The 67,437-nt window shown below is 45.4% G+C and overlaps 2 protein-coding genes across 2 annotated transcripts; one reads left to right on the forward strand and one right to left on the reverse strand.

Moving 5' to 3' along the window:
* Positions 1 to 6,667: 6,667 nt before the first annotated feature.
* Positions 6,668 to 8,878, reverse strand: LOC121572977 (protein canopy 4). The gene is made up of 6 exons (XM_041885014.2): positions 8,459 to 8,878; positions 8,140 to 8,266; positions 7,763 to 7,859; positions 7,483 to 7,605; positions 7,267 to 7,384; positions 6,668 to 7,134 (listed from the first exon to the last, which is right to left on the reverse strand). The coding sequence occupies exons 1-6, from the start codon at positions 8,541 to 8,543 to the stop codon at positions 7,025 to 7,027; spliced, it is 660 nt and encodes a 219-aa protein (XP_041740948.1). The 5' UTR covers positions 8,544 to 8,878; the 3' UTR covers positions 6,668 to 7,024.
* Positions 8,879 to 22,589: 13,711 nt separating this feature from the next.
* LOC121572113 (calpain-5) lies at positions 22,590 to 59,475 on the forward strand. The gene is given in 16 exon segments (XM_045219246.1): positions 22,590 to 22,689; positions 24,314 to 24,706; positions 31,033 to 31,198; positions 32,143 to 32,274; positions 32,536 to 32,747; positions 34,107 to 34,299; positions 35,101 to 35,303; positions 35,476 to 35,553; positions 35,689 to 36,166; positions 38,637 to 38,773; positions 46,694 to 46,763; positions 46,765 to 46,848; positions 46,850 to 46,879; positions 47,160 to 47,277; positions 58,750 to 58,886; positions 59,182 to 59,475. Coding segments are annotated over 14 exon segments (2,214 nt in total). The 5' UTR covers positions 22,590 to 22,689; positions 24,314 to 24,706; position 31,033; the 3' UTR covers positions 59,359 to 59,475.
* The last annotated feature ends 7,962 nt before the right edge of the window (positions 59,476 to 67,437 follow it).

The raw sequence follows: 67,437 nt of genomic DNA on the forward strand, positions 1-67,437 counted from the left end.
ACCGACCAATACTGGTTCATGCATGTGACAGACCAATACCTCACAAGGCTTCTTCTCTCCAACCTGATACCTTGAAACTGAGATATCCCTTTCCGTTCTCAAAACAAGGTTCTGGGCGTACTGCCAAATTGCAGATATTGGTAGTGAGGATTCCTCTCAGGCACATTCAATCAGTCACTTGCATGAACACAGAAATTGGTTATTAGAAAAGCACAAACATAGAACACAGAAATGGGTTATTAGAAAAGTACAAACACAAATGTTCCATCACACTCTGCCAAAACGTCCTTTCATCACCTCGTATGAAGATGACATAACATTACCATACAACAGAGTCCTCTTCAACCTGAGAGGAAAGGGTATTGCAACAGTGAATTGATTAGACCATCAGGAGTAACAGTCTTGCTATGGCTGTCAGTGCCTGTGAGATTCAACCCATTTTTTTTATATTCTGTTCCATAAAGTGAATGTGAGACTCTGTATCCAAGTGCCACAGGCTTTGACAGGGAACTGGTAGATGGCGAAGGCTGCTGTGGTGTCAACAGGGCTGCAGATGGTATCATCGTCTCCTCCCTCTCCTCCAAGTAGACTGACAGTGGACAAGTCCAGATGAGGTTCAGTGATGGCCACCACAACCACAAACTGACCACCATTATATGGATTTGTGTTGGCTGTTTGGATGTCCAATTTAATTTGTCAGAGATCTGAACTAGGCCTACCCATGAGATACTAGCATCTGTATGTGATGGGTAGGCCTAGTTCAGATCTCTGACAAATTAAATTGGACATCCAAACAGCCAACACAAATCCATATAACCCTAAACATTCACATAAACAAGATGTCAAGTTCTACGATCAGATCACGATTGATTGTAGCATATTAGGCCTACCAGCATTCCCATGATAACACTGCTCCCTGTCAAAACAACAGCTCAAAGACTCACAATCAGACAAATGTATATTTGACCAACCACACCTCAATGGGTCAATGTGGCAAAGGCTGCTCTCACAGCTGGCTATGTGATTATTGTAGCTCAATGGCTGTATATTTTGTTGACAATTTTGATACCTTTTGGAAGCAAAACACATTTTATAAGGAGGATGGGATCCACCCAAATCATTTGGGTTCCTGGATCCTTTCACAGCATTATAAAGCTGTGTTGAGACAATGACTTATCAATGACCCAAGCCCAGCTCAGTTAATCCCTACCATTGTGACGCTGAGTTGTCATAATGCTTAAGCAAATGTACATTATACAAGGGGTGTTGGTAGACACAATGTAAGTAACCTAATGTATGTCCCTCTAACTGCCCTGAATGCCTCTGCTGATCCTACAGCTATTGTATGCAGCAATCATGTGCCTGTGAACCAGATTTATACTATTAGCACTGAGGCGGTGTGCCCTAGTTGGAAGTCCATTGTGTGCAGCTCACCCTGCACTAACATAAATAACATGAGCATATCTACTTCTGCTAAGCTTCCCAGTAAAGCAATGAAAACCAGCAAGCATCCCAGAAAAGTGCTCAAAATAGCCCACGTCAGCATATGTAGCTTAAGAAACAAGGTTCATGAAATCAATAATTTGCTAGTAACAGATGACATTCATATTCTGACTATCTCTGAAACTCACTTAGATAATACCTTTGATGATACAGTGGTAGCAATACAAGATTATAACAGTTATAGAAAAGACAGAAATGCCAGTGGTGGAGGTGTTGCTGTTTATATTCAAAACCACATTCCTGTGAAGATTAGAGAGGATCTCATGTTAAATACTGTTGAAGTAATATGGCTACAGGTTCATCTGCCTCACCTAAAGCCAATTCTGGTGGGAAGCTGCTATAGACCACCAAGTGCTAACAGCCAGTATCTGGATAACATGTGTGAAACGCTTCATAATGTATGTGATATCAACAGAGAGGTATATTTTCTGGGTGATTTAAATATTGACTGGCTTTCATCAAGCTGTCCACTCAAGAAAAAGCTTCAAACTGTAACCAGTGCCTGCAACCTGGTTCAGGTTATCAGTCAACCTACCAGGGTAGTTACAAACAGCACAGGAATGAAATCATCAACATGTATTGATCACATCTTTACTAATGCTGCAGAAATTTGTTTGAAAGCACTATCCAGATCCATCGGATGTAGTGATCACAATATAGTAGCCATATCTAGGAAAACCAAAGTTCCAAAGGCTGGGCCTAATATAGTGTATAAGAGGTCATACAATACGTTTTGTAGTGATTCCTATGTTGATGTAAATAATATTTGTTGGTTCGTGGTGTGTAATGAGGAGCAAACAGACGCTGCACTTGACACATTTATGAAATTGCTTATTCCAGTTACTAATAAGCATTCACCCATTAAGAAAATGACTGTAAAAACTGTTAAATCCCCGTGGATTGATGAGGAATTGAAAAATTGTATGGTTGAGAGGGATGAGGCAAAAGGAATAGCAAATAAGTCTGGCTGCACAACCAATTGGCAAATGTATTGCAAATTGAGAACTCGTGACTAAACTGAATAAAAATAAGAAAAAACTACACTATGAAACAAAGATAAATGACATAAAGAATGATAGTAAAAAGCTTTGGATCACCTTAAATGAAATTTTGGGGAAAATGGCAAACTCAGCTCCATCATTCATTGAATCAGGTGGTTCATTCATCACAAAACCGACTGATATTGCCAACTACTTTAATGATATTTTCATTGGCAAGATTAGCAAACTTAGGCATGACATGCCAGCAACAAACACTGACACTATACATCCAAGTATATCTGACCAAATTATGAAAGACAAGCATTGTAATTTTGAATTATGTAAAGTGAGTGTGGAAGAGGTGAAAAAATTATTGTTGTCTATCAACAATGACAAGCCATCGGGGTATGACAACTTGGATGGAAAATTACTGAGGATAATAGTGGACGATATTGCCACTCCTATTTTCCATATTATCAATTTAAGCCTACTAGAAAGTGTGTGCCCCCAGGCCTGGAGGGAAGCAAAAGTCATTCCGCTCCCTAAGGATAGTAAAGCCCCCTCGTAAACTTTAGGAAAAAATGGTGTTTGACCAGATACAATGCTATTTTACAGTAAACTAACAGACTTTCAGCACACTTATAGGGAAGGACATTCAACAAGCACAGCACTTATACAAATCACTGATGATTGGCAGAGAGAAATTGACGTTTCGTTAGACTTCAGTGCAGCATTTGACATTATCGATCATAGTCTGCTGCTGGAAAAATATGTGTTATGGCTTTACATCCCCTCTTATATTGTGGATAAAGAGTTACCTGTCTAACAGAACACAGAGGGTGTTCTTTAATGGAAGCCACTCCAACATAATCCAGGTACAATCAGGAATTCCTAAGGGCAGCTGTCTAGGCCCTTCACTTTTTTCAATCTTTACTAACGATATGCCACTGGCTTTGACTAAACTGCTAGGAGTAACCCTGGATTGTAAACTGTCATGGTCAAAACATATTGACACAACAGTAGCTAAGATGGGGAGAAGTCTGTCCATAATAAAGCACTGTTCTACCTTCTTAACAGCCCTATCAACAAGGCAGGTCCTACAGGCCCTAGTTTTGTCGCACCTGGACTACTGTTAAGTCGTGTGGTCAGGTGCCACAAAAAGGTACTTAGGAAAATTGCAATTGGCTCAGAACAGGGCAGCACGGCTGGCGCTTGGATGTACACAGAGAGCTAACATTAATAATATGCATGTCAATCTCCCCTGGCTCAAAGTGAAGGAGAGATTGACTTCACTACTTGTATTTGTGAGAGGTATTGACATGTTGAATGCATACCCCACCAGAGGTCTCTTCACAGTCCCCAAGTCCAGAACAGAATATGGGAGGCATACAGTCCTACATAGAGCCATGACTACATGGTACTTTATTCCACATCAAGTAACTGATGCAAGCAGTAAAATTTGATCTAAAAAACTGATAAAAATACACCTTATGGAACAGCGGGGACTGTGAAACAACACAAACATAGGCACAGACACATGCATACACACACACGATAACATACGCACTATTCACACACGTACACATGGATTTTGTATTGTAGATATGTGGTAGTGGAGTAGGGACCTGACGGCACATAGTGTGTTGTGAAATCTGTTGTGAATGTATTGTAATGTTTTAAAATTGTATAACTGCCTTAATTTTGCAGGACTCTAGGAAGAGTAGAGCGACATACAGTTAGGATATCAAATAACCTTTTAGCCGCTTTCACAATGATTTCCAGTTTCTTCCTTTTTTTTGTTAGTTTGTCCTGTACAATTAATCACCTGTGCAATAAACGCAACAAAATCAACCTTCCCAATTAAGTGTTTCAGGATCTCTCAACAGACTGACATCCACAGACTGTTGGGCATCACCCACTGCCATAGCTTCATCATCTCTACTCGCTGCTTCAACAATTTTCACTGCCTCTGCATAGGAGAGGTTCTCGACAGCCCTGATCCTTCCTGCTTTGACCTCATTCACCTTAACAGGACACTCAAAGAAATCTGGAGCGTGATTCCCATCACAATTGCAACACCATTCATCAGACTCTTCAACAATATTCCGTTTGCAAACACTTGACACGTGGCCAAACTTTTTACATTCATGACATTGAAGTGGCTTTTGTACATAAGCTCGCAGCGCATATCTCATATAGTCCAGCTTTACATGGTTCGGGAGAAATTAATCATCAAACATAAATAATACAGAAAGGCTTTCCTCCTTTCCATTCACAGTGCAGGTTAAGCGATGCGAATAAACTATTCCTGGCACGTTCATCTTAAACCATGAAGCCTCAATATCCATCGAGATTAGGGTAAAATAGTTAATGTTTTCATCACCGTAGACACCTAAACAGAGCTGAATGTTGGATATTTGTGCTGCATAACATGACAGCAAGACTCTTGTAATAGCTGACCTTACAAAATTAAAAAACACTTCTTGCTCTGGTCTAGGCCAGGGACCCTCTGACAGATCAATGCAGTTCTAGACAATTTCAAACATATACCACAAGATGGTAGCACTCGCATCTCCAGCCATGTAGCTACATTGATTTTCATTGGATATGCATTTGTATCACAACGTTTTTATCCAGTATTCCAATGTTCTTGCTGCCTATACAGTAGAAGGCCTGTGAGAAGATGAACTAGATTCTGACACATTTCAAGATTCACACATACACAATGTGATAAAAACATATTTTATTCCAATTTTAAAACTGTACATATTGGATTTTGGAAACATGGATAAGGAAACGTAAAAATGTACCATATAGTTGTACAAGGATACAAAACATTGGCACACAATAACACTGACAGGGTAAAAAGGCTTTCCAATTTCCTATACTTCCCCATCTTAGATAATGCAGTTGGTTTTCAATTGGCTTTCATATTGTAGTGTTCTGTAGCATTCTGAGTTTCAAATCACCTATTGAAAAGGCACACTGATGGTGGCTTCAGGTGTGTGTAAATTGATGATATTGATTCAATGTAAACTGTAAACCATGATGACACATCTATGAATATTCAAATGTTGGACACACGACTAGATGGCCTCTTGCTCCATAGATACACTACATTACCAAAAGTATGTGGACACCTTCTTGTCGAACATCTCATTCCAAAGTCATGGGCATTAATATGGAGTTGGTCCCCCCGTTGCTGCTATAACAGCCTCCACTCTTCAGGGAAGGCTTTCCACTAGATGTTGGAACATTGCTGCAGGGACTTGCTTCCATTCAGCCACAAGAGCATTAGTGAGGTCGGGGACTGATGTTGGGCGATTTGGCCTGGCTTGCACTCAACATTCCAATTCATCCCAAAGGTGTTTGATGGGGTTGAGGTCAGGGCTCTGTGCAGGTCAGTCAAGATCTTCCATACCGATCACGACAAACCATTTCTGTATGGACCTCGCTTTGTGCACAGGGGCATTGTCATGCTGAAACAGGAAAGGGCCTTCCCCAAACTGTTGCCATAAAGTTGGAAGCACATAATCTTCTAGAATGTCATTATATGCTGTAGCGTTAAGATTTCCCTTCACTGGAACTAAGGGGCCTAGCACGAACCATGAAAAACAGCCCCAGACCATTATTCCTCCACCACCAAACTTTACAGTTGGCACTACACATTCGGGCAGGTAGCGTTCTCCTGGAATCCGCCAAATCCAGATTTGTCCGTCGGACTGCCAGATGGTGAAGCGTGATTCATCACTCCAGAGAACGGCGAGCTTTACACCACCCCAGCAGACGCTTGGCATTGCGCATGGTGATCTTAGGCTTGTGTGATGTTGCTCGGCCATGGAAACCCATTTCATGAAGCTCCAGACAAACAGTTAGTGTGCTGATGTTGCTTCCAGAGGCAGTTTGGAACCCGGTAGTGAGTGTTGCAACCGAGGACAGACGATTGTTACATGCTACGCGCTTCAGCACTCTGCGGTCCCGTTCTGTGAGCTTGTGTGGCCTAACAATTTGTGGCTGAGCCGTTGTTGCTCCTAGAAATTTGATGAACTGACTTGTTAGAAAGGTGGCAACCTATGACGATGCCATGTTGAAAGTCACTGAGCTCTCCAGTAAGGCCATTCTACTGCCAATGTTTGTCTATGGCGATTGCATGGCTGTGTGCTCAATTTTATACACCCGTCAGCAACAGGGTGTGGCTGAAATAGCCAAATCCACTCATTTGAAGGGGTGTCCACATACTTTTGTATATATAGTGTATAATAATAGAGTGGTGAAGCACTGTAAGGTCCGGGAGACTTGACTTAGCTCATTTTTGGCTTTCAGAGGAACAAGACAGGAGGCTCATAGTCTATGCAGAGATAGGAAATGTAATGTTTAGTTGGTTGGTCTGCTACATACAGTATTATTGATGTTGAATGTAACTTTGTAACTACTCTCCATGCATTCTAACCATGTTCCACTCCAAATAGCTTATGACCATTTGGGAAGGAGGGAGGGGTAGTTCTGTTAGAGAGACTTTCACTCCGCCATTTTGGATGATTTCACAGTTCTCCTGCGTCGTGTGTCTTCCCTCCTCCCTCTCCTTCGCTTGCTACCTCCTCTTTGGATCCCTTCGTTCCCATGTCACCCTTCCAAACCTCCTGTAGACATTCTGAGGGAGAGAGAGGGGAAAAACCAGGCAAGTGTTGAACTCTCTGTAAACACATGTATGTTGTGTTTTGAGTGAGTGTGTGCTTTAGGTATATGTTTGCTTTGCAAGTGTGTATGCTATAGTGTGTCCTACCTTGCTCAGAGGTCTTTAGGATGTGTGTCTCACACAGGAAGCGTTCCAGCCTCTCCTCCTGGTGGTGGAAGTACCAGTCCTCCACAACCTCCTCATACTGCTCTAGCATCGTCTCACACTGAAACAACCCAACACCCACTTATTATTTTCATGAACACGCACAACACCCTGCCTGTTAAGCTGTATGCTGACGTGTAAACACACACAGGTATGTACCTGTTTCTTCATGTCGGACACCTCCACTGAGGGTTCATCCCAGAGTTCATAGGGCAGCCCCAGCTCCACCTTCACCCCCTTATGGACCAGGTTCTTCAGAGTGGCCATGGTCTGACTGGTGCCCTAAAACACACAAAGATTATTAGTTGACTCAGGTGTGTTTAGTAGTGGGCTGGAACAAAATCCTGCATGCCCTGTGGGTCCCCAGGACCAGGATTGAAGAACACTGTTCTAAAGCATGACCATAGGTTAAACTGCGAAGATGGAGAGGTGTGAGGACCTTGGCGTATCGGAGGCTGCCAGGTCTCTCAGCATGGACGCTGTACTGTAGGATCCCCTCACAGATGTTATCCACTGCCTCTGTCAGACGGGTCTCCCTGGAAACAGTTATTTCAAAAATCACAACTCAGTGGCCTCAGTGTTGTTCTACTACAAAATGAGTGGTCAAATCACTTCAGTCTATGACAAGAGAGCAGAGCTCAACTCAACGAGAGGCTTGCCTCTCCTTCTCCATAACATAAAGTGGCTTCCTCTCCATTTATCCCTCCCTTCATTGGCTCTGATCTCAAAGGCCAGATGACCCATCCTGTTTTATCAGATCATCACAGTTGAAGGAGAGGAGGGACACTTTAGAGTACTAGCCCTGGGGTCACTTACGAGGTATTGTATTTGATCTTGCGTCTGCGTTTACCCGTGTCCAGCACTGCTCCCAGCTCCAGAACCTCCTTGGACCGACCTGTCTTCTCCAAGGCTGCCTGGAGCTCCACCGTCAAGAACTTACACACTGTAGGGTTCAGACAGACGGATGTTGTTCAAATTAATGTTAATTTAGGTTTATAAACACGTCCCATGTAAGTAAGAAAGGGCATTCACAGACACTGAATCTCCTAGTTAGTTATCTAGCTAGCTAAGTAAACAAAAAGCTAACGCTGCCCAAAGCATCGTCACATTCAATTTGTAACTAGGCTAACGTTACCTTCGCATCGATTGGGCAGTCTTTCGTCCTCGGCTGCAATAGCGAAGCTGCACACCCAAAAGAAGCACAAGAGAAAAAGTTCCATTGCAACTATATTCTCACTTTTCTCCAACTTGTTTCCCTAAATCCGTTTACACATGCCACATCGGCATTTTTTGAGACTCGCAGCACGTAAATGGCAAGGCGCAGGCGCAGTGTAGTAGTTGACGCTACCCAAAAAGGTCGTCACTTAACACAGCCAGAAAGTCACAATTATGGCTAAACCCCGCTATTTCTACAATTGATTACAATCAGATTTTAACCCTAACAACCTTAGCCACACTTATAACCTTATACCTAACCTTAATTTAACGCCAAAAAGCGATTATTTGTTTTCATACATCTTTACGATGCCGCCATTTGTGACTTTGTGTCTGTGTTATCTAGAGGAAAGGCGGATCGTGCGCATCCGATTTAGGAAATCTAGTCGAGCGTTGAAAACTTCAAACTCAAGGTGGGGAAAGATATTCAGTGGACATTTGTAAAATGTCAACACGTGCTTGTTTGTTAACGATACAAAAAAAAAAAAAGATGCCCATGCATTTATTTGATCTCATAGGGATTTTATTAAGTGAATTTGGTTGGTGAGTTTAGAGCTTTGGAGTCTCAAAATCCCACTCCCCAGTTGCCAATGAGCACTCTGCAGGCAGGCATCCCGCAAGAGCGTTAGAGTGCTGTGCCTGTGCGACAGCTTTAATATTGCAGATCAGCTATAATATTGCAGATAGATTGTAACTTCCATCAATGTAATTGTCTGCATCACTTCCAATCCCCCATATGTTTGTTTCTTTCTCGCAAATATATATATATAGTATCTCACATTTACATTTTTGTCATTTAGCAGACGCTCTTATCCAGAGCGACTTACAGTTAGTGAATACACATTTTTTTTTTTTATACTGGTCCCCCATGGGAAACGAACCCACAACCCTGGCGTTGCAAACGCCATGCTCTATCAACTGAGCTACATCCCTGCCGGCCATTCCCTCCCCTACCCTGGACGACGCTGGGCCAATTGTGCGCCGCCCATGAGTCTCCCGGTCGCGGCCGGCTGCGACAGAGCCTGGATTCGAACCAGGATCTCTAGTGGCACAGTTAGCACTGCGATGCAGTGCCTTAGACCACTGCGCCACTCAGAAGTGAGTACACCCCTCACATTCTTGTAAATATTTGAGTATATCTTTTCATGTGACAACATTGAAGAAATGACACTTTGCTACAATGTAAAGTAGTGAGTGTACAGCTTGTATAACAGTGTAAATTTGCTGTCCCCTCAAAATAACACAACACACAGCCATTAATGTCTAAACTGCTGGAAACAAAAGTGAGTACACCCCTAAGTGAAAATGTCAAAATTGGGCCCAAAGTGTCAATATTTTGTGTGGCCACCATCATTTTCCAGCACTGCCTTAACCCTCTTGGGCATGGAGTTCACCAGAGCTTCACAGGTTGCCACTGGAGTCCTCTTCCACTCCTCCATGACGACATCACGGAGCTGGTGGATGTTAGAGACCTTGTACTCCTCCACCTTCCGTTTGAGGATGCCCCACAGATGCTCAATAGGGTTTAGGTCTGGAGACATGCTTGGCCAGTCCATCACCTTTACCCTCGGCTTCTTTAGCAAGGCAGTGGTCGTCTTGGAGGTGTATTTGGGGTCGTTATCATGTTGGAATACTGCCCTGCGGCCCAGTCTCCAAAGGTAGGGGATCATGCTCTGCTTCAGTATGTCACAGTACATGTTGGCATTCATGGTTTCCTCAATGAACTGTAGCTCCCCAGTGCCGGCAGCACTCATGCAGCCCCAGACCATGACACTCCCACCACCATGCTTGACTGTAGGCAAGACACACTTGTCTTTGTACTTCTCACCTGGTTGCCACCACACACGCTTGACACCATCTGAACCAAATAAGTTTATCTTGGTCTCATCAGACCACAGGACATGGTTTCAGTAATCCATGTCCTTAGTCTGCTTGTCTTCAGCAAACTGTTTGCGGGCTTTCTTGTGCATCATCTTTAGAAGAGGCTTCCTTCTGGGACGACAGCCATGCAGACCAATTTGATGCAGTGTGCGGCGTATGGTCTGAGCACTGACAGGCTGACCCCCCACCCCTTCAACCTCTGCAGCAATGCTGGCAGCACTCATACGTCTATTTCCCAAAGACAACCTCTGGATATGACGCTGAGCACGTGCACTCAACTTCTTTGGTCGACCATGGCGAGGCCTGTTCTGAGTGGAACCTGTCCTGTTAAACCGCTGTATGGTCTTGGCCACCATGCTGCAGCTCAGTTTCAGGGTCTTGGCAATCTTCTTATAGCCAAAGCCATCTTTATGTAGAGCAACAATTCTTTTTTTCAGATCCTCAGAGAGTTCTTTGCCATGAGGTGCCATGTTGAACTTCCAGTGACCAGTATGAGGGAGTGTGAGAGCGATGATACCAAATTTAACACACCTGCTCCCCATTCACACCGGAGACCTTGTAACACTAACGAGTCACATGACACTGGGGAGGGAAAATGACTAATTGGGCCCAATTTGGACATTTTCACTTAGGGGTGTACTCACTTTTGTTGCCAGCGGTTTAGACATGAATGGCTGTGTGTTGAGTTATTTTGAGAGGACAGCAAATTTACACTGTTATACAAGCTGTACACTCACTACTTTACATTGTAGCAAAGTGTCATTTCTTCAGTGTTGTCACATGAAAAGATATACTCAAATATTTACAAAAATGTGAGGGGTGTACTCACTTTTGTGAGATAATGTGTGTATATATATATATATATATATATATATATATACATACACATATACATATCCTTTAAAAAAAATATATTTCCCTTTATTACTTTCCAAACCCACCACCCCTTCCCTAATTGGAGTAAACTAGTGAACAACAACGCTTAGGTCTCTACTTCCAGCTTATACATACTATATACATTTTATGGACACAGTCAATTTTACAATAATTCTATTTGGTTTGTTTTTACTCCTGAACTTCCTCTACCCTCAACCTCTCTGATCCTTTTCATGATGTCCATCCGGTTTGCTTCTATATGCCATATCTTTCTAACTGTGCTCGTTCACAAAAGCTCTCAACCTATAACCTATATACTTCTAATGGACACAGTATGCTTTACATTAGTTATCTTGTTGTTATTAGTTGTTGTTAGTTGTTATTAGTCCCATCCTTCAACTTCATTCAACACCACCCATCTACAGTGGGGAGTATTTGATACACTGCCGATTTTGCAGGTTTTCCTACTTACAAAGAATGTAGAAGTCTGTAATTTTTATCATAGGTACACTTCAACTGTGAGAGATGGAATCTAAAACAAACATCCAGAAAATCACATTGTATGATTTTTAAGTAATGAATTTGCATTTTATTGCATGACATAAGTATTTGATCACCTACCAACCAGTAAGAATTCCGGCTCTCACAGACCTGTTAGTTTTTCTTTAAGAAGCCCTCCTGTTCTCCACTCATTACCTGTATTAACTGCACCTGTTTGAACTCGTTACCTGTATAAAAGACACCTGTCCACACACTCAATCAAACAGACTCCAACCTCTCCACAATGGCCAAGACCAGAGAGCTGTGTAAGGACATCAGGGATAAAATTGTAGACCTGCACAAGGCTGGGATGGGCTACAGGACAATAGGCAAGCAGCTTGGTGAGAAGGCAACAACTGTTGGCGCAATTATTAGAAAATGGAAGAAGTTCAAGATGACGGTCAATCAGCCTCAGTCTGGGGCTCCATGCAAGATCTCACCTCGTGGGGCATCAATGATCATGAGGAAGGTGAGGGATCAGCCCAGAACTACACGGCAGGACCTGGTCAATGACCTGAAGAGAGCTGGGACCACAGTCTCAAAGAAAACCATTAGTAACACACTACGCCGTCATGGATTAAAATCCTGCAGCGCACGCAAGGTTCTCCTGCTCAAGCCAGCGCATGTCCAGGCCCGTCTGAAGTTTGCCAATGACCATCTGGATGATCCAGAGGAGGAATGGGAGAAGGTCATGTGGTCTGATGAGACAAAAATATAGCTTTTTGGTCTAAACTCCACTTGCCGTGTTTGGAGGAAGAAGAAGGATGAGTACAACCCCAAGAACACCATCCCAACCGTGAAGCATGGAGGTGGAAACATCATTCTTTGGGGATGCTTTTGTGCAAAGGGGACAGGACGACTGCACCGTATTGAGGGGATGATGGATGGGGCCATGTATCGCGAGATCTTGGCCAACAACTTCCTTCCCTCAGTAAGAGCATTGAAGATGGGTCGTGGCTGGGTCTTCCAGCATGACAACGACTCGAAACACACAGCCAGGGCAACTAAGGAGTGGCTCCGTAAGAAGCATCTCAAGGTCCTGGAGTGGCCTAGCCAGTCTCCAGACCTGAACCCAATAGAACATCTTTGGAGGGAACTGAAAGTCCATATTGCCCAGCGACAGCCCCAAAATCTGAAGGATCTGGAGAAGGTCTGTATGGAGGAGTGGGCCAAAATCCCTGCTGCAGTGTGTGCAAACCTGGTCAAGACCTACAGGAAACGTATGATCTCTGTAATTGCAGACAAAGGTTTCTGTACCAAATATTAAGTTCTGCTTTTCTGATGTATCAAATACTTATATCATGCAATAAAATGCAAATTAATTACTTACAAAATCATACAATGTGATTTTCTGGATTTTTGTTTTAGATTCCGTCTCTCACAGTTGAAGTGTGTACCTATGATAAAAATGACAGACCTCTACATGCTTTGTAAGTAGGAAAACCTGCTAAATCGGCAGTGTATCAAATACTTGTTCTCCCCAATGTATCTCTTAACACCATCCATATTGGATTTCTATTTGCCATATATTTTTCAACTGTACTGTGATGTTTTACAAAAGTTCTGAACCTTTCTATTCTCATTGTTTCTACAGATTGTAAATTGAAAATAAACATTTTTGCTAAAAGTATTATTATATTATTGATTGATTGATTATGACTTTTCAGATCACCCAGTAGTGCTTTCTGCATGGTTAGCTCCAGGTAAATATTGCAATCCTTTAGCCATTCCTGGACCTGTGTCCAAAAACAAGCTACAAATGGACAGTACCAAAACTAATGATCTAATGATTCTGTCTCTTCGCAGCAAAATCTGCAGAGCTGGGAAGATTGTATCCCCGATATAAATAACATTCTATTGGTAGCAATAATTTTATATGAAAATGTATATTGAAAAATTATACGCTTTGAATCCGGCGTCATTTTGCGTATCAGTTCATAAACACTATGCCATGGAATCGGTACGTCAAAAATCTCTTCCCAACTGTTTTGCAATCTATATGGGACGGCTGTCAATCCTTTGGTCCTTAAATGAAACTGGTATCCTTTTTTATTTATCACAATTTTCTTTAACCAATTATGTTCTTTGATGCAAGGCCGACAGACAAGTTCTTTACTTTTTCCCCCTTCCACTTTCCTCTTCCAATTTTGCGGTAATGCTGCAATCGACAAGTTTTCATTTGGTTGTAATTTTGGGTAGAGCAGACATTTCCATATGTTTTTGTTAGCTGCATGTGCGACATAACTCCAGCAGTCCTACCGATGATATCATTTACGAAGATTATACCTTTTTTAAACATTTTGATTTCCTTTTCAAATAACTGAAAATGAGAGGTTGTAATCTGAATAAAGAGAAAAATGCCATTCCTGAACATTGGGTGAGACAATCTTACTAATTTGCTAGTGAACCAGTTCGTATTTAAGTATAACTTTTGTATGACTGAAGCTTTTAGTGATAGGTCTAATGCTTTAATATTTAATCATTTCTGTCCTCCGAATTCATATTCATTATATAAATAGGCCCGTTTAATTTTGTCTGGCTTGCCATTCCAAATAAAATGGAATATTATTTTCTCATATAATATAAGAAACTGTTCACTAGGCATAGGCAAGACCATAAGCAAATAGGTAAACTGGGAGTGAGGTCATTATTTCATTTGGGATATGTATTCCGAGTGTATCCACATCACCATCAGACCATTTTATTGGTAAACTACATGGTAATGTAAAAACTGTATTTTGTAGTGATCCAATACGTAATATAGTACATTTACCATAATTTGGTTGTAATCCAGAGAGGTTAGAAAATGTATCTAGATCCTCTATGAGTCTGTGGAGGGATTCTAGTTGTGGATTTAAAAGAAAACATGAATCATCAGCGTACAATGACACCTTTGTTTTTAAGCCCTTGATTTTTAATCCCTTGATATTATTGTTGGATCTGATTTTAATAGCTAACTTCTTGATGGCCATAATAAATAGATATGCTGATAGTGGACAACCTAGTTTCACTCCTCTTGACAGTTTAAAACTTTCTGAAAAATAGCCATTATTTACTATTTTACACCTAGGGTTACTATACATGATTTTAACCCAATTTATAAGAGATTCTCCAAAATTGAAACGTTCCAGGCATTTATATATAAACCCCAGTCGTACTTTATCAAATGCCTTTTCAAAGTCTGCTATAAATAGCAGGCCTGGTTTCCCAGATGTTTCATAGTGTTCTATTGTTGCCAGTACTTGCCTTATATTATCTCCAATGTATCGTCCATGTAAAAAACCTGTCTGATTAGAATGAATAATGTCCGACAATACCTTTTAAATTCTATGCTCTATACAGTGGGGGAAAAAAGTATTTAGTCAGCCACCAATTGTGCAAGTTCTCCCACTTAAAAAGATGAGAGAGGCCTGTAATTTTCATCATAGGTACACGTCAACTATGACAGACAAATTGAGAGAAAAAAAATCCAGAAAATCACATTGTAGGATTTTTAATGAATTGATTTGCAAATTATGGAGGAATATAAGTATTTGGTCACCTACAAACAAGCAAGATTTCTGGCTCTCACAGACCTGTAACTTCTTCTTTAAGAGGCTCCTCTGTTCTCCACTCGTTACCTGTATTAATGGCACCTGTTTGAACTTGTTATCAGTATAAAAGACACCTGTCCACAACCTCAAACAGTCACACTCCAAACTCCACTATGGCCAAGACCATAGAGCTGTCAAAGGACACCAGAAACAAAATTGTAGACCTGCACCAGGCTGGGAAGACTGAATCTGCAATAGGTAAGCAGCTTGGTTTGAAGAAATCAACTGTGGGAGCAATTATTAGGAAATGGAAGACATACAAGACCACTAATAATCTCCCTCGATCTGGGGCTCCACGCAAGATCTCACCCGTGGAGTCAAAATGATCACAAGAACGGTGAGCAAAAATCCCAGAACCACACGGGAGGACCTAGTGAATGACCTGCAGAGAGCTGGGACCAAAGTAACAAAGCCTACCATCAGTAACACACTACGCCGCCAGGGACTCAAATCCTGCAGTGCCAGTACATGTCCAGGCCCGTCTGAAGTTTGCTAGAGTGCATTTGGATGATCCAGAAGAGGATTGGGAGAATGTCATATGGTCAGATGAAACCAAAATATAACTTTTTGGTAAAAACTCAACTCGTCGTGTTTGGAGGACAAAGAATGCTGAGTTGCATCCAAAGAACACCATACCTACTGTGAAGCATGGGGGGTGGAAACATCATGCTTTGGGGCTGTTTTTTCTGCAAAGGGACCAGGACGACTGATCCGTGTAAAGGAAAGAATGAATGGGGCCATGTATCGTGAGATTTTGAGTGAAAACCTCCTTCCATCAGCAAGGGCATTGAAGATGAAACGTGGCTGGGTCTTTCAGCATGACAATGATCCCAAACACACCGCCCGGCACGAAGGAGTGGCTTCAGTAAGAAGCATTTCAAGGTCCTGGAGTGGCCTAGCCAGTTTCCAGATCTCAACCCCATAGAAAATCTTTGGAGGGAGTTGAAAGTCCGTGTTGCCCAATGACAGCCCAAAAACATCACTGCTCTAGAGGAGATCTGCATTGAGGATTGGGCCAAAATACCAGCAACAGTGTGTGAAAACCTTGTGAAGACTTACAGAAAACGTTTGACCTGTGTCATTGCCAACAAAGGGTATATAACAAAGTATTGAGAAACTTTTGTTATTGACCAAATACTTATTTTCCATCTTAATTTGCAAATAAATTCATAAAAAATCCTACAATGTGATTTTCTTTAATTTTTTTTTCGCATTTTGTCTGTCATAGTTGACGTGTACCTATGATGAAAATTACAGGCCTCTCTCATCTTTTTAAGTGGGAGAACTTGCACAATTGGTGGCTGACTAAATACTTTTTTCCCCACTGTACCTTTTGCTAGAATACAGTGGGGAAAAAAAGTATTTAGTCAGCCACCAATTGTGCAAGTTCTCCCACTTAAAAAGATGAGAGAGGCCTGTAATTTTCATCATAGGTACACGTCAACTATGACAGACAAAATGAGAAAAAGAAATCCAGAAAATTACATTGTAGAATTTTTTATGAATTTATTTGCAAATTATGGTGGAAAATAAGTATTTGGTCAATAACAAAAGTTTCTCAATACTTTGTTTTATACCCTTTGTTGGCAATGACAAAGATCAAATGTTTTCTGTAAGTCTTCACAAGGTTTTCACACACTGTTGCTGGTATTTTGGCCCATTCCTCCATGCAGATCTCCTCTAGAGCAGTGATGTTTTGGGGCTGTCGCTGGGCAACACAGACTTTCAACTCCCTCCAAAGATTTTCTATGGGGTTGAGATCTGGAGACTGGCTAGGCCACTCCAGGACCTTGAAATGCTTCTTACGAAGCCACTCCTTCGTTGCCCGGGTGGTGTGTTTGGGATCATTGTCATGCTGAAAGACCCAGCCACGTTTCATCTTCAAATGCCCTTTGCTGATGGAAGGAGGTTTTCACTCAAAAATCTCACGATACATGGCCCCATTCATTCTTTCCTTTACACGGATCAGTCGCTGGTCCCTTTGCAGAAAAACAGCCCCAAAGCATGATGTTTCCACCCCCATGCTTCACAGTAGGTATGGTGTTCTTTGGATGCAACTCAGCATTCTTTGTCCTCCAAACACGACGATTTGAGTTTTTACCAAAAAGTTATATTTGGTTTCATCTGACCATATGACATTCTCCCAATCCTCTTCTGGATCATTCAAATGCACTCTAGCAAACTTCAGACGGGCCTGGACATGTACTGGCTTAAGCAGGGGGACACGTCTGGCACTGTAGGATTTGAGTCCCTGGCGACGTAGTGTGTTACTGATGGTAGGCTTTGTTACTTTGGTCCCAGCTCTCTGCAGGTCATTCACTAGGTCCCCCGTGTGGTTCTGGGATTTTTGCTCACCGTTCTTGTGATCATTTTGACCCCACAGGGTGAGATCTTGCGTGGAGCCCCAGATCGAGGGAGATTATCAGTGGTCTTGTATGTCTTCCATTTCCTAATAATTGCTCTCACAGTTGATTTCTTCAAACCAAGCTGCTTACCTATTGCAGATTCAGTCTTCCCAGCCTGATGCAGGTCTACAATTTTGTTTCTGGTGTCCTTTGACAGCTCTTTGGACTTGGCCATAGTGGAGTTTGGAGTGTGACTGTTTGAGGTTGTGGACAGGTGTCTTTTATACTGATAACAAGTTCAAACAGGTGACATTAATACAGGTAACGAGTTGAGGACAGAGGAGCCTCTTAAAGAAGAAGTTACAGGTCTGTGAGAGCCAGAAATCTTGCTTGTTTGTAGGTGACCAAATACTTATTTTCCACCATAATTTGCAACTAAATTCATTAAAAATCCTACAATGTGATTTTCTGGATTTCTTTTCCTCAATTTGTCTGTCATAGTTGACGTGTACCTATGATGAAAATTACAGGCCTCTCTCATCTTTTTAAGTGGGAGAACTTGCACAATTGGTGGCTGACTAAATACTTTTTTCCCCCACTGTATTTGCATCACAACACTGAAGTGTAAGGGGCCTCCAATTTTTTAATGGACTGGATCTTTATATTTCCCACTTGTATCCTGTTTCAGTAATAATTAAATCAGACCTTCTTCTTGAGTTTCTTATAATCTACAATTTACATAGGAGTGGTTAAAACATGCTAATAACGGTCCTCTGAGTATATCAAAAAAGGTTTGGTATACCTCGACTGGTATGCAATCCAACCCTGGAGTTTTCCCGGACTTAAAGACTTGAATTGCATCCAGAAGTTCCTCCTCTGTAATTTCACCTTCACATGAGTATGGCTGTTAATTTTACATTATCAATAGAAAAAAAATCTCTACAATTACCTTCAGTTAGAGGAGATGGAGGCGACTGAAACGAAAACATATGCTTAAAGTACTTTGTTTCTTCCTTCAAAATATAATTTGGTGAATCATGGGTGACTCCGTCATTTGTAACCAGTTTCAGTAAATTCTTTTTGGTAGCATTCCTATGTTGAAGAAAAAATAATAATTTGGTGCATTTTTCACCATATTCCATCTAGTTTGCTTTATTTTTATAATATATTACACTTGATCTTTCTTGAATAAGTTTCTCCATTTCTTTTTGTTTTTCCTGTAATTTATTCTGAGCCTCTATGTTACAGTTTTTATTGCTATCTATCTGTTCTGTTAGACATTCTTCTGTGCGACAGCTTTTTAGCCGATCGGCCGATATATCACGCGGCTACGATGCTCCTGAAGTTCACGTGCCGTTTTCCTCACACAGCCTTTGCTTTTCAGTGCTATAATTCAGAGCTAGGGCCTACTATTTATTGTCCCCCATGATGAAATCTGGAGGGGCCTGTGGATCTGTCCCCATCCGTTCGTTCGCACAATAGTCACACACGATTTCTCAGACAGCAATGGCCCGATTTTAACGAAACGTGGGTAAATGATGCGTCTTGCCATAAAGATACAAAATTACACTGATTGGCCAGATGGTGGCGCTGTAACAAGAGATTGAAAATGCTAACTTTGAAAAGTCATGCCCCACATCCCGTTTGACCTAAAGTCAAGAAATTCGGTACATAGGTCCCTCTCCTCACAAGGAACAAATTTGCCTAGGGATCCATTAGGTCTGTCATGATGGATCTTCTGCCATTTAGAATTTTGTGAAAAATACAGTCACCGAATGACTGATCTGCACGAAACTTGATATGTGGCATCAATGGACATAGGTCTCTCAAGGCAATATTTTCTAGACTAGTACCTAAAACAACATTGACCAATAAACATTCACGTGGGTGTGGTCTGGCACATACAGTGGGGAAAAAAAGTATTTAGTCAGCCACCAATTGTGCAAGTTCTCCCACTTAAAAAGATGAGAGAGGCCTGTAATTTTCATCATAGGTACACGTCAACTATGACAGACAAATTGAGAAAAGAAAATCCAGAAAATCACATTGTAGGATTTTTAATGAATTTATTTGCAAATTATGGTGGAAAATAAGTATTTGGTCACCTACAAACAAGCAAGATTTCTGGCTCTCACAGACCTGTAACTTCTTCTTTAAGAGGCTCCTCTGTCCTCCACTCGTTACCTGTATTAATGGCACCTGTTTGAACTTGTTTTCAGTATAAAAGACACCTTTCCACAACCTCAAACAGTCACACTCCAAACTCCACTATGGCCAAGACCAAAGAGCTGTCAAATGACACCAGAAACAAAATTGTAGACCTGCACCAGGCTGGGAAGACTGACTCTGCAATAGGTAAGCAGCTTGGTTTGAAGAAATCAACTGTGGGAGCAATTATTAGGAAATGGAAGACATTCAAGACTACTGATAATCTCCCTCGTTCTGGGGCTCCACGCAAGATCTCACCCCGTGGGGTCAAAATGATCACAAGAACGGTGAGCAAAAATCCCAGAACCACACGGGGGGACCTAGTGAATGACCTGCAGAGAGCTGGGACCAAAGTAACAAAGCCTAACATCAGTAACACACTACGCCGCCAGGGACTCAAATCCTGCAGTGTTAGACGTGTCCCCCTGCTTAAGCCAGTACATGTCCAGGCCCGTCTGAAGTTTGCTAGAGTGCATCCAGAAGAGGATTGGGAGAATGTCATATGGTCAGATGAAACCAAAATATAACTTTTTGGTAAAAACTCAACTCGTCGTGTTTGGAGGACAAAGAATGCTGAGTTGCATCCAAAGAACACCATACCTACTGTGAAGCATGGGAGTGAAAACATCATGCTTTGGGGCTGTTTTTCTGCAAAGGGACCAGGACGACTGATCCGTGTAAAGGAAAGAATGAATGGGGCCATGTATCGTGAGATTTTGAGTGAAAACCTCCTTCCATCAGCAAGGGCATTGAAGATGAAACGTGGCTGGGTCTTTCAGCATGACAATGATCCCAAACACACCGCCCGGGCAACGAAGGAGTGGCTTCGTAAGAAGCATTTCAAGGTCCTGGAGTCTCCAGATCTCAACCCCATAGAAAATCTTTGGAGGGAGTTGAAAGTCCGTGTTGCCCAGCGACAGCCCCAAAACATCACTGCTCTAGAGGAGATCTGCATGGAGGAATGGGCCAAAATACCAGCAGCAGTGTGTGAAAACCTTGTGAAGACTTACAGAAAACGTTTGACCTGTGTCATTGCCAACAAAGGGTATATAACAAAGTATTGAGAAACTTTTGTTATTGACCAAATACTTATTTTCCACCATAATTTGCAAATAAATTCATAAAAAATCCTACAATGTGATCTTCTGGATTTTTTTTCCTCATTTTGTCTGTCATAGTTGACGTGTACCTATGATGAAAATTACAGGCCTCTCTCATCTTTTTAAGTGGGAGAACTTGCACAATTGGTGGCTGACTAAATACTTTTTTTCCCCACTGTAAATGCATATAAATCAGTCAAGGATATTCGTATTGTAACGACATTTGGTACACATGTTGCAAACACTGTCAAGACTCAACATATGGAAGGACATATCGACCTCACAGTGGCACTATAACGGGCACATGTTTATCTCTTTATTTGATCTGTTTGACTCATGGTGATGAAATTTGGCACACATGCTCAGGGACATGAGTCTAGCTAACCCATGCGATATCTCAGACACCACTGGCCGGATTTTGATCAAACTTGGGTGATTGATGCGTCTTTCCATAGAGATCCGGCAGGTAGCTTAGTGGTTAAGAGCGTTGTACCAGTAACCGAAAGGTCGCTGGTTCTAATCCCCGAGCCGACTAGGTGAAAAATCTGTCGATGTGCCCTTGAGCAAGGCACTTAACCCTAATTGCTCCTGTAAGTCGCTCTGGATAAGAGCGTCTGCTAAATGACCAATTTAATTTAGATCCAGCATTTACAGAATTCACTGATTGGCCCAAGGTGGGCTCTACAGTACTCAACTGTACGTACTTTAGTCACACGCAACATCTCAGACACCACTGGCCACATTTTGATGAAAATTGGGTGAATGATGCATCTTGCCATAGAGATCCGTAATTTACAAAATAACACTGACTGGCCCAAGGGGGGGCTGCATCATTCGTGGGGGACAACATGTTTACTGTTGCCTTGTTTATAAATAGTATTTATAAATAGGCAGTGTATATATGATTAATTATGACACAGCAGGGTTTGTAGGGTTCATATCATTGTGGTGCTATTCTTGTTGACAGTGTTGGGTATGAGAGAGGAATATACTTCGGCTAAGTAGAGAGGGAGAAGTTGTTCAGGTATGAAGAAGTGAATAGATTGATAATCAAAGGTGGGGTTTATAAATAGATGACTGATATAATGTGATTCCGAAGAGCAGATACAGTAATATTTCATCCAATGCTTCAACGCCATCCAACTCTGAATCTCTCCTAAATGGTGCCCTTGTCACAAAATGACCTGGATGTTCAGGAAACATCAGACATATACAGTATCTCAAATATTTGATAGACAAATGGTAGACATAAGTTATGTTCATTGGCAGCATCATAATCATATCTACAACATGCTCTTATGAGCATAAGTTTCCAGTCTGCAGTAGTATCTACTCTCATCTGTGTACACTTCAATCCAGCTTTAAGCTGCACATGTATACAACATGTTTATACATCAATACATAGCTATTTTGAATCAAAATGAGATAATCAGCTTTGAGTGTGGCGATGGAGGGGTTAAGTGAGGGGGATGGGGAAGAAGAGAGGGGGGGGGGTGCCCCCTGCGGACTCAGGAGACACGGGACGACACACGGTTAATAAAAACCTGAGAGAGGGAGGAGAGAGAGAGCGATGACAGAAGGAAAGACCAGAAATAGAGAGAACGAGAGGTAAAGTGTGAATGAAGATTCATGTGAATGTGTAAATGACAAGTATAAAGTGTGTGAGCGAGAGAGAGAGACGGACAGAGAAAAAGAGAGGGGTAGGAGAAAGAGAGAGCGAGTGAGGGAAAGAAGGAGGGAGGGTGAGAGGGTCGAGAGGGGTCTTGCATAGATAAAGTTGCTGGGGGGACTATGGAGTTCAGGGAGAGTACAGAACACTATACAGAGCTGAAGAGAGGAGCAGAACCAGAAGTTAGAGAGATGAAGAGATAACTATACAGCACCTTAGCGTGTGTGTGCTGTGTGTCTTTGCATGGAATAGTCTTCACACTAACAGTAATAGCCTTGCATGGTCTCAGGTCTCAAGTACTTTTGATTGGTTTGTTTGTGTATGCTCCCCCTGTCCTATGGTCACACACTTGGTCTAGAGGACGAAGTGTTCTCAATGTATTGCAATGAAACAGCATGTCTGAAGTAACCGTGTGGTTTTCCCATACCTTTATGGGTTTTCCCCAGTGTGTGAGGCGTTGCTGTTAATTGTGTGTTATCGCACAGAGTGATGCTACACAGGTCTACTGATGTTACCGAATCTCTGTCACAGTTATGTACACACACATTTACAGCCACAAACACACTCACCAGACTTGGGTTCAATACTATTTAAAACCATTTCAAATAGTTTAGCTGGGCTTGATTGAGCTTTCCTGGTGCAGTGGACTTAATTGACTAGACACAAAACAGCAATCCCTGCCCATCTGGTACTCCAGGCAGGCTTAAGCAAACACTGAAATAACTTTCTTTTTGGTATTTCACCCCCTTTTTCTCCCCAATTTCATGATATCCAATTGCGATCTTGTCTCATCGCTGCAACTCCCCAACGGGTTCGGGAGAGGCAAAGGTCGAGTCATGTGTCCTCCGAAACATGACCCGCCAAACCGCGCTCCTTAACACCCGCCCGCTTAACCCGGAACCCAGCCGCACCAATGTGTCGGAGGAAACACCATCCAACTGACGGCCGAAGTCAGCCCGCATGCGCCCCAGCCCGCCACAAGGAGTCGCTAGTGCGCGATGAGCCAAGTAAACCCGGACAACGCTGGGCCAATTGTGCACCGCCCTATAGGACTCCCGGTCTGTTGTGACACAGCCTGTGATCGAACCTGAGTCTGTAGTGACGCCTCAAGCACTGCGATGCAGTGCCTTAGACCGCTGCGCCACTCGGGAGGCCACACTGAAAGTATTTAAAATATTTAAAATAGTATTTCAACCCAGGTGTGACACAAACACCTACACATCAGATGAAGTCATATGGAAGGCACACATTTTGACACACCCCAGCATAGGTCGTCACAGGTAGAACATGGACATTATACTGTACATACAGGGTGTCACTCAACTAGATGCTGTTACGTATGCACAAACACACTTATACGCTTTAAAAAGTCACAAGCGACGTCGCTCGTGTCAAGACTACACACACAAAGCGGTCAAACAGAGAGAGGCGGACACACACAGATACACACACACAGAGGATGAACCTAAATCAAATGACAACAGCCACATGACAACATGCTGACTAACTGAAATCATATTTTTTTAATTCATTATTTTTTTTTTTTTTACTTTATTGATTCAGGAAAATCTCATTGAACATAAAGAACATATTTTCCAAAGGAGACCTGACCAACATGCCACTATAAGACACTGGAAAACTCTAACAAGACCTACAGCTGGTCAGCGAGCCTGTACAGGTTGCCTTAGAGACAGAGAAGACAGACAGGAACAACAGAAGCTGAACCTGTCACTTCCTACACCCTCTCTCTCTAACATATGGATTTGGATGTCCCCAAAAAGAGGATTTCCTGACAAGCGGATATCAAAGAAACTTCCTCAGTTATAATGTATTGGACAAAAGAGATGGAACAGTATTTATGACCAAGATGGAACGTTTTACAGGACGTACCTGAGCTCCATGAATTATCTCCTTCCGGGAAACAAAGTGGATAATCTGACAAGCCATCTAGAACAGGTACTCATTATATTTAGATAGAATACTTTATTATCTGGAAATTATGTTAAATAGTTACAGGTATCATAGAAACATATTGCACATTATATTGCAAAGAAACACTGTCACAAGGCTTCTGTCAGTCTTACCTTTGTCATGCACAGAGAATATGTTCAGTTCACAGTCATACTCTCACAGACAGAATCCATATTAGTTCATTTTAGAGCTATTAATGTGAAGGAGTGTTTCTCGTCAGTGTAGTTCCCCTTAACATGGCGGCCAGAAATGGCAAGCAAGAGGTTTCATTTACTAACGTTGGCCTGTGTGTGTGTGTGTGTTGGTACTCAGCACCACTAAATCCCAAACCACCTACACCGCACATACAGTGCATTCGGAAAGTATTCAGACCACTTGACTTTTTCCACATTTTGTTACGTTACAAGCTTATTCTAAAATTGATTAAATTGTTGTTGTTTTTTCATCAATCTACACACAATACCCTATAATGACAGAGCAGAAACAGGTAAGATATAACTGAAATAACACATTTACATAAGTATTTAGATCCTTTACTCAGTACTTTGTTGAATCACCTTTGGCAACGATTACAGCCTTGAGTCTTCTTGGGTATGATGCTACAAGCTTGGCAGACCTGTTTTTGGGGAGTTTCTCCCATTCTTCTCTGCAGATCCTCGCAACCTCTGTCAGGTTAGATGGGGAGTGTCGCTGCACAGCTATTTTCAGGTCTCTCCAGAGATGTTCGATCGGGTTGAAGTCCGGGCTCTGGCTGGGCCACTCAAGGACATTCAGAGACTTGTCCCGAAGCCACTCCTGTGTTGTCTTGCCTGTGTGCTTAGGGTCGTTGTCCTGTTGGAAGTTGAACCTTCGCCCCAGTCTGAGGTCCTGAATGCTCTGGAGCAGGTTTTCATCAAGGATCTCTCTGTACTTTGCTCCGTTCATCTTTCGCTCGATCCTGACTAGTCTCCCAGTCCCTGCCGCTGAAAAACATCCCCACAGCTTGATGCTGCCACCACCATGCTTCACCGTAGGGATGGTGCCAGGTTTCCTCCAGATGTGACGCTTGGCATTCAGGCCGAAGAGTTCAATTTTGGTTTAATCAGAACAGAGAATCTTGTTTCTCATGGTCTGAGAGTCCTTTAGGTAACTTTGCCAAGCAAATCAAATCAAATTGTATTTGTCACATTGAATACAACAGGTGTAGACCTTACCGTGAAATGCTTACTTACAAGCCCTTAACCAACAATGTAGTTCAAGTAATAGAGTTAAGAAAATATTTACTAAATAAACTAAAGTAAAAAATCTAATAAAAAAGTAACACAAGAAAATTACATAACAATAACGAGGCTATATACGCGGGTACTGGTACCGAGTCAATGTGCGGGGTACAGGTTAGTCAAAATAATTTGTAAAGTGACTATGCATAGATAATAAACAGCGAATAGCAGCAGTGTAAAAACAAAGCAGGCTGTCATGTGCCTTTTACAGAGTAGTGGCCCTTCTCCCCTGATTGCTCAGTTTGGCCGGGCAGCCAGCTCTAGGAAGAGTCTTGTTGGTTCCCAACGTCTTCCATTTAAGAATGATGGAGGCCACTGTATTCTTGGGGACCTTCAATGCTTCAGACACTTTTTGGTACCCTTCCCTAGATCTGTGCCTCGACACAATCCTGTCTCGGAGCGCTACGGACAATTCCTTCGACCTCATGGCTTGGTTTTTGCTCTGACATGCACTGTCAACTGTGGGACCTTATATAGACAGGTGTGTGCCTTTCCAAATCATGTCCAATCAATTGAATCTACCACAGGTGGACTCCAATCAAGTTGTAGAAACATCTCAAGGATGATCAATGAAAACAGGATGCACCTGAGCTCAATTTCAAGTCTCATAGCACAGGGTCAGAAAACTTACAGTGAAAGAAAAAAGTATTTGATCCCCTGCTGATTTTGTACGTTTGCCCACTGACAAAGACACGATCAGTCTATAATTTTAATGGTAGGTTTATTTGAACAGTGAGAGACAGAATAACAACAAAAAAATCCAGAAAAACGCATGTCAAAAATTTTATAAATTGAGTTGCATTTTAATGAGGGAAATAAGTATTTGACCCCTCTGCAAAACATGACTTAGTACTTGGTGGCAAAACCCTTGTTGGCAATCACAGAGGTCAGACGTTTCTTGTAGTTGGCCACCAGGTTTGCACACATCTCAGGAGAGATTTTGTCCCACTCCTCTTTGCAGATCTTCTCCAAGTCATTAAGGTTTCGAGGCTGACGTTTGGCAACTCGAACCTTCAGCTCCCTCCACAGATTTTCTATGGGATTAGGGTCTGGAGACTGGCTAGGCCACTCCAGGACCTTAATGTGCTTCCACCTCCATGTTTGACGGTGGGGATGGTGTTCTTGGGGTCATAGGCAGCATTCCTCCTCCTCCAAACACGGCGAGTTGAGTTGATGCCAAAGAGCTCCATTTTGGTCTCATCTGACCACAACACTTTCACCCAGTTCTCCTCTGAATAATAATAATATGCCATTTAGCAGACGCTTTTATCCAAAGCGACTTACAGTCATGCGTGCATACATTTTTGTGTATGGGTGGTCCCGGGGATCGAACCCACTACCTTGGCGTTACAAGCGCTGTGCTCTACCAGCTGAGCTACAGAGGACCACATCATTCAGATGTTATATTTACATTGACATTTTAGTCATTTAGTAGACGCTCTTATCCAGAGCGACTTACAGTTAGTGAGTGGATCTATTTTTTTCTCCATACTTTAAACCCAAAAGCACAAGCAGGTCAAATTCTGTGAGTATGATGATAAAGCAATGATGGACAGGTTGAGACTACAGGCTTGGCGTAAAAGAGGTTGACTTTCTAGACAACATTGCATCGACATAGAAATAGAATGCATAGACATGACAGTGTTCTGTTCCACAACAGATTGAGTCTATGCACTCTATTTCTACTTGCAACTTTGCGCTGTGTTCCTCAGTTCTGCAGACTAAGAGTGCCCCCGGGTCTATTTTCTCTGTTGCAGTGTGTCATTTATTCTTCATCAGAGCTGCTGTCATCCTCAGGCTCCGATAGATCAGCAATGGGGAAACGCAAGATGGCCGCCACTCCACTGAGCTGGGTCAACTGTTCTCCAGATACATGAAGGCTTGAAAATATTATGATGGTTCCGCCATTGTCTCTCATGTTGTCCACCAACCATACGTATCTACTCCGTGTGGCCACATCATGGTGCCTGAAGAGTTTATCGCTAATCAACAAGATGTCAATAGCCAGTGCTTCGGTAGCTTTCATTGGCAAACTTCAGATGGGCCTGTATATGTGCTTTCTTGAGCAGGGGGACCTTGCGGGTGCTGCAGGATATCAGTCCTTCACGGCGTAGTGTGTTACCAATTGTTTTCTTGGTGACTATGGTCCCAGCTGCCTTGAGATCATTGACAAGATCCTCCCGTGTAGTTCTGGGCTGATTCCTCACCATTCTCATGATCAATGCAACTCCATGAGGTGAGATCTTGCATGGAGCCCCAGGCCGAGGGAGATTGACAGTTCTTTTGTGTTTCTTCCATTTGCGTATAATTGCACCAACTGTTGTCACCTTCTCACCAAGCTGCTTGGCGATGGTCTTGTAGCCCATTCCAGCCTTGTGTAGGTCTACAATCTTGTCCCTGACATCCTTGGAGAGCTCTTTGGTCTTGGCCATGGTGGAGAGTTTGGAATCTGATTGATTGATTGCTTCTGTGGACAGGTGTCTTTTATACAGGTAACAAACTGAGATTAGGAGCACTCACTTTAAGAGTGTGCTCCTAATCTCAGCTCGTTACCTGTATAAAAGACACCTGGGAGCCAGAAATCTTTCTGATTGAGAGGGGGTCAAATACTTATTTCCCTCATTAATAATAATAATAATAATAATAATAATAATAATAATAATAATATAATAATAATAATATGCCATTTAGCAGACGCTTTTATCCAAAGCGACTTACAGTCATGTGTGCATACATTTTTACGTATGGGTGGTCCCGGGGATCGAACCCACTACCCTGGTGTTACAAACGCCGTGCTCTACCAATAGAGCTACAGAGGACCATTAAAATGCAAATCAATTTATAACATTTTTGACATGTGTTTTTCTGGATTTTTTTGTTGTTATTCTGTCTCTCACTGTTCAAATAAACCTACCATTAAAATTATAGACTGATCATTTCTTTGTCAGTGGGCAAACAATGTACAAAATTAGCAGGGGATCAAATACGTTTTTCCCTCACTGTATGTAAATAAGGTATTTCTGTTTTGGGTTTTTTATACATTTGCAAAACTTTCTAAAACCTGATTTCACTTTGTCATTATTGGGTATTGTATGTAGATTGATGAGGAAAATGTTTTATTTAATCGATTTTAGAATAAGGCTGTAACGTAACAAAATGTGGAAAAAAGGAAGGGGTCTGAATACTTTCCGAATGCACTGTACACACACATTGGCTCCTGGCATAAATACTGACACAGAATCGCACCTGGCTAACACACACACTGATGCACACACACACTCTGATGCACACACACACTAACGCACACACACTCACACACACACTGCTGGTTGGCTGGTGTCAGGGCCTCCTTGGCAGTAGCTAGGTCTAATGACCTAAACTGTGTCCTCATCTCATGTCCCCTGACCCCTATGACCGTAACGTTAACCCTTCTAGCTCCACACTTCATTAATACTATGGACAGTGCCTTCAGAAAGTATTCACACCACTTGACTTTTTCCACAATTTGGTGTGTTACAAAGTGGGATTAAAATTGATTTAATTGTCATTTTTGGTCAACGATCTACACAAAATACTCTGTCATGTCAAAGTGGAAGAAAAATGCTAACATTTTAGAAAAATTTATGGAAAATTAAACACTAATATATCTTGATTAGATAAGTACTCAACCCCCTGAGTCAATACATGTTAGTATCACCTTTGGCAGCGATTACAGCTGTGAGTCTTTCAGTCTCTAAGAGCTTTGCACTCCAGAATTGTACAATATTTGCTGCCCATTATTCTTGAAACAATTCTTCAAGCTCTGTCAAGTTGGTTATTGATCATTGCTAGACAGCCATTTTCAAATCTTGCCATAGATTAAGTCACAACTGTAACTAGGCCACTCAGGAGCATTCAATATCATCTTGATAAGCAACTCCAGTGTATATTTGGCCTTGTGTGTTAGGTAATTGTCCTGCTGAAAGATACATTTTTACATTTTAGTCATTTAGCAGACGCTCATATCCAGAGCGACTTACAGTTAGTGAGTGCATACATTTTCATGCTGGCCCCCCGTGGGAAACGAACCCACAACCCTGGCATTGCAAACGCCATGCTCTACCAACTGAGCTACAAGGGACCTAGAACTACATTTGCCTCCCAACGTCTGTTGGAAAACAGAATGAACCAAGTTTTCCTCTAGGAGTTTGCATGTGCTTAGCTCTAATCCGTTTATTTTTAACCTAAAAAAAACACTCCCTAGTCCTTGCCGATGGCAAGCATACCCATAACATGAAGCAGCCACCACCATGCTTGAAAATGTGAAGAGTTGTACTCAGTTATGTGTTGTGTTGGATTTGCCTCAAACATAATGCTATTGTGGAGTAACTACAATGTTGTTGATGCATACTCAGTTATCTCCTATCACAGTCATTAAACTCTGTAACTGTTTTAAAATCAACTTTGGCCTCATGGTGAAATCCCTGAGTGGTTCCCGAGTGGTGCAGTGGTCTAAGGCACTGCATCGCAGTGCTAGCTGTGCCATTAGAGATCCTGGTTCGAATCCAGGCTCTGTCGTAGCCGGCCGTGACCGGGAGACCCATGGGATGGCGCACAAATGGCAGAGCGTCATCCAGGGTATGGGAGGGAATGGCCGGCAGGGATGTAGAGCATGGCGTTTGCAACGCCAGGGTTGTGGGTTTGATTCCCACGGGGGGCCAGTATAAAAAATATAAATTATGTATGCACTCTCTAACTGTAAGTCGCTCTGGATAAGAGCTTCTGCTAAATGACTGTAAATGTAAAAAATGTTTCCTTCCTCTCCGGCAACTGAGTTAGGATGAGCGCATGTGTCTTTGTAGTGACTGGGTGTATTGATACACCATCCAAAGTGTAATTAATAACTGCACCATGCTTTCTCTATAGACACCAATAGAATGATAGGACTTCGTAATATCATGTTCTAACCACTGAAATGAGCTGACATTCTCTTTGCTGTTCCCCCTTTTCTCTCTCAATCCCCATCTTTTTCTCTCTCAATCCCGCTCTCCTCTTTTTCTCTCTCATCCTCAGTATGCCAGAGAGAGTGTGTGGGTTCCAGGGGCAGAGTTACCACAAGCTGAAGAGGGCGTGTCTGCAGCGGGGCAAGCTATTCAAGGACCCCCTCTTTCCCCCCTCCACTCTGTCACTCTTCTACAAACGAGACCCACCCCCTGGACTCACATGGAAGAGACCACGGGTGAGCGGATCGGGGATGGGAAGGAGGGGAAAGGGGAGGAGAGAGAGATGGAGTGAGGCTGTGAAAGAGTGGATGAGGGTGAGAGAGAGTTTAGGTGGAAAACAGAGGTAAAATCATATAAGCACACACAGACAGAGAGAGAGACAGAGAGAGAGAGAGAGAGAGAGAGAGAGAGAGAGAGAGAGTTAATGGGATTATGTTCCTAATGCTCTGCTCAGGTATTTTAAGCCTGCATCCAACAGGAGTCGAATGATAGGATGACATCTGTCACCTCACTCTGCAGTGAGACACACACTCGGACTACACACAAACACACACACACACACTTGCACACACTCTCACCGGCATTCATGCACGTGTACACCACACACACACAACACACACACACACACAAGACATACATACACAGGACGCTTGGACACTCTGAACTTCCTTCCTCAGCTATCATAACTGTTATAAAATCCGGTCAGCATCATACTTCATACAGTACTTAGCTTGAACATGATATCATAACTTTTCTAGAGTTACATTTGTACAGGTTATAACCCGTGTGTGTGTAGCAGTGTGTGTGTAGCAGTGTGTGTGTGTGTGTGTGTGTGTGTGTGTGTGTAGCTGTGTGCTTGAGTGTAGCAAGGTGTGTGAATGTGTGTGTATTAGTGTATGAGTGTGTGTATCCTTATAACTCTGCTGTGACCTGAATCTGTCAAAACTAAGATCAACAGCTCTATGAGGACAGGAGCTCTCTCTTCTATACTGCTCTGACATCAAAGTTTAATGAGAATAGACTGGATTGACACACTTGTCCTGACAAAAACACTGGCACCATGTCAAGATAAACTAGATCGAATAGGCTTACAGTACTGTACTGTATGTTGCACCCAATGTACTACTGATCCTAGAGTATGCATATGTTAACATGTTATATATTTATTTCTCTCTCTCAGGAGCTGTGTAAGGACCCTCGTCTCTTTGTGGACAGGATCAGCACATGGGACCTGCACCAAGGCAGCTTGGGTAACTGCTGGATGGTGGCGGCCACTTCCTGTCTGGCCTCGGAGCCATCTCTGTGGAAGAAGGTGAGGGTTCAAAGGGCAGAGGTGAAATCCTTATAGGTCACCCTCACTGGCTTACTTCCTGGTCACTGATTTAATTTTCATTTCACTGAAGATGTCTTGATGATATGTTGCTTATAACTGAATCAGACATGTTAGTGCTGGGCTGGAATAAAAGCCTGCACACTCTGTAGCTCTGAATGACCAGGATTGGTGGCCGCCTCTGTACTAACACATTCAATGACCCCTAAACCCTTGTTCAATTTGGTTGGTCTAAACCACCAGGTTATTCCTGACCACGTGGAACAGGAGTGGAACCCCAAGCGTCCGGACCTGTACGCCGGAATCTTCCACTTCCGCTTCTGGCGGCTTGGCCGCTGGACAGACGTGGTGGTGGACGACCGCCTGCCGGTCAGCGAGGATGGAACGCTGATCTTCTGCCGCTCGGCCACGCCACGGGAGTTCTGGAGTGCCCTGCTGGAGAAGGCCTACGCCAAGTGAGACTTTATACTATATTAAAGCCAAAACACTGCTGAGATATTAGATTTCAGGTTGGCTAAGAGGAGGCTTGGGATTTTAGATATAATGAATACAGTATACACCACACAGTATACACCACACAGTGTACACCACACAGTATACACCACACAGTGTACACCACACAGTATACACCACACAGTATACACCACACAGTGTACACCACACAGTATACACCACACAGTGTACACCACACAGTATACACCACACAGTGTACATCACACAGTGTACATCACACAGTACACACCACACAGTGTACCACACAGTATACACCACACAGTGTACACCACACAGTATACACCACACAGTATACACCACACAGTGTACATCACACAGTGTACATCACACAGTACACACCACACAGTGTACCACACAGTATACACCACACAGTGTACACCACACAGTATACACCACACAGTATACACCACACAGTGTACACCACACAGTATACACCACACAGTGTACATCACACAGTGTACATCACACAGTACACACCACACAGTGTACCACACAGTATACACCACACAGTGTACACCACACAGTATACACCACACAGTATACACCACACAGTGTACACCACACAGTATACACCACACAGTGTACATCACACAGTGTACATCACACAGTACACACCACACAGTGTACCACACAGTATACACCACACAGTGTACACCACACAGTATACACCACACAGTATACACCACACAGTGTACATCACACAGTGTACATCACACAGTACACACCACACAGTGTACCACACAGTATACACCACACAGTGTACACCACACAGTATACACCACACAGTATACACCACACAGTGTACACCACACAGTATACACCACACAGTGTACATCACACAGTTTACATCACACAGTACACACCACACAGTGTACCACACAGTATACACCACACAGTGTACACCACACAGTATACACCACACAGTGTACATCACACAGTGTACATCACACAGTACACACCACACAGTGTACCACACAGTATACACCACACAGTGTACACCACACAGTGTACATCACACTGTATACACCACACAGTGTACACCACACAGTATACACCACACAGTGTACACCACACAGTGTACATCACACAGTATACACCACACAGTGTACATCACACAGTGTACAACACACAGTGTACACCACACAGTATACACCACGCAGTGTACACCACACAGTATACACCACGCAGTGACCACACTTGACAAAATAAACCAGTAGCTAGTCAACATTCTTTCCTTATCCTCACCCATTTAACATTTCCCCAGTCTTCCAACCCTTTCCTCCCCTCCCCCTCTCCCCCAGGTTGAATGGCTGCTATGAGGCTCTAGAAGGCGGTAACACAGCAGAGGCCCTCATAGACTTCACAGGGGGGGTGTCGGAGCCCCTATGCCTGGACAGGGAGGCCCTCACCCTGCACCCCGACCAGAGGAGGGCGCTGTTCCAGACCCTGGCCAAGGCCCACGGACGCAGAGCCCTCATCACCTGCTCCATACGGGTCAGTGACCAATACACTTTGCCCTGCATAACCACAGATCTAGGATCAGCTTACCCTCCTCTCCACAACGTAACAGTAACCATGTGTGGGGAAGATTTTCAATTGACCATAGATCAGTGAATTAGTACTGAAAGATCAGCTTGACTGTTGAACTTCAATCCATCACAATACCAGAGACCATTACTGGAGGCCTCAAAATCTAGGCTTGTGCCCACCTGCCCTAGATGTGATATGAACATGTGCATTCAGGGTGGTAATGAATGGTTTTGGATTGGGCCAGAGAGCTTCTATGAATGTCGTCCTACCAGAGCGATCACCTCTACCTACTGTACTGTAGTGGGTTATAGAGAGACAGGTGGCTATACAGTGGCTGTGTTGAGCATAGTCCAGCATTAACAATATTAACACTTACATTTACTGTATGACAGAATGGCACTGCATGCTCTCTATCCTGTCACGTTCTCGTCTTTGACTTCCTCTTTCGGCCCTTCCTCTGTCCTGTCCCATCCTCATAAACACTCCAGATACATGCCTCTATTGATTAATGATCTGTACTGTTCATTGTGTAGTTATAGTATTGTGCAGGATTCCAATTATACAAATCAGAGCGCCTTCATAGAGTGCCTGTGGTGTGTATTGGTATTAGCATATATCTATTGTGTATCTGTATTGACTCTCTCTCTCTCACTCTCTCTCTCTCTCTCTCTCTCTCTCTCTCTCTCTCTCTCTCTCTCTCTCTCTCTCTCTCTCTCTCTCTCTCTCTCTCTCTCTCTCTCTCTCTCTCTCTCTCTCTCTCTCCAGCCAGCGGAGGGAGAGAGAGTAGAGTCGGTGCTAGACTGTGGTCTGGTGCGGGGCCATGCCTATGGTATCACCGCAGTGAGGAACGTGTGTCTGGGGGAGCGGTCGCTGCTGCCTGGCGGCTGTAGCGGGACGTCCCGTCTCTGCATGGTGCGCATGAGGAACCCCTGGGGTACAGCCGACTGGACCGGGCCCTGGAGTCAGGGGTGAGGGGGGGCGGCTACTGCTGTTCGAGTCTATCGTGATACTGTATATTCAACAAAGAACTATAGGCCAAGGGTTGTCCCTTTTGGGTAATGGCAAAAATCAGGAACGGGCTAGAAACAAGGTTTTGTCTATTTGGTCCATTGACTTAGAGCTCCAATGCGCCCCCTTCAGGTCTCAGCAGTGGCAGCAGGTTGGTCGTGGTGAGAGGGAGAAGATGGGCCTCATTGTCAGAGATGTGGGAGAGTTCTGGTAAAGACAAATAGTCAAATAAGCATCACTCTTTTAATAGAAAAGATCTCAAATGTGCAATTCATTGCACAAGTCACAAATACACTACAATTCCTGTTGAAAAGCTAAATAAGTACTTTTTCACCCTTCCTTCAGGATGGAGTTTGAGGATTTCTGCCGCTACTTCACAGACGTGGTGGTGTGTTGTCTGGTAGAACGAGCCCTGCTGTGGCCCAGCACCCACTGGAGAGAGGTTCGCTGGTATGGGGAGTGGGTCCCAGCCCCCAACACTCCCGGGGCCACCCCCGCCAACCTCCTTCCCAGCCGCCAGGCATCCAATCTGGGCAAGAACACAGCCAAGCCTGGGGGGGTGAACCAGACTCAGAGAGGGGACCAGAAGGAGGCAAGATTGGGGGAGAGACGGAGAGGTGGAGGAGGTGGAGGAGGAGGAGGCAGTGGAAGGAGGGACAAGGTGGCTGTAGCGAAGAAGGAGGGAGAGAAGAAGACAAGGAGAAAGGAGGAGAGTGTGAAGAAGGAGGGAGAGGTTGATGGAGGGTGGGATAAACAGATGGATAAGAGGAGTAGGTGTGGAGGATGCATCAACCACAAAGACACCTTTCTACACAACCCTCAGGTGAGCCTACCCTATATATTTCTACACAACCCCCAGGTGAGCCTACCCTTATATATTTCTACACAACCCCCAGGTGAGCCTACCCTATATATTTCTACACAACCCCCAGGTGAGCCTACCCTATGTATTTCTACACAACCCCCAGGTGAGCCTACCCTATATATTTCTACACAACCCCCAGGTGAGCCTACCCTATATATTTCTACACAACCCCCAGGTGAGTCTACCCTATATATTTCTACACAACCCCCAGGTGAGCCTACCCTATATATTTCTACACAACCCCCAGGTGAGCCTACCTTATATATTTCTACACAACCCTCAGGTGAGCCTACCCTATTTATTTCTACACAACCCCCAGGTGAGCCTACCCTATATATTTCTACACAACCCTCAGGTGAGCCTACCCTATATATTTCTACACAACCCCCAGGTGAGCCTACACTATAGCTAGGTTTATGGGCATAACAACTGGTTAAATGGTTCAAGGCCAAGGTTCAGTCCACTCAGAGTATGTTTGGTTATGACTAGTAGTTACAGTGAGGGAAGAAAGTATTTGATCCCCTGCTGATTTTGTACGTTTGCCCACTGACAAAGAAATGATCAGTCTATAATTTTTATGGTAGGTTTATTTGAACAGTGAGAGACAGAATAACAACAACAAAATCCAGAAAAACGCATGTCAAAAATGTTATAAATTGATTTGCATTTTAATAAGGGAAATAAGTATTTGACCCCTCTGCAAAACATGACTTAGTACTTGCTGGCAAAACCCTTGTTGGCAATCACAGAGGTCAGACGTTTCTTGTAGTTGGCCATCAGGTTTGCACACATCTCAGGAGGGATTCTGTCCCACTCCTCTTTGCAGATCTTCTCCAAGTCATTAAGGTTTCGAGGCTGACGTTTGGCAACTCGAACCTTCAGCTCCCTCCACAGATTTTCTATGGGATTAAGGTCTGGAGACTGGCTAGGCCACTCCAGGACCTTAATGTGCTTCTTCTTGAGCCACTCCTTTGTTGCCTTGGCCGTGTGTTTTGGGTCATTGTCATGCTGGAATACCCATCCACAACCCATTTTCAATGCCCAGGCTGAGAGAAGGAGGTTCTCACCCAAGATTTGACGGTACATGGCCCAGTCCATCGTCCCTTTGATGCGGTCAAGTTGTCCTGTCCCCTTAGCAGAAAAACACCCCCAAAGAATTTGTTTGACGGTGGGGATGGTGTTCTTGGGGTCATAGGCAGCATTCCTCCTCCTCCTGACACGGCGAGTTGAGTTGATGCCAAAAAGCTCCAATTTGGTCTCATCTGACTACAACACTTTCACCCAGTTCTCCTCTGAATCATTCAGATGTTCATTGGCAAACATCAGACGGGCCTGTATATGTGCTTTCTTGAGCAGGGGGACCTTGCGGGCGCTGCAGGATTTCAGTCCTTTACGGCGTAGTGTGTAACCAATTGTTTTCTTGGTGACTATGGTCCCAGCTGCCTTGAGATCATTGACAAGATCCTCCCGAGTAGTTCTGGGCTGATTTCTCACCGTTCTCAAGATCATTGCAACTCCACGAGGTGAGATCTTGCATGGAGCCCCAGGCCAAGGGAGATTGACAGTTATTTTGTGTTTCTTCCATTTGCGAATAATCGCACCAACTGTTGTCACCTTCTCACCAAGCTGCTTGGCAATGGTCTTGTAGCCCATTCCAGCCTTGTGTAGGTCTACAATCTTGTCCCTGACATCCTTGGAGAGCTCTTTGGTCTTGGCCATGGTGGAGAGTTTGGAATCTGATTGATTGATTGCTTCTGTGGACAGGTGTCTTTTATAGAGTTAACAAACTGAGATTAGGAGCACTCCCTTTAAGAGTGTGCTAATCTCAGCTCGTTACCTGTATAAAAGACACCTGGGAGCCAGAAATCGTTCTGATTGAGAGGGGGTCAAATACTTATTTCCCTCATTAAAATGCAAATAAATTCATAACATTTTTGACATTTGACATGATTATTTTGTTGTTATTCTGTCTCTCACTGTTCAAATAAACCTACCATAAAAATTATAGACTGATCATTTCTTTGTCAGTGGGCAAACAACGTACAAAATCAGCAGGGGATCAAATACTTTTTTCCCTCACTGTAGATTCTGACAGTAGTGATAAACACATTCTTGATGTTCTGAGAAGTACACTCAGTATGCTAGTATAGTATCTCAAATATAGTATGCTTATACCACAAGCATGTAAATAGTTTGTGTTGCTATAACTGTAAGGACTAAACATGTACTATTTTGGTAACTGCTGCAATCTTAATGGTGTCGAAATAGACCTGTGAAAGCCTATTCAGAGTGTTGCAGTTGGAAAACAACATTGCTAAGCTAAAAACAACATGGCTGACACTAAGCTATATTAGAGTTACTGCTATTCTAGGGACGCTCTGCCTCCCTTCTGTCCCTTCTCTCTCTTCTCCCCCCTCTCCCACTACAGTTCATGTTCGAGGTGCAGGGAAAGGAGGATGAGGTGTTGATCTGTCTGCAGCAGGAGGACAAGAGGATAAAGAGGAAGGATGGAGGAGGAGAGAATCTGCCCATCGGCTTCGAGGTGCTGAGGGTGAGTCACAGGCAATGATCCCTCTAAGCTGCAAACGGGCACGCAGCTCCCTGGGACTGCCATGCAGAAGAAATATCAGCCCGCGCAGAGAAGCACGAGATTGAACTTCATTCAACTTTCAAGAGTTTTCCCCGTTAGTTAACACTATCAACATTTCCCTTTACTGTGGGAATTGTGATCGAATCAATGCAACCTTAGCCACTTTCAATGCAACATACCGAAACAAAACAAACTGTGCAAGATTTAGTATGCAAAACTAACTATGTAAGAGATTTTGTTGTAGGCAGAACGCATCGGAGTAGAATTCTATTGCATTGACAGGCACGACTCAGGCCCGTAATCTACACAGACCGGTGTGGCATAACCAATCAGAGCTGCAGTAGGCCTATATGAAAATAGACCATTGCCATATATGGATCTGTGCCATTCACATTGAACTAGACTGGTTTAACAGCATGAGCGGTCGTGAGTAGATGTGCTTGTTTTGAGATCAAAGCGAGAGCTACATGTAGCGACATGTGCACATGTGTGCATTTGTTCATATCCTTTGCTAGTTACTGAGTTATTAGCCCAGTTATAGACCCTTTGTAGTCAGCAATGGGGGCGTGATTGCTTCCTACAAGAGCACACAACCTTTGAAAAGCAAGTCAGGTAAAGAGCTTGCTTTTGTCTTAAAGGGGCAGTGTTGTATTTTGAACTAAGTAGCTAATAGGCAGAGGGTAGCATAATTTGTCCAATTCTCTGTAATAATGGTATGGGAATAATTATGCATTTTATTTTGTAAAGTGGTTTCTTGCATCAAACAACAAAACAACATTTTCAGTCAGCTCCTTGTCTGAAGGACAAGTGGATAAACAGATTAATGTCAAGCCCTGCATGTTTCTTTCAAAAGTCTCATGAAATGTAGGCCTACATTGAACACCACACATTGGCTGCTACTGTACGCTGAACGGTAGAACAGCTATCTCCATGTTTGTTTTTGATGGTAGGCCACTCTGGAAGGCCTACATTACGATCAAATAGCCACACTAGCCTACTTGACCACTGTTAAAACTAACTTAAAGCAGGTACTGCCTCAGTGTTCACAGTAAACGTGCGGCGGAAGTTTTACAGAGTTTGCACTCAGCAGACCTGACATTTTCTCAGTGACAACAATAATTAGAGGGAACATTGGTCACTGTAGAATGCTACAGTACATCCAAGGTGTGTGTGTGTCAGTGTTGGGTTCGAGACCACCTAAAGCGAGACGAATCAAGACCAAGACCGGAGCAAATCGAGTCCGAGTCAAGACCAAGACCAGAGGGGGGGCGATACCGAGTCAAGGCCTAAGGATTTATGAAATAATGATTATAATAATAATGATAATGATATTATTATTTTCAATGATGTTCTGATTTAATCTCTTCAGTTTTTGTTGGAAAATAAAGGGTTAACACTGAAGGAATAAAGATAAAGGCACCTGCCATTCAACTGTATTAGGGCAAACATTTTGAGTGACAGTAGAATCAACCAATCACATTTTGACTTAATGGGTGGGACTGTTTTTACAAAAATGTATTGAAACTTCTGCCTTCTTGAAGGCCAACAAGTCACTGTGCAATAGCGAGCAGTAGTTTTCCCACGGTCTAGCTAGCTAGCTTTTGTTGTCGGCTAGTTTGCAGCAGCTGCAGCAGGTGTTATCAAAGTGGATGTTGTTGCTAATTTGTTAGCTTCTCCCTTTTCAAGAATGACTTTCAACAAGAAGTTAAGTTTCAAATGATCATCATTGTCACGACCGTCTTCAAAAGGAGCAGACCAAAGCGCAGCGCGTTGAGTGAACATGACTTTATTAGAGTAAAGACACGAACGACAAAAACAATAAACAAAGACGGCTAGTGAAGTCCACAGTTAACAATACTGAATCTGGAACAAAAACCCACAACCCACATGAGAACACAAACAGTTTAAATATGGCTCCCAATCAGAGATAACGAGCCGACAGCTGACACTCGTTACCTCCGATTGGGAGTCACACGACACTACAATACTCACCCAAAACACAACCAAACGAATACACCCTATACACCAAAACCCCACAACAAAACCCAACAAAACAAATACACCCTGGCTCAAATACAAAAGTCCCGGAGCCAGAGTGTCACAGTACCCCCCCCTAAAGGTGCGACCTCCGATGCTGTCCCTTAGCCCGGTGCTGCCCCTTATCCTGGTGCTGCCTCTTAGCCCGGTGCTGCCCCTAAATCCAGGTGGGGTAAGTTGGAGGGTGGCCCTGGTCGTGGTCCCCACCCCACCTTAGTCACCACCCGCTTCCCTAGCCTCCTCCACATGACCACCCTCCAACTTACCCCACCTGGATTTAGGGGCAGCACCGGGCTAAGAGGCAGCACCAGGATAAGGGGCAGCACCGGGCTAAGGGACAGCATCGGGCTAAGGGACAGCACCGGACTCAATGGCGGCTCATGGCTGGCTGAAGGATCTGGCTGCTCATGGTTAGCTGACGGATCTGGCTGCTCATGGCTGGCCGACGGATCTGGCTGCTCATGGCTGGCCGACGGATCTGGCTGCTCATGGCTGGCTGACGGATCTGGCTGCTCATGGCTGGGCGGACGGATCTGGCTGCTCATGGCTGGCGGAAGGCTCTGGCTGATCCTGTCTGGCGGAAGGCTCTGGCTGATCCTGTCTGGCGGAAGGCTCTAGCGGCTCCGGTCTGGCGAGGACGGCTCTGAAGGCTCATGGCAGACGGGCGGCTTTGCAGGCTCAGTCCAGACGGCCAGTTCAAGCGCCTTAGGGCAGACGGGCAGTTCAGGCCCCGTTGGGCAGACGGCAGACTCTGGCCGTCTGAGGCGCACCGTAGGCCTGGTGCGTGGTGCCGGAACTGGAGGTACCGGGCTGAGGACACGCATCTCAGGGCTAGTGCGGGGAGAAGCAACAGGGCATGCTGGACCCTGGGGACGCACATAAGGCCTAGTGCGGAGAGCAGGAACAGGGCATGCAGGACCCTGGGGGACGCACATAAGGCCTAGTGCGGAGAGCAGCAACAGGACGCACAGGACTCGGGGGACACACAGGAGGCTTGGTGCGTGGTGTAGGCACTGGTGGGAAAGGGCTGGCGACGCGCACCGTATCCCTGGTGCGAGTGGCCGGAACAGGCCGGGCCGGGCTGGCGAAGCGCACCGTATCCCTGGTGCGAGTGGCCGGAACAGGCCGGGCTGGGCTGGGCGGCGCACCGTATCCCTGGTGCGAGTGGCCGGAACAGGCCGGGCTGGGCTGGCGACGCGCACCGTATCCCTGGTGCGAGTGGCCGGAACAGGCCGGGCCGGGCTGGGCTAAGCGCACCGTATCCCTGGTGCGAGTGGCCGGAACAGGCCGGGCTGGGCTGGCGAGGCGCACCGTATCCCTGGTGCGAGTGGCCGGAACAGGCCGGGCCGGGCTGGCGCAGCGCACCGTATCCTTGGTGCGAGGGGTCGTAACAGGCCGGACCGTACTGGAGGCACACACCACTGGCTCTACCCGGGAACTGGAACGGGCCGGACCGGACTGGTAATACACCCCAGTACCACTCGCCGTGCCCCTACATCTCCTTTCCCTACTTTGACCAGTGACCCCCGTAACCTGGTTGCCTCTTGAATCGCCCCCTTCTCTGCCTCCGTCAGCCCTGTGGCAGCCTCCTGCTGCCCAGCCGCCCGCCATGTGCCCCCCAAAAACTTTTTGGGGTTGCCTCTCGTCCTTCCGGCTCGATGGCCCTGCTGACGCCGTTGCTCCTCTCGCCGTCGCCTCTCCACCGTTTCGCTCCATGGACGGCGATCCATCCCATCCAGGATCTCCTCCCAAGTCCAGGACCCCTTTCCGTCCAAAATCTCCTCCCATGTCCAGGAAGCCTTTGGAGCTGGGTCCTGTTGCCGCTTGACACGCTGCTTGGTCCTTTTAAGGTGGGTTTTTCTGTCACGACCGTCTTCAAAAGGAGCAGACCAAAGCGCAGCGCGTTGAGTGAACATGACTTTATTAGAGTAAAGACACGAACGACAAAAACAATAAACAAAGACGGCTAGTGAAGTCCACAGTTAACAATACTGAATCTGGAACAAAAACCCACAACCCACATGAGAACACAAACAGTTTAAATATGGCTCCCAATCAGAGATAACGAGCCGACAGCTGACACTCGTTACCTCCGATTGGGAGTCACACGACACTACAATACTCACCCAAAACACAACCAAACGAATACACCCTATACACCAAAACCCCACAACAAAACCCAACAAAACAAATACACCCTGGCTCAAATACAAAAGTCCCGGAGCCAGAGTGTCACAATCATCTGGTGAGTGGAACTGTGTTTTTTATTTCAGCGCACTTGCTCTTGTTAGCTATCTCTTTGAAAATAACTTATGTGTGTGAAATATTGTTGCATTTAAAGTGTAACTGACATTATTTTAGCAACATGAACATTTATTAAAATCTGTTAATATACACCCCCAGGAAGAATATGACACTTAATATATATATATGACAAGCAACCACTTAAATATAGTCATTTTCAATTTTCATAAATTCTTAGAATGTTTGGGAATTACGTATAGTATACTAAAGGGATTTGTGAAAATTCTATAGTAATATAGAGTGGGAAAAGCGGCCTTGCGTTTGGACAATTAATAGACACTGGAGTTAATAAAACCGAATAAAAACATCTGTCTTGTCCAGGACCAGAGTCTACACAGACCGGTGCGCTATAGCCAATTAGAGCTACAGTAGGCCTTTAGACAAACAAGCCATTTCCACACGGGCCTGCCATCATTCACTTTGAACTGGACTGTGTGTTTACAGGCAGTTGCAACAGCGCGACTTTAAATCATTAGAACACATTCTCCAAAAGCCACAAAATACACCTGAATGGATTTCTGCAAATATGTAAACACCACAGGAGTCCTCTTACATTTTGGAACTTTACAGTCCGATTGATCAAACAACCATGAAAAGGTATGCTCTCTCTCCATCAGTTATGCACATCAACAACAAGAAGATCAATAACTAATGCTAGCAAGAGCAAGATGGTCCTCTGTAGCTCAGCTGGTAGAGCACGGCGCTTGTAACGCCAAGGTAGTGGGTTCGAACCCCGGGACCACCCATACACAAAAATTTATGCACGCATGACTGTAAGTCGCTTTGGATAAAAGCGTCTGCTAAATGGCATATTATTATTATTATTATTATTATAAGATAAGCTAAAATAAACCCTCTCACACTTTTTCAGCTAGTTGGCCGTCAAAATTGCACTGATAAACGATGGGGAATTGTAGCCTCCTCGTTCTTCTGCAGCTTGCCTGCCAATGCATGCTTGTCCCAACCAAGCACCCAAGCTAACTGGCTAAAGTTGGCTAGATTGCTAACTAGCTACTTCCAGACACAAATGAGAGAACACCTCACTCTGACCATTTTACTTGCCGTAGCAGAGCTGGTTAAGCTGTTTACATGTTAACTAGAGCGTTCTTGACTAACTATTACTGTTTTTACCTACGTTTACTGACACCGGTCATATTCAGTTGGTGTTGCTCGTTTGCAAATTCATCAGTTGTTCTGCGCTCTGGCACACTCAGACGAGAGTGCTCTGAAATCGGAGTAGATAGCCAGTGTGAATTGACATTCCCAGATAGCCAGTGTGAATTACATTCGTCCATTTTTGTCCAGAATATTGAGTCATTGAAACTGAATCAGTGCATCCCGAATGGAGGCAGCAAACAATGTACCAAGCCAGCTGTGGTTTACAACCTAATAGCAATATTTTTTGGACTACCACGAAATGTATTGGTCAATTATATTAATCATGCATTGAATCTTTGAAAGTATTTTCAAATACTTATTTCCAAATACATTATTTTGAATACTCCTAGGACCAGGGCCCGTATCCACAAAGCATTTTATAGTAGAAAATTGGGCATAAGTGCTGAGAATAGAGACAGTTTACTCCTACTCTTATGGGTAAAACTACATGCTATGCATGAAGCCTCTTAAGTCATAGAGTCCCACCTAGTTGACAGATATTTAGGAGACCTCATGAGCTGTCCTAACCAGTTAAGAGTTACCAGCAGGTGTCTAGATTATAGAAAAGGCAGTGAGTCAGTGGTTCCTGCACCATAGACAGGCCATTGCTCTGAAGTTGAAAGAATGTTTTGATATTTCTATATGATCAACCCATAAATAATCAAGACCTACATGCTTTTGACAATGATTTTACATGAGGCCTAATTTATGTTATAGAATTATTCTACAATGTAGAAAATAGTAAAAAAAGTAGGTGTTCTAACATGTTTGACCGGTAGTGTATATAGGGCCTATGGGTTCTGTGATTAATTATAGACCTTTCAAAGGCCCACCTTTCAAAGTTTTATGCAACATCATCGGCAAGTGACTTGATGCTTACTGTGCCAAAAGCAATTTAGAGTTGTTGAACGGGAGTGACGAGTTTGTTGATATGAACGGTAACATTATCAAAATTTCGCTTCAATGCAATATGCCTATCACATTATTCATAATATCAGAATTTATTAAAAAAATTATGCATGCCAACATATTAGGCAAGAATTGTGTCAGGCAAAGTGATCGTGTCAGGCGAAAATTATATCAAACGTTTTACCATTACAACATTTGATGTACAGTCACATCCACTGTGGTTGTCTGAAGGGTGCTATAGAGCCCCACAGTAGAGGTGTCATAATGCCCATAAAACCGAGAGGGCAAACAGGGTTCCAATCATTTTCCCACCATTCATTTTTCCCATATGGGATTTTACACTTAAATAAGGGCTGTGTTTCGTGCAGGCTTACCCTGGCGTGACGTTTTGATAACCATGTAAATCTCTCTCGGACAAGGTGACTTTTATCAATATATTCAGCTCTATTTACTCTCAGATTCGAAAATGCTAATTAGCATAAAAGTAGATATCATGCAAAACTACAAATCCCTGCAAGCTCGTGGACGTCATCTCTAGCTGACACCTTTGCGAACAGATATTGTGTCAATTTAAAACTTGCACAAGACAGTTCACAGAATTGTCCATTTAAATAAATGTAGCCAATTTATTCTTTACTTCATTTAGCTAGCATTAGATAGTTATTCCAGATATTCTTACCTTTGCCTCGATTCGGCAGTCTCGTCCAGATCATCATGGCATTTGTAGTTCTTTATGATAGCCACATCAGCAGCTAATTTGCATTTCATTTTGGGGGGGTAAATACAGGTAAATATATTGATAGAAGTCACCTTGTCCTAGGAAAGATTTACGGTTATCAAAAAGTCACGCCAGGGTAGTCTAAAACGAAAACACAGCTCTTATTTTAAGAGCTCCCTATGGGAAAAATGAATGGTGGAAAAACTATTGTAATAATTTCCCTGTTTGACCGCTAGGTTTTATGGGTATAATGACTCATACTGTGGTACTCTATAGCTGGTAATGCCTCATCATGATTGGTTATTCCCCATCATTTGCAACAATGTCAATGAGCGTCATCACTTTACTCCTGGCTGAGAGTTTGTCTGGGCAATGTCTTAACATCACCCAAAAACCTACTCTGAGCTGGGAGTTTATTTAGTCTTAAAACAGGTTTTAACAGGATTTCTCAGATGCTTTGTGGATACGGGCCCTGAGTTCAAATGTATGGGAGTATTTATTTGTATTTGAAAATACTATATTTTAGTATTTTTTTAATACATGCCAATACTTTCCAAGTGTATTATCAAATACATTCCAATATTCAACTTCTTGTGCTTTCAAGTAAAACATATCTGAATACTTACTTTGAAATGTATGTGAAAGTAATTGGGATATTTCAAATAGTATTTGAACCCAGGTCTGGTACATATGTGTGTGCATCATATTTACTGTACGTTTACTCAGCATATTAATTCACCCTCCCCACTGTTAACAGGTGGAGGTGAACCGTCTGCCGTGTGCAGTGTGTGGTGGAGCAGGCTGCCAGCTCTGTGTACATGGACTCCCGTAGCGTTGCCCCTGCGAGTGACCCTGGGCCACGGCCGCTACGCCCTCCTCCCCACCACCTTCCAACCTGGGGCCACCGGACGCTTTCTGCTACGCCCTCTTCTCCCATTCACACCTCAGACTCAGGTGAGGGGAGGAAGGGGAATGGTGTGAATGTTAGGAATGAAGGTGTAATGGCAAGTGTGTGTGTGAGATTCCCTGTGCATTGTATAACAGCACTGTATAACAATTTACTACTTTTATTTCATCCTCCTCTCTCTCTCTCTCTCTCTCTCTCTCTCTCTCTCTCTCTCTCTCTCTCTCTCTCTCTCTCTCTCTCTCTCTCTCTCTCTCTCTCTTCTCTCTCTCTCTCTGTGTATATATATATATATATATATATATATATATATATATATATATATATATATGAGATGAGAGAGGAGTTGCCTGCTCCCTCAGTGTGGCAGTGTTGTCTCCCCCAATCCAGAGTAGTGACCACCGTCCACCTGCGCCGAGGCTGCGGACTCAGCCAGCCCAAACAGACAGGTAGCGTTACCTCATTGGGGCATTATTAACTTTATTATGACATACGTTATCATAACATACATTATTATGACATACATTATCATAACATACCATACATTAAACATAAATGATCATAACATGCATTATTATAAACATACATTATCATAACATAGATAATTATGACATACATTATTGAAACATAGATTATCATGCCATACATTATCATAACATACATTATCATAGCAAACATTATTGAAACAGTATCATAACAAATATTATTTATGATATACATTATCACAACAAAAGTTATTGTGGCATACATTATCACTACAAACATTAGTATGACATACATTACCATAACATACATTACATAACATAATAACAACAGTACCAGTCAAAAGTTTGGACACACCTACTCATTCAAGGGTTTTTCTTTATTTTTACTATTTTCTACATTGTATATAATAGTGAAAACATCAAAACTATGGAATAACACATATGGAATCATGTAGTAACCAAAAAAGTGTTCAACAAATCAAAATATATTTTATATGATATATTATTCAAAGTAGCCACCCTTTGCCTTGATTACAGCATTGCACACTCTTGGCATTCTCTCAACCAGTTTCATGAGGAATGCTTTTCCAACTGTCTTGAAGAAGTTCCCACATATGCTGAGCACTTGTTGGCTGCTTTTACTTCACTCTGCGGTCCAACTCATCCCAAACCATCTCAATTGGGTTGAGGTTGGGTGATTGTGGAGGCCAGGTCATCTGATGCAGCACTCCATCATTCTCCTTCTTGGTCAAATAGCCCTTACACAGCCTGGAGGTGTGTTTTGGGTCATTGTCCTGTTGAAAAGTAAATGATAGTCCCACTAAGTGCAAACCAGATGGGATGGTGTATCACTGCAGAATGCTGTGGTAGCCATGCTGGTTAATTATGCCTTGAATTCTAAATAAATCACAGACAGTGTCACCAGCAAAGCACCCCCACACCATCAAACCTCCTCCTCCATGCTTCATGGGGGGAACCACACATGCGGAGATCATCCGTTCACCTACTCTGCGTCTCACAAAGACACAGCGGATGGAACCAAAAATCTAAATTTTGGACTCATCAGACCAAAGGACAGATTTCCACCGGTTTAATGTCCATTGCTCGTGTTTCTTGGCCCAAACAAGTCTCTTCTTCTTATTGGTGTACTTTAGTAGTGGTTTCTTTGCAGCAATTGACCATGAAGGCTTGATTCATGCAGTCTCCTCTGAACAGTTGATGTTGGGATGTGTCTGTTACTTGAACTCTGTGAAGCATTTATTTTGGCTGCAATCTGAGGTGCAGTTAACTCTAATGAACAGAGGTAACTCTGGGTCTTCCTTTCCTGTGGCGGTCCTCATGAGAGCCAGTTTCATCATAGTGCTTGATGGTTTTTGCGACTGCAATTGAAGAAACCTTTCCGGATTGACTGACCTTCATGTATTAAAGTAATGATGGACTGTTGTTTCTCTTTACTTATTTGAGCTCTTCATGCCATAATATGGACTTGTCTTGTCACGTCTCCTCCCATTGCTCCCCTCCGGCGCTCTGATTCACCGGTCTGAGCGCACCACTTCGGCAAAACCGGAATGGAAACCCAACGCACCCTAATCACCTCCAGCGCACCTGCACCTCATCATCTCATCACCACCCCTATTTAGCCCTGGACTGTTCTGGATGATGTTGTGTGTGATTGTTTAGCGTTGTGTCGTTTACTCTATCTTTGTTATTTCTCTCCGTCGTATACTCAGTACTCGTCACAGAATCACACACCTAATGAAAATGGATGCAGCAGGAGTTTCCCAGTGCCTCGACCAGCACCAGCAGCATCTTGCCCAGTTGAACGCCGCCATGCAGGAAGTGCTCCAAATTCTGCATAATGTGCCCAGCGCTCCGGTTCCACCTCAGGGAGTGGCGAGTGCCCACAATCCACCTGTTCCCGTGCTATCACCCACTCCAGCGGGAACCCTTGCCCTACCGGAGCGCTATGACGGTAAAACTACTAAATGTAGCGGCTTCCTGCTACAGGTTTCCCTTTATCTGGCGCATCAGCCTGGGGCATATCCATCTGACCAAGCCAGGATCGTGCTGGTGATTTCGCCTTTTAAAGGAAAGGTGCTGGATTGGGCCACGGCAGTCTGGGAAGGAGAGGAGGCAGTGGCACTTCCCTACTCCACCTTCCTCTCTAGGTTCAGGGCGGTGTTTGATCATCCCACGGAGGGAAAGTATGAAAATGTATGCACTCACTAACTGTAAGTCGCTCTGGATAAGAGCGTCTGCTAAATGACTAAAAATGGAAATGGAAAGGACAGGGGTGAGCATCTCCTCCAACCTACAACAGAGAGAGGGGCCCGCATCCGCACGGTGGCGGCGTCTTCTGGCTGGAATGAGCGTGCTCTGCGCACGGCCTTTAGGAGAGGCTTACGGGAGGACATCAAGATGGAACTCGCATGTCGGGACGACGAGATGGACCTTGATACCCTCATCACCACGTCCATCATCTTGATGACATGTTGAGAGAGAGAGATGGCGTTCCCAACACCTCCCGGAGCCTCGACGCTCACCCCATCTGAGCTATGGAAGCCGCGCTGCTTCCGAGTCTTCACCCATGGAGGTGGGCAGCACCACCTACACCACCACGGACCACCAATCTCCTGGCGGCTCCCTATCTAGGCGGTATGACTCCCGTCGCCACTCCGTGAGTGTTTCGTCAGCTCCTATCACAAAACCATTGTTTTTAGCTTCCCATAACAGTGACTGGTTAATTCTACCGCAATGATAGATTCCGGATCAGGGGGGAACCTTATAGATAGGGAGCTGGTCTCTGAATGGGGGTTCAGGGAATGTGCCACTGCCATCTCCGCTATACGTTACTTCACTGGACAATAAACCTCTTGGATCAGGCACCATTACGCACGTCACTCTCCCCATCACCATTCCCACACTACCGGAGCACCACGAGGAGCTGTCATTCCACATCGTCACGTCACACCTTCACCGGATCGTCTTGGGATTGCCCTGGCTCAGACTACACAACCCCACCATCCCTCCTCACAGGCCCTGAGACTGTGCCATTGACCTGCTGGAGGGACAACACCCCCCGAAGAGTCGCATTTACCTCCTTTCCTTGGCGGCGACTGAGGCCATGGAGAAGTATGTGGCGGAGAGCCTGAAACAGGGGTTCATCAGACGCTCTACCTCTCCTGCCTCCGCCAGCTTCTTCTTCGTGGCCAAAAAAGATGGAGGACTGAGACCATGCATTGACTACAGGGGGCTGAACGCAGTCACCACCGAAATGCCGGTACCCCCTCCTTCTGGTTCCGTCGGCCATTGAGCAGCTACGAGGGGCCCGGTACTTTACCAAGTTGGACCTGTGGAGTGCCTACAACCTGATCCGAAACCGGGAAGGAGACGAGTGGAAGACGGCATTCAGCACTACCTCAGGCCACTATGAATACTGCGTCATGTCCTACGGCCTTGCCAACGCATCTTCTGTGTTCCAGTCCTTCGTCAATGGCGTGTTCCGGGACACGCTGGGTAGACAGGTGGTGGTGTACAAAGACAATATCCTGATCTACTTGGCTACGTTTGAGGAGCACGTCAGGGACGTCCGAGCTGTCCTACTCCGCCTCTGGGAACACAGCCTGTTGGTGAAGGGGGAGAAATGCGAATTCCACCAACAGGCCATCTCCTTCCTGGGATACTGGATCAGTCCTCAGGGGGTGTTCATGGAAGGAGTGAAGACGGACGCCCGTCAGGTCACGGCCAGTTTCCACCACAATCAAAGGCCTACAGAGCTTCCTGGGCTTCGCTAATTTCTACCTGCGTTTCATCAGGTCCTTCAGCTCCATAGCCGCCTCGCTCACCTCTCTCCTTAAGAGTGGGCCTCAGAAGCTGGCCTGGAACCCTGAGGCTGACGCTGCCTTCAAGAGGCTGAAGGAGAGGTTCACCACAGTGGCCATCCTAAAAAACCCAGATCCATCTCGTCCTTTCATCCTGGAGGTGGACGCATCAGAGGAGGGCGTGGGTGCGGTCCTCTCCCAGCGGAACGGTAAGCCAGAGAAAATGTATCCCTGTGCCTTTTTCTCTAAAAATCTTACCCCCGCAGAGAGGAACTATGGAGTTGGAGACAGGGAGCTGTTGGCGGTGGTCCTCGCTCTGGAGGAATGGAGACGCTGGCTGGAGGGCGCAGTCCATCCTTTCCGGATTCTTACTGACCACCGGAATTTGGAGCACATACGGGCAGCGAAACGGATGAACTCTCGTCAAGCCAGGTGGGCCCAATTTCTCACTCGCTTCCATTTCATTCTGTCCTACCGCCCAGGATCCCAGAATGTGAAGGCCGACGCACTCTCCAGGATGCACCATACCGGAGAAAGGAAGGATCTGGGGGGTCCTATCCTGGCCTCGTCTCTCATCGTTGCTCCTGTCGTTGAGAGACGAGGCCTCCTTCACTCATGCTGCTAAACATGCCCTCGTAAAATTGACTATCCTACCGATCCTTGACTTCGGCGATGTCATTTACAAAATAGCTTCCAACACTCTACTTAGCAAATTGGATGTAGTCTATCACAGTGCCATCCGTTTTAATATAATAAATAATATGCCATTTAGCAGACGCTTTTATCCAAAGCGACTTACAGTCATGCGTGCATACATTTTTTTGTGTATGGGTGGTCCCGGGGATCGAACCCCCTACCTTGGCGTTACAAGCGCCGTGCTCTACCAGCTGAGCTACAGAAGACCACAAAGCCCCATATACTACCCACCATTGTGAACTGTACGCTCTCATTGGCTGGCCCTCACTACATATTCGTCACCAAACCCACTGGCTCCAGGTCAAAATCCCGCCTTATCTTAGCTCATTGGTCACCATAGCAACACCCACCTGTAGTATGCGCTCCAGCAGGTATATCTCACTGGTCATCCCCAAAGCCAACACCTCCTTTGGCCGCCATTCCTTCCAGTTCTCTGCTGCAAATGACTGGAACGAACTACAAAAATATCTGAAGCTGGAGACACTTATCTCCCTCATTAACTTTAAGCATGAGTTGTCAGAGCTGCTTACCGATCACTGTACCTGTACACAGCCCATCTGTAACTAGCCCACCCAACTACCTCAACCCCATATAGTTATTGACATTGTTATTTATTTTGCTCATTTGCACCCCAGTATCTCTATTTGCACATCATCTTCTGCACATCTATCACTCCAGTGTTAATAGTAAATTGTAATTATTTTGCACTATGGCTTATTTATTGCCTTACCTCCATAACTTACTACTTTTGCACACACTGTATATAGATTTTCTATTTTCTATTGTGTTATTGACTGTACATTTTTGTTTACCCCATATGTAACTCTGTTTTTATCGCACTGCTTTGCTTTATCTTGGCCAGGTCGCAGTTGTAAATGAGAACTTGTTCTCAACTGGCTTACCTGGTTAAATAAAGGTTAAATAAAATAAATAAATAAAATAAATACAATTCTGTATACCACCCCTACCTTGTCTCAACACAACTGATTGGCTCAAACGCATTAAGAAGGAAATCAATTACACAAATTAATGTTTAACAAGGCACACCTAATAATTGAAATGCATTCCAGGTGACTACCTCATGAAGCTGGTTGAGAGAATGCCAAGAGTGTGCAAAGCTGTCATCAAGGCAAAGGGTGGCTACTTTGAAGAATCTCAAATATAAAATATATTTTGATTTGTTTAACACTTTTTTGGTTACTACATGATTCCATATGTGTTATTTCATAGTTTTGATGTATTCACTATTATTCTACAATGTAGAAAGTAGTAAAAAATAAAGAAAAACCCTGGAATGAGTAGGTGTGTCCAAACTTTTGACTGGTACTGTACATTACCATCCCACGAAATGATGGCTCACACCAGCAACTGACCACATCAAGTCTCTGTAACGATCCCGGCAGTCTGAGTCGGGTCCTGTCTGGTGACTAGTTTTTCCTGTTCGTGATCTCCAGTTTCCCGAGGGTTCGGGAACGCTCCGGGGAGCTCTCTTGTTTTCCGCACCTGCATCCCATCAGCAATCTGCACACCTGGTCCTGATCATCACCCTTCTTAGGCTCTGGCCAAACATCCAGTTCCTGCCGGATGCGTAGCCATGAACAGTAGGTTTATCAGAGTATCAGTTCTAGAGCTTCTAGCGTTAGTTTTGTTGTTTTGTACCTTGTTGGTTTATTGTTGACTTACCTCCGTTTTTGTTCCATCTCCAGTCACTCGTCCGGAACCCTCACCCTACCTCTGCCTGATGGTCGGCGGCTGCCGAGCCATCATTGGACCAACAACTGCACCCTCAACAACTCATCCACGCCGCCCGCTCTGTTCCCTGGATTATCCTGCACCTTTTTTTGAATCTGTAATAAACCCTCACCTTCGTTCAACTCTCCTTGTCCTGGTCTGCTTCTGGGTTCTGTCTGAGGGAACCGTGACAGAACGATCCGGCCAGTAATGAACCCAGCGGACCTGGACTCTGTTCGCCATGCCATTACCCATCAGGAGAAGATGTTGGGCCATCATAGCACGGTACTACAGGAGATCGCGTTGTCAGTTCGGAACCTTTCTACCGGTCTGACGGAGGTCCAGAACCAACGCAAGTTTCGGTGGAGGATCCACTACCGGTTTCACCCATCTCGCCTGCCGCTTCTGGAGCTGTGTCCTTCCGTGAGCCCGAGGTTCCGACGCCGGATAGATATGAGGGGGAGCTGGGAAGATGCCGTTCCTTCCTTATGCAGTGTGGATTAGTGTTCGATCTACAGCCCTACTCTTATGCCACAGACAAGGCTAGGATAGCCTTTGCGATTGCGTTGCTGCGTGGTCGAGCGCTGGAGTGGGCTTCAGCCGTTTGGGAACGACAAGACCCCTGCATGGCTTCATACCAGGGGTTCACGGCCGAGATGAGGAAGCTCTTCGACCATTCCGTCCGAGGGAGGGACGCAGCTAGGCGCCTGTTTTCGCTTCACCAAGGAACTGCGTAGCGTGGCCGACTTCGTGATCGAGTTCAAGACGTTGGCGGTGGAGAGTGGGTGGAACGAGGAGTCTCTGCAAGCGGCCTTTTACCAGGGTCTGTCGGAGCAGCTCAAGGATGAGTTGATCTCCTATCCGGAGCCTAGTGACCTGGACAGCTTGGTAGCCTTGTCTATTCGGGTGGATAATCGAGTCCGAGAGCGAAGGAGGGAGAAGCAATGGGGTCCGTCCAATCGATCAGCTTCTCAGTTCCCAGTCGGGTCGGGTGGTGGACCAGAACACGTCGATCATTCTCCACCACAATGGATTAGTGGAGAGGTCCTCTCTCCCGATTCTGAACCCATGCAAGTGGGGCGGCACGGGTTAACCAAGGAGGAGCGTCAACATAGACGTAGGACCAACTGCTGCCTCTACTGTGGTAGCTCGGGACATTACATCTCCACTTGTTCCCGGCGGTCGTCAAACTGCCCGGCTCGCTAAAGTTGGGAGGACTTTTAGTGAGCCAGTTTCAACCTCTCAGTACCTCTGTCAGACCCCGTTTCCCGGCTACCCTTGTGAACAGGAATCAGAGCTTAGCGCTAACGCTTTTATCGATTCAGGTGCCGATGGAAGCTTTCTTGATGCCGAGTTGGTGGAACAGCTGGGGCTTTCCAAGGAGCAATTGCCGGAAGCCATTGAAGGCGACCACTCTGAGCGGCAGTAGTCTGGCACGTATCACGATGAGGACTGAACCGGTTAAGATGCGGTTGTCGGGGAATCATTCTGAGATGATTTCATTCTTCATTCTGCCGTCTTCCCATGTTCCTCTGGTCCTTGGATACCCCTGGCTGAAGGAACACAATCCCACGTTCGATTGGGTGACGGGCAAGGTAACGAGTTGGAGCCTTGATTGTCATGCTAACTGTCTCAAGACTGCCTGCCCCCATTCGGTTCCCAGTCAGGTGATTGAGGCTAAACCCCCAGATTTGTCCCTGGTTCCCCGAGACATATCACGATTTGGGGAAGTTTTCAGTAAGCAGAAGGCTCTGTCACTCCCTCCCCACCGACCATATGATTGTGCCATCAACCTGGTTCCTGGAGCTGTCTACCCCAAGGGAAGGTTATACAGTATCTCCCGACCTGAACGTGAGGCGTTGGAGACCTACATCAAGGAGTCCCTAGCTGCTGGTCTCGTTCGTCCCTCGTCATCACCACTGGGGGCAGGATTCTTCTTTGTGGGTAAGAAGGATGGCTCTCTTCGACCGTGTATTGATTATCGGGGGTTGAATGACATCACGGTCAAGAACAAGTATCCCCTGCCCTTGATGAGTTCTGCCTTCGACTCTTACAGGGTGCTACGGTGTTCACCAAGCTAGACCTACGCAATGCGTATCACCTGGTCCCGGATCAGAGAGGGGGACGAGTGGTTGACGGGTTTCAATACACCGATGGGTCACCGAGTATCAGGTGATGCCGTTTGGACTGACCAATGCTCCAGCGGTATTCCAGAGTATGGTGAACGACGTCCCGAGAGATATGATCGGTCTCTTTGTGTTTGTTTACCTGGATGACATTCTGATCTTCTCGAAGGAACCTTCCGACCACGTCCAGCATGTCCGGCAGGTTCTGCAGCGATTGTTGGAGAATCGCCTGTTCGTGAAGGCCGAGGAAGTGCGAGTTTCACGCCCACACGACATCCTTTCTCGGGTACATCATCTCCAGGGGAGAGATTAGGATGGACCAGGAGAAGGTTAGAGCGGTTCTGGAATGGGCCCAGCCCGGTACGAGATTGCAGCTCCAGAGATTTTTGGGGTTTGCGAATTTCTACCGCAGATTCATCCGGGATTACAGCCGTGTGGCCGCTCCATTAACTGCCTTGACTTCCAGTATCAGGACCTTCAAGTGGAATCCGGAGGCGGATCGAGCGTTTCTGGATTTGAAGAGGCGATTCACCAACGCACCGATTCTCTCTCAACCGGACACGGCCCGTCAGTTCGTCGTTGAAGTGGACGCCGCGTCTGATGTGGGAGTTGGCGCCATCCTGTCGCAGCGATGCTCCACGGACAGTAAACTCCATCCCTGCGCCTACTACTCTGTCGCCTTTCGCCTGCGGAGAGGAATTACGATGTGGGTAACCGGGAGCTTCTCGCGGTGAAACTTGCCTTGGAGGAGTGGCGCCACTGGTTGGAGGGGCGGAGCAACCATTTATTGTCTGGACTGACCACAAGAATCTTGCTTACGTGCAATCGGCTAAGCGTCTCAACTCCCGTCCAGGCCAGGTGGGCGTTGTTTTTCGGGACGATTCAAGTTTTTCCTGGCGTTCCGACCTGGATCTAAGAACGGCAAGGCGGGCGCCTTGTCCCGGATGTTCTCCAAGACGGAGGAGAGTGGGTCCAAGACCGAGACAATTCTCCCCGGAACTGCGTCGTGGGAGCAGTTATGTGGAAGATTGAGGAGGAGGTGCTGGCGGCCCTTCGGACTCAGCCCGGTCCCGGTAGCAAGTCCACCCGGTCGGTTGTTTGTGCCTGAGTCGGTTCGTCCTGCTGTCCTCAAATGGTCCCACGCCAGTAAGATGGCTTGTCACCCTGGCGTGGCTCGGACAATGGCGTTTCTTCGCAGACGTTTTTGGTGGCCTGCCATGGCCGAGGATACTCGGGGTTTTGTTGCTGCCTGTCCAGTGTGTGCGCAGAATAAGAGTACCAATCGGCCCAGCTCTGGACTACTTCACCCCCTTCCTATTCCCCGGCGACCATGGTCGCATCTGGCCCTGGACTTCGTCACTGGGTTGCCCGCTTCTGAGGGGAACACGGTCGTTCTGACTATCGTGGACAGATTCAGCAAGTTCGCCCACTTTGTGCCAATTGCCAAGCTTCCCTCTGCCTCGGAGACGTCCGAGATCCTGGTTAGGGAGGTTTTCAGGGTCCACGGTTTGCCCAGTGATATCGTTTCCGACCGTGGCCCTCAGTTTACCTCTGCTGTCTGGAAGTCCTTCTGTTTGGCCATTGGAGCTACAGTCAGTCTCACATCTGGTTTTCACCCCCAATCCAATGGTCAGGCGGAGAGAGCCAACCAGAAGATGGAATCCACGCTACGCTGTCTGGTCTCTTCCAACCCCACCTCCTGGGTCTCTCAGTTGCCTTGGGTTGAGTATGCCCACAATACTCTCCCCTACATCTGCCACTGGGATGTCTCCCTTCCAGTGCCTGTATGGCTACCAACCTCCCTTGTTCCCTTCTCAGGAGAAGGAGCTCTCAGTGCCTTCTGTTCAGGCCCATATTCGTCGTTGCCACCGGACCTGGCATCGGGCCAGAAAGGCACTCCTTAGAGTTTCGGACCGGTATCGCTCCAGGCGAATCGTCGCGGATCCCGCTCCCACCTACACCATCGGAGATAGGGTCTGGTTGGCCACGGGGATCTTCCTTTACGGACTGAGTCTAGGAAGTTGTTACCGAAGTTCATTGGTCCGTTTGTGGTGGAGAAGGTGATCAATCCAGTGGCAGTTCGACTCAAACTACCGAGGACGCTCAGAGTCCATCCCACCTTTCATGTCTCCTGCCTCAAGCCTGTCTTCCTCAGTCCTCTGTTGCCTCCTCCGCCTCCTCCTCCTCCTCCTCGGATGATCGGAGGTGGTCCCTGCCTACACGGTGCGTCGCATCATGGATTCCAGACGGCGGGGCCGGGGTTTCCAGTATCTCGTGGACTGGGAGGGGTATGGTCCTGAAGAGAGGAGTTGGATTCCGCGCGACAGGTCCTAGATGCTGACCTCATCAGTGATTTCTACCGCCTCCATCCTGGCGCTCCGGGAGTCCGCCCGGTGGCGTTCGGTCGGGGGGGTACTGTAACGATCCCGGCAGTCTGAGTCGGGTCCTGTCTGGTGACTAGTTTTTCCTGTTCGTGATCTCCAGTTTCCCGAGGGTTCGGGGAACGCTCCGGGAGCTCTCTTGTTTTCCGCACCTGCATCCCATCAGCAATCTGCACACCTGGTCCTGATCATCACCCTTCTTAGGCTCTGGCCAAACATCCAGTTCCTGCCGGATCGTTGCCATGAACAGTAGGTTTATCAGAGTATCAGTTCTAGAGCTTCTAAGCGTTAGTTTTGTTGTTTTGTACCTTGTTGGTTTATTGTTGACTTACCTCCGTTTTTGTTCCATCTCCAGTCACTCGTCCGGAACCCTCACCCTACCTCTGCCTGATGGTCGGCGGCTGCCGAGCCATCATTGGACCAACAACTGCACCCTCAACAACTCATCCACGCCGCCCGCTCTGTTCCCTGGATTATCCTGCACCTTTTTTGAATCTGTAATAAACCCTCACCTTCGTTCAACTCTCCTTGTCCTGGTCTGCTTCTGGGTTCTGTCTGAGGGAACCGTGACAGTCTCATTGTATACAAACCTCGATATCCGTCTTTCCAGTGAATATGAGACGAAGTCTGACAACACAAGAGTAATAGTCTATGCATTGTGTCTGTATCTGTGTTGTGTAGCACCAGATGTGTATGCTGTGATCTGTTGTGAGGACGACACCATAAGAACACGCGTGTTCAAGGAGGATGGAAATCCAGAGTTTAACATGAGGGCCATTTTCTACAGGAGATACCCAGACGCACACATCAGCATTGAGGTTAGAAACACAAACACAGCTCACAAGGATGATGCAGTACTGAGGGCGAATAGTACTGAGGGGCGAATAGTACTGAGGGTGAATAGTATTGAGGGCAAATAGTATTGAGGGAGAATAGTATTGAGGGCTAATAGTATCGAAGGCTAATAGTATTGAGGGCGAATAGTACCGAGGGTGAATAGTACCGAGGGCGAATAGTATTGAGGGCAATTAGTAAAATGTAAAGTTTTATGATTCAAGTTATATTCAGAGGCGTAATATTTGTTTTTATTTGTGTATTTGTGTGTGTGTTTAGTTGTGGAGCCGTGGTCTACTTTGGGACACTCTATTAGGAGGGGCTCGACTCAACACCAGCGACAGCGAGAGAGGGCAGAGCCAGGGGATTGACCTGCAGGGCGGCCAATCACGTTCAGGATACCGGGGATGTATCTATGTGGAAACCTCATCCAGCGAATGCCTGATAGACTTGTGACATACAGCTGTGGCTTGACCCACCTACTATACAACCATGGCAACCACTGCTTTTCTGAATGAAACAGTGGATGTGGATGAGGATGGATCCAATTCAATAGCTTTGAAGGAAAATGGACATTTGTCTTCGACTTCCATGAATTATAAAGACAAATACCTCTTTGAATTAAATATTATGAGAACTCTGTACTACTGTGTTAAGGAACAGAAAATCACAGTGATCAGTGTGTTGTTCACTACTAGTGCAGTGGACATAAGTAATTGTGTAAAATCATAAAAGTATCCCCTAACTTTACATCTCTGCTGGTCAGACCATGTAAGGGTACAGCATTATCCTAAAAAAAACACATTTCAACTGTAAAAAGACATTGATTACCAGCTATCAAGGTTATCTAAGGTTTGTATATAATATACAGTACCAGTCAAAAGTTTGGACACACCTACTCATTCAAGGGTTTTTCTTTGTTTTGACTATTTTCTACATTGTAGAATAATAGTGAAGACATCAAAACTATAAAATAACACATATGGAATCATGTAGTAATCAAAAAGTGTTAAACAAATCAAAATATATTTTAGATTTCAGATTCGTCAAAGTAGCCACCCTTTGCCTTGATGACAGCATTGCACACTCTTGGCATTCTCTCAACCAGCTTCACCTGGAATGCTTTTCCAACAGTCTTGAAGGAGTTCTCACATATGCTGAGCACTTGTTGGCTGCTTTTCCTTCACTCTTCAGGTCCAACTCATCCCAAACCATCTCAATTGGGTTGAGGTCGGGTGATTGTGGAGGCCAGGTCATCTGATGCAGCACTCCATCACTCTCCTTTTCGGTCAAATAGCCCTTACACAGTCTGAAGGTGTGTTGGGTCATTGTCCTGTTGAAAAACAAATGATAGTCCCACTAAGCGTAAACAAGATGGGATGGCGTATCGCTGCAGAATGCTGTGGTAGCCATGCTGGTTAAGTGTGCCTTGAATTCTAAATAGATCACAGACAGTGTCACCAGCAAAGCACCCTCACACCATAACACCTCCTCCTCCATGCTTCACGGTGGAAACCACACATGTGGAGATTATCAGTTCAACTACTCTGCGTCTCACAAAGACACGGCGGTTGGAACCAAAAATCTCAAATTTGGACTCATCAGACCAAAGGACAGATTTCCACCGGTCTAATGTCCATTGCTCGTGTTTCTTGGCCCAAGCAAGTCTCTTCTTCTTATTGGTGTCCTTTAGTAGTGGTTTCTTTGCAGCAATTCGACTATGAAGGCCTGATTCACGCAGTCTCCTCTGAACAGTTGAAGTTGAGATGTGTCTGTTACTTGAACTTTGTGAAGCATTTATTTGGGCTGCAATCTGAGGTGCAGTTAACTCTAATGAACTTGTCCGCTGCAGCAGAGGTAACTCTGTGTCTTCCTTTCCTGTGGCGGTCCTCATGAGAGCCAGTTTCATCATAGCCATTGATGGTTTTTGCAACTGCACTTGAAGAAACTTTCAAAGTTCTTGAAATTTTCCCGATTTACTGACCCTCATGTCTTAAAGTAATGATGGTCTGTCGTTTCTCTTTGCTTATTTGAGCTCTTCTTTACCAAATAGGGCTATCTTCTGTATACCACCCCTACCTTGTCACAACAGAAGAAGGAAATACATTCCACAAATTAACTTTTAACAAGGCACACCTGTTAATTTAAATGCATTCCAGGTGACTACCTCATGAAGCTGGTTAAAAGAATGCCAAGTGTGTGCAAAGCTGTCATCAAGGCAAAGGGTGGTTACTTTGAAGAATCTCAAATATAAAATATATTTTGATTTGTTTAACACTTTTTTGGTTACTACATGATTCCATATATTTACATTACATTTAACATTTTAGTCATTTAGCAGACACTCTTATCCAGAGCGACTTACAGTTAGTGAGTGCATACATTTTTCATACTGGCCCCCCATGGGAAACGAACCCACAACCCTGGCGTTGCAAGCGCCATGCTCTACCAATAGAGCTACACGGGTCCCTGTACTGGGCCACACGCATTACCCTATGTAGTGCCTTGCGGTCGGAGGGCGAGCAGTTGCCATACCAGGCGGTGATGTAACCAGTCAGGATGCTCTCGATGGTGCAGCTGTATAACTTTTTGAGGATCTGAGGACCCATGTTATGATAACAGGTGATGGTAGACTACTGTGGAAGAAGTACTGTATATGCCCAAAAGAAACAGTCCATTGGGGGATACAAATATGGTCTCTCTGTGACTCCTTGACTGGCTACTGCCTTGCTTTGTGTACATAGTTTGGGGGGGGGGGGATCAAGCAACTGAGCTCTGCTAAGCCTACATAGTTGTAATGGAGCTCATGAAGGACTCTCACTTGTCACATCACCATGTCGATGCTGACAACTTATTTTTATCCATAGCTCTGGTGAGAGATCTTCTTGATGCTGACACATACTATTGTGGCATAGTAAGGCACAATAGGAAGAATTTCCCAAATGCCATGATGGAGGGTAAGCCCCACAGAGGTCAGAGACGAAAATGGTCTGCGGATGATGTTATGGTGTGCCGCTAGAGGGGCAAACGAGATGTGTACTTTCTATGTTCTAACAGCTCAAGGAATGACACCCTAAACCTGTATCAAAATAAATGCAGAATGAACTCATATCTGTTCCGGAGCTGGTCCTGGATTGTAAGAAGAAAATGGGCGGGGTTTACCATTTCGACCAACTCAGGAGCTACTTTAATGTTGGACGCACAGGCAGGAAATGGTGGAAGTATGTGTTTTGTGGGATACTCAAAATTGATATTATCAATGCTTACATTGTGTGGGGGACCCTGCAAAGGCCTTCCCAGAAACCGCAGGCGCGTGACCCTGAAAGCATTCAAAATGCAATTTGTGCATTCGCTTTGTGATGGCTACAGTGGCAGGAAGCAGGGAGCTATGAGTGTGGCACCGGGGGTTGTGGACAGAGTCGTAACCCAATCATTTGAAAGCAGGCCACTCTCTGGTGAAGTTTGAAGGGCACAAGAGAGGGTGTGTTGTGTGATCCGGATTGGACCAAGGGCAAAGAGTGGGAGATGTGTTGAAACCTCCTTTGGGTGCTCTACATGTTCTGTGCCACTTTGCAGTATGGTGCGTGCTTCCAGAAGTTCCATGACATGTTGTAGGCTAAATACAAACACTAAAGTGACAGTGTGAAATCTCATAGGCAAATAGTGTACTTAAAAAATAAAATAAAAGAGTATCTGAGTCTAGCCTAACACAGTGTGTTTTTTTATGTGCTCTCTTTATCTTTCTAATACGTGTTGCATTTACTGAATTGTTGTCAAAGTATTATGTTTACATTTTGTGCCACTTTGTAGGTGTAAGGGATCGGGGGTTGGCAGGGTCTAGACAGAGTCTGACACTTCCCGATCTACAGAGAGGGGGAGTCATCAGACTCGATCTGGTTCACCCTGAGTTCTGAGCACACCTGTCAGTAATTAGTGTAGGATTTTAGGTGTGCTCAGAAGCTCAGTCGGCGCGAGGTATTGTTCCATTGTGACTTGCTAAGCGTTTTGTTCCGAGAGAGAGAGAGAGTTTGTTGTTTTTGATTACCCGTGTATCCGACCTGTGCCTTGTTGTTTGACTCCCCGAATTGCTTAATCCTCTGCTTGTCTACCCCAGTGATTACCGTCCCCTGATCCTGTGCCTGTGCCCTCGACTACGACTAAGCCCGCTCCATTGGTACCTCTGCCTGTCTATGCCTGGCCCGGTTTTGACCACAGCCCGCCCGACCACGATTAAGCTATTCCCTTGTCTGTACTCTAATAAAGCATCGCTATTCTGCGATTGGATCTTTACCACTCTGTCCGAGTATTCATTACAGAATACCTCGCCATTACCATGGATCCAGCGGAATTACAGAGGCGATGGGAGATACAGGAGAAACGGATGGATGAACTCCTACAGTTACTCAACGCTGGTGCGGCTGAAGGCACCACCCCGAAGCATCGGTCAGTCCTCGTCATGCACCTCCAATTTCTCTACCTACAAGGTACGACGGGGAACCCTGGCAAATGTCAGGGGTTTCTACTCCAGACGTCCCCTGTATATGTCGTATAATCGTACTATGTTTTCCGATGACCGTAGCAGGGTGGATTTCATGATTTCTCTGCTAACGGGAAGAGCACTGGATTGGGCTACTGCGCTTTGGGCAGCTGAGGTCCCCGAGTTGAATGCGGAAGTTCAGTTCAAGAGACTGTTTCAAGAGGTGTTCGACCACCCAGTATCTGGGCGTAGTGTGGGAGACCAACTATGCGAACTTCAGCAGGGCCGTCGCACAGTAGCCGACTACGCTTTAGGAGTTCCGTACTATAGCAGCCGGTAGCGGATGGAGCGAGACTGCTTTGCTCACAGTTTTCCGAAGAGGGCTGCGCAAAGACGTACAGACTGAGTTGGCTTGTCTAGGAGATATCACTGCGCTACATGAGTTTATCAAAATAGCCATCTCTATTGATAATCTTATAGTGCAACACAAGGCATCCACAGTCCGGGAGTCCTCGATCACTGGTTCTATGCAATCGACAGAGCGGAGGAGAGAATCTGAGGAGGAACCTATGCAACGGGGACGGTCACTTCTACAAGGTTCGGTGAGACAACAACGTCGGCAAGACGGACTATGCCTGTATTGTGGTCAGTCGGGTCATTTCGTTCGTCAATGTCAGTGACGACCTAACCGTACACCAGGATATCGCCTGGAACTGCCAAACCGGTGAGTGAGAATCAAGTTTTGAACATTACATCGAAACAAATGTATGTGCCAGTTACCTTATCTGTCGGGAGAAAGTGCACAGGTTGGAAGGACTTATTGATTCCGGGAGCGGCTGCCAGCTTTCTGGATATGGGTCTTGCTGAGGAGTTGGGAGTTCAACTTATCCCAATTCAACCTCCCCTGCGAGTCATCGCTAGACGGTGAGCCCATGGGCACTGGGTTCATTACGCACTGTACAGAGGTAATCAAGTTACAAGTGGGCTCCATACACCAGGAGAACATCTTTTTTTCGTCATCTCGCTCCACGGGAGCCACTAGTTCTCGGTCACCCCTGGCTCGTCCTCCATGATCCGGTCATCTCCTGGAAATCTGGGCGATATCACAGCTTGGAGTGAGGTGTGTAGGGCAGAGTGCCTCAATTTACCGTGCAAAATGTCTACTGTGGAGGATGCGCAGGGTGCGGTGTCTACTGTGGTCCCTACAGAATACCAGGATTACGCGCAGGTGTTCTCCAAGGGAGAGGGCTACCGTGTTACCACCTCATCGGGCCTGGGACTGCGGGATTGATCTGCTATCCGGCGCTACACCTCCTCGTGGAAGAATCTACCCGTTGTCACAGCCGGAACGAAGCGATGAGCCAGTATATTGATGAGGCGCTACAGCAAGGGGCCATTCGCCCATCAACGTCTCCCGCCGCATCCAGTTTTTTCTTTGTGAAGAAAAGGATGGCGGACTGCGTCCTTGTATAGACTATCGAGGTTGAACGATATTACCATCAAAAATCGTTACCCCCTTCCTTTGATTCCAACAGCCCTTGAACAGGTGGGACAGGCCTCCATGTACAGTAAACTGGACCTCAGGAGTGCGTACAATCTGGTGCGTATTAGAGAGGGGGATGAATGGAAGACCGCCTTCATCACACATCGAGGACACTACGAATATTGTGTCATGCCCTATGGACTTACCAACGCGCCCTCAGTATTCCAGGCGTTCATGAATGACATTTTCAGGGACATGATTGATCGATTTGTTATAGGTACATTGATGACATCCTAATATATCTAACTCTCTGAGTGAACATGTGTCTCATGTACGACAGGTTCTGGATCGGCTCCTACAACATTCTCTGTTCGTGAAGGCAGAAAAGAGTGAATTCCATGTCACTACGATTTCCTTCCTTGGGGCCATACTCACTCCCGACGGGGTTAAACTGGATGAATCCAAGGTGCAAGCGGTACAAGAGTGGCCTCAACCCAAGACGGTGAAGGAGCTCCAGAGGTTCTTAGGGTTTGCCAATTACTATAGACGGTTCATGCGTAATTTCAGCACAACCGCAGCGCCCCTGTCGGCGATGACCAGCTACAAGGGTCGCGGTCTGAACTGGACGGAGGGGGCAGTGCGTGCGTTTGAGACGTTGAAACAACGCTTTACCACCGCGCCTATTCTATGTCAGCCGGACCCTACCTTACCGTTTATCGTGGAAGTGGACGCTTCGGAGGTCGCCAAGGTGAGCCGCCTAAATCACGACCCTGTACTTTCTTTTCAAGGAAACTGAATTCTGCCGAGCAGAACTATGACGTGGGTAATCGGGAATTACTGGCGGTGAAGTTAGCACTGGAGGAGTGGAGACATTGGTTGGAGGGAGCAGAGCATCCGTTCCAAGTGCTCACGGACCACCGCAACCTGGAGTATCTTCACAGTGCCAAACGACTGAACTCCCGACAGGCAAGGTGGTCTTTATTCTTCAACCGTTTCCGGTTCACTGTCTCTTATATCCCGGGTCCAAGAATGGTAAGGCGGATGCGCTTTCCCGACGGTTCGAGCGCACGGAAAGACCCGTGGAGCCAGAACCTATTCTCCCCATGAGTTACCGTGCTGGTCCGGTGAGGTGGGCTATTGATGACACGATTCGGAGAGCCATACAAGCGGAACCAGCCCCTCCAGAAATCCCGGGGTCTAAGGCGTTTGTGCCAGCTCCTCTTCGACCTCACACTGATGGAATGGTGCCACACGTCGCTGGGATCTGGTCATCCGGAATCACTCCCGAACTACCACGACTCATCAGCAAAAACTGGTGGGATTCCCTCCCCAGATGACGTCAGAGACTATATCTTATCCTGTCCATATGTGCTCAGCAGTACTGGCACTACCGGAGGGTCAGCTGATGCCATTGCCAACTCCTCAACGACCATGGTCGCACATTGTATGGACTTTGTTCCGACCTACCAGAATCAACCATACTGTATTCTCGTAGTCATCGATCGTTTCTCCAAGATGTGCGGTTAGTACCCATGACCCGTTTGCCTAACGCCACTCAGATGGCTGAGACTATGTTTAGCCAGGTGTTTCGGCAGTTTGGTGTCCCGGAGGATATTTGTTTCCGACCGGGGGGACCCCAGTTTGTATCCGGGTATGGAAGGCATTCTCGCGGGGCTGGCATCTCGGTTAGCTAACCTCCGGATATCATCCCCAGGCCAATGGGCAGACAGAACGGCTCAACCAGGAAGTTGGGAAATATCTCACGGCAATAATGTTCGCGGCAGCCGATGGAGTCGATTCCTTCCTTGGGTAGAGTATGCTCCAGAACTCCACTCATTCACACCTCCCTACGCTTAACGCCCTTCCAGTGTGTTCTAGGGTATCAACCCCCCCGTTCCGTGGGATACCGCATCAGGGATGGTACCGGCGGTGGGCGAGTGGTTCCGTCGGAGTGTGCAGGTCTGGGGAGGCGGCCCATCAACATCTCAGTCAAGCCTCACAACAGCAAAGACCTACGCCCGACCGGCGCCGTGGAGACCTACTCCCATTTATCAACCCGGGCAGCGAGTGTTGCTGTCTACCCGAGACCTGCGGTTCCGCCGGAGCTGCAAGAAGCTCCCAACTTAGGTACATTGGTCCTTTCCAAAGTTCAGGGGCGTATTAACCCTGTCACCTACCGTCTGTTACTCCCTCGACACTACAGGATAAACCCTCGTTCCACGTCTCCCTGTTGAAACCTGTCCATTACAGCCCGATGTATCCACCAATCGCTCAACAGCCTACTACACCACCTTTGGAGGATGAACAGGACACCACCTATACAGTCCCCGAGATGCTGGAGTCAGCGGAAAGCGAGGGGGCATCGAATATCTCGTGGACTGGGAGGGATATGGACCTGAGGAGCGGTCCTGGGTTCCGGCTAAGGACATGCTGATCCCGCTCTCGAGGCCACTTTCCACGCTGGGCACCCAGATCATCCCGGACCCCGACCCAAGACCACCCGGTAGAGGTAGAGGGCCGTCAGGGAGCCGGCCCTGGGGAGGGGGATACTGTAAGGGATCGGGGGTTGGATCAA

The sequence above is a fragment of the Coregonus clupeaformis genome, unplaced genomic scaffold (genome assembly GCF_020615455.1).
Source record: "Coregonus clupeaformis isolate EN_2021a unplaced genomic scaffold, ASM2061545v1 scaf2192, whole genome shotgun sequence".
Taxonomy (NCBI): Eukaryota; Metazoa; Chordata; class Actinopteri; order Salmoniformes; family Salmonidae; genus Coregonus; species Coregonus clupeaformis.

What these genes read in the sequence shown, in the direction of transcription:
- LOC121572977 (XM_041885014.2), bottom strand. Translation starts at nt 8,543, where the DNA reads ATGGAACTTTTTCTCTTGTGCTTCTTTTGGGTGTGCAGCTTCGCTATT. An exon ending in GCAGCCTCCGATACGCCAAG is followed by an intron (nt 7,606 to 7,762) that starts GTCCTCACACCT and finishes TGTGTGTTTTAG; the next exon opens with GGCACCAGTCAGACCATGGC. An exon ending in CCTAAAGACCTCTGAGCAAG is followed by an intron (nt 7,135 to 7,266) that starts GTAGGACACACT and finishes TCTCTCCCTCAG; the next exon opens with AATGTCTACAGGAGGTTTGG.